This window comes from Brassica napus, chromosome C8 (genome assembly GCF_020379485.1).
Source record: "Brassica napus cultivar Da-Ae chromosome C8, Da-Ae, whole genome shotgun sequence".
NCBI lineage: Eukaryota > Viridiplantae > Streptophyta > Magnoliopsida > Brassicales > Brassicaceae > Brassica > Brassica napus.
This window is the reverse complement of record NC_063451.1, coordinates 8,633,114-8,705,202: the sequence shown is the minus strand read 5'-3', so window position 1 is coordinate 8,705,202 and position 72,089 is coordinate 8,633,114. Positions and strand designations below refer to the sequence as shown.

General features: G+C 38.4%; 3 protein-coding genes, 1 long non-coding RNA gene and 1 other non-coding gene across 11 annotated transcripts in view; 3 read left to right on the top strand and 2 right to left on the bottom strand.

Annotated features, from left to right (window-relative positions):
* Positions 1 to 1,522, top strand: part of LOC125591648 — a 2,232-nt gene extending 710 nt beyond the window's left edge. Inside the window, exons 1-2 of the long non-coding RNA XR_007327753.1 lie at positions 1 to 729; positions 1,158 to 1,522. The exon at positions 1 to 729 is cut by the window's left edge and continues 710 nt beyond it. This is a non-coding gene — a long non-coding RNA (uncharacterized LOC125591648). The remainder of the gene's footprint in view (positions 730 to 1,157) is intronic.
* Positions 1,523 to 13,018: 11,496 nt separating this feature from the next.
* LOC125592258 lies at positions 13,019 to 13,125 on the top strand. Its single transcript, XR_007328096.1, has one exon. It is a non-coding gene; the product is annotated as a small nucleolar RNA R71 (small nucleolar RNA).
* Positions 13,126 to 17,453: 4,328 nt separating this feature from the next.
* LOC106405121 (methionine--tRNA ligase, cytoplasmic-like) lies at positions 17,454 to 24,042 on the bottom strand. Of its 4 annotated transcripts, XR_007327752.1 has the most exons (6): positions 18,912 to 24,033; positions 18,689 to 18,826; positions 18,475 to 18,607; positions 18,148 to 18,377; positions 17,963 to 18,064; positions 17,454 to 17,881 (listed from the first exon to the last, which is right to left on the bottom strand). XR_007327752.1 is itself a non-coding variant. In XM_048766205.1 (4 exons), the coding sequence occupies exons 2-4, from the start codon at positions 18,151 to 18,153 to the stop codon at positions 17,651 to 17,653; spliced, it is 339 nt and encodes a 112-aa protein (XP_048622162.1). In that variant the 5' UTR covers positions 18,154 to 18,826; positions 18,912 to 19,586; the 3' UTR covers positions 17,454 to 17,650. The 4 variants fall into 4 exon arrangements, 1 of the variants encoding a protein (XP_048622162.1); XR_007327751.1 differs by having other exon boundaries at positions 18,475 to 18,826; positions 18,912 to 24,042; XR_007327750.1 differs by having other exon boundaries at positions 18,148 to 18,607; positions 18,912 to 24,037.
* Positions 24,043 to 52,579: 28,537 nt separating this feature from the next.
* Positions 52,580 to 60,814, top strand: LOC106393852. 4 transcript variants are annotated; one of them, XM_048766203.1, is made up of 7 exons: positions 52,580 to 53,097; positions 53,177 to 53,268; positions 53,370 to 53,500; positions 53,582 to 53,818; positions 53,953 to 54,118; positions 54,192 to 54,240; positions 54,640 to 60,814. In XM_048766203.1, exon 7 carries the CDS (start codon positions 58,590 to 58,592, stop codon positions 59,832 to 59,834), a length of 1,245 nt encoding a protein of 414 aa, XP_048622160.1. In that variant the 5' UTR covers positions 52,580 to 53,097; positions 53,177 to 53,268; positions 53,370 to 53,500; positions 53,582 to 53,818; positions 53,953 to 54,118; positions 54,192 to 54,240; positions 54,640 to 58,589; the 3' UTR covers positions 59,835 to 60,814. The 4 variants fall into 4 exon arrangements, with proteins under 4 accessions (XP_048622160.1, XP_048622159.1, XP_048622161.1 ...); XM_048766202.1 differs by having other exon boundaries at positions 54,192 to 54,546; XM_048766204.1 differs by lacking the exon at positions 54,192 to 54,240.
* Positions 60,815 to 61,600: 786 nt separating this feature from the next.
* On the bottom strand, positions 61,601 to 64,797 carry LOC125591837. The gene is made up of 6 exons (XM_048766705.1): positions 64,567 to 64,797; positions 63,956 to 64,449; positions 63,224 to 63,713; positions 62,452 to 62,868; positions 62,105 to 62,363; positions 61,601 to 62,031 (listed from the first exon to the last, which is right to left on the bottom strand). The coding sequence occupies exons 1-6, from the start codon at positions 64,795 to 64,797 to the stop codon at positions 61,601 to 61,603; spliced, it is 2,322 nt and encodes a 773-aa protein (XP_048622662.1).
* Between the last annotated feature and the right edge of the window lie 7,292 nt (positions 64,798 to 72,089).

Here is a 72,089-nt window from a genome sequence, read left to right as displayed (position 1 = left end):
AGTGTCATTTTAACATTTTTTTTTGTACATAAAAAATATCATTTTACAATTCCAATGCAAATTATATTTATTTTCAGCTAAAAATTAATTACAAACTGCATTGATTTTATAAATAATTTTATTTATCTTAAATACTATTGGTCCAAAAAATGTAATTAATAACAATTTACATATATTTCAGCAACTTTTTTAATATATGTGAAAAATGTCAGTGACACTTATTCAAAAACGGACTAAAATCTGAAATGGACAAAATGGTCAAAAACAAGTCTCACACATCCAAAAAAAATCTACATAGACCAAGGAGAGGAAAATTACTATTTTGCTTTTAATGATGGCTCAATATGAACCATTAGATCAGATCATCTCTCTTATAATATGAGCCGTTAGATCTTCAGAAGAAAATGAATGAAATAATTACAACAATGTCATTAATGAAATTCATCTTAGCTGTCAGATCTTTTCTCTGTGTTATAATCTGGACCGTCCGATCTCTCATTAAATCTCTCCTTCTCTCGCCCGGGTTCCACCATAAATTTAATCATTCTTCTTCTTCTTCTTCTTCATTTCACTCTCAACCACCACGAAAATTCATTACATTCACCAACCAAAGCTCTCTTCTTCAACTCTTCATCCACAAACCTTTACGTCTGTTTCTTAAGGTCTTTCTACAGCTTATGACGCTGTGAAACAGCACTTGTGCGTCGTCCTTGGTTCTGAAATCGCTTGGTAAGTGTATACTCTCTCCCTCTCTTTTTCTCTCACTCTTCTATGTCTCTCTTTATTTTTCTATTGTTTTATGTTTTAGTCACATAATATATGTATGTTAACATTATGAGTCAGATTCTAAGGTATAATATATTGTTGCTAAAGTATGAAACATGATATTGTAGAATAAATCGTTTTTGTCTATGGTACAACTGGTACAACTTTTGCCTTTGTATCAAACAACACAGGTGATACTGGTATAATTGGTCCAACTATGTCTTATTTACCAGACTAGTGATACTGATATAACTAGTACAACTATTCAGGTTCTGAAATTGATATATTCCATTGGATATTCTATAAGGAAAAAAATAATTAGCTGGCCAAATTGGTAAGTATTTAGATAGGTTCATTTTTATTTGTGATAATTTTTTTTTATTTTTTTGCAGTTTTTACACCATCTCATAAGTTTGCATGATCTACCTTATACTTTTAAGGTTTGTTAACTTTTTTGTCCACATAATTTTTGGAAAACATACATGAAATGTATTTTAACAAAATTGATAATTTCATTTTATTGGGGCAAATGCATGTACACATAAAGAAGTGGTACAACTAAGGTAAGTTTAAATTTTATGTGGTACAACTAGTTTTTTCGATTTCAATGCCAAAGTACAACTATGTACAAACCGGTACAGCTCAAAAACTAGTACAACTATGTACAAGCCGGTACAACTCAAATACTAGTACAACTATGTTATTTCATCTTGTATTGTGCATCAAGTTTTAAACGTGTATCATATTTTAAACATTATGGTTGAACTACATGTTAGTATGTTGCTTTAGTTGTATCAGTTGTACTAAAAAAATTGGTGATGCAAATAATTTGCATCAATTCATTTAATAATTGATGTAAAAATTTAAATTATTTGCATCAATTCATTTTACACAAAATTAGTATCAATTTTAAGAAGTTATTTCAAAATATGTATCATTTACAACTGCTGATTTATATCATTTACTAATTAAATGTAACTTTAAAAAAATATTTTATTAAAATGATTTATTTTGGCAAATAACTCTTAATTAATATTTTTACTGATTATTTGTATTATTTGTTGTAATTTTTTTTCTTTCTAATATCTATTATTATCTTGATAAACAAACTAAAATTTTACAACTGTTGATAAGAATTGTATTAATACATCACAATTAAAATAATTATTTTTTAAAAAAACACAAAAATCATACATCAAACCCAATCATACATCACAATCTTTTCCTGGCTCCGCATCTAGCTTTTTGGCCTCGAGACCTTATATTAGGAGTTTTCAAAGCTCCTAAGACAAATGTTGTAGTATAAATGATTGTCCATTCTAAGGGATTTCAAGCACTGAGAATGCAAGTACTTACTTAATCTAAGTGCAACCGATGATTTAAAGGATTTTCTAAACGAATGATTAATACTAATGCAGTTTCAGAATAATAAAAACGGTAAATGAGTCGACTTTCTTAACTAAGGAAAATGAGAACTCATGGGCATAGGAATTAGACCTTGGGTGATCAAGTTTCGAACTAAGGATGGCAGACGAACAATCAAACTATCAACCTTAAGCTTAGACACGATCCTAAACAAACTCTATGTCTAGATGAATGTTCATTTACTAACACATTTCAAACAACAAATGTCTTTGGTTGAATAATATGGAAGCAATCATTACTAACAGGTCTAAGGCTATCTTAGCACTTCTAACAACAAATGTCTTTGGCAAAATATGCTAAAAGCTTAGAAGAGTTGTTTTAGACATTTCATCGAACACCTTTTGGGTGAGAAATGTCTAAAGATCAACTTTTGAGAAGCTAACTCAGAAGATGCATTATGATTACTCTACTAGCAAGGTTTTGGAATGATCTACTCTAAAACATCCTAGCTCTAACCTAATCACCCTTAATCTTCGTAACCTATAAATTTAAATGGTGATTACTCACTACTCTTCATGATTCCTCTTAAACCCATTTTGGATTTCAGATTAATCATACAGAGGGATACAACAACGAATTGGAAAACACAGAATTGCAATAACTAGATGAACAAAGATGATTCAAGAGATGAACTTTCCAAAGGTTTTTCTTAGAACAAAAGATAATCTGTCTGGTGGCTGCCAAAAGTACTTAAAACATAGGTTTTCAGAAGTAAAAACGTGCATAATGAAATGACCAAAAGACCCTTGAGTAGAAATAAATTCGAGCAAACAGAAGGCGCGCAGCGACCTCCAGTAGTCGCTCTGGGAGGTCGCTGCGAGACGTCGCTCTGGGTCTCTCTTCGCGAACGACCTCGCTGTGTCGCTCCGCCACGTCGCTCCGGGTCGCTCTTCGCGAGCGACCTCGCTGTATCGCTCCGGTCACGTCGCTCCGGGTGATGGTGACGCGAGCGACATTGGCGTGTCGCTCTGGTCAAGTCGCTCTGAATGGGTGTCACAGCGACTTCACGGTGTCACTCCGGTGAGGTCGCTCCCATGCACTGCTCGTCCAATGATCACCTTTATCACCTCTTTTGAGCTCCAAATGCACCCAAATGTCTCCAAAAACTCCATGTGGTACTCTAATACCTGATAAGGACTCATGTATGCAAAATGCAACCTAAACATGGCTAAATCCTAGTCTATATGATCAAAATGCACATGGTGAATGGATAAGACAATGCAAATATGCAAGATATCAACTCCCCCAAACTTGTTCTTTTACTTGTCCACAAGTGAACTTTCTAGAACTCATAGGGAGAGAGGTTTGAAGGTGGGAGCTCATAGCCAAAAGAAACACAACTAGCACTCGATTCAACATCTAATCTAACATGAGCACACTCTCTTATTACACTCTAGCTTCTTTAGGCCTATCTCAACTCCTTTTGCCCTTATACTCATCATCAAGCATCCACTCATTCCAATCAACCAACTCTCACATTCATTAAGCATAAAACATCAAGTGAATTCTTGCAAATGGTCAATTGGTCCAAATCATTTGGTTGAGTAAGGGAAGGCTTTTATTCAAGTGGGTCAAGAGGTTCAAAATCCATGATCTTTTAAAGTGGTTTACTCTCAAAACGAGTAGCCTTGACATTGCACATAATATATCTAAGAAAGGGACCAACTCATGCATACAATGCTCAATCTCCATTGTTCTACCCTTTTCCCAAACATACAAGTTACACAATCACTTCATAATGTCAAACCCAACTCCCATCTCTCACCAAAAGATCCCAAGAACACTTTGCACATAAAACTCTTTTTCTTTGAAATCTATAAAGGATTTTCTTAACTTCTAAACAAATCTTAGCTCTAAACAACTTTGCTAGCCTTTTTTTTTTTTTTTTTTTTTTTTTTTTTTTTTTTTTTTTTTTTTTTTGTTTGGGGGCCAAGACTTTTCACAAATCGAGCTAGAAGTTTCTCTACTTATCCCATAAAGACTAGTCAATTAAACACAAGAGTTCACTCTTTTCCTTCAACTTTCTCATACTCCCAAATCAAACTTCACAACACTCACCCCCATCCTATGGCTAGACAATAATGTGCCTAATCTAGCAAGAATGAAGATCAAGCATTGTCGTTCCCGATACTCTCAACATTATGTGCATGTAAGACTTTCCGAAAAAGGCCTCACTCATCAATCAATGAAGGCTTAAACGGAGGAAGGGATTTTGGGGAGAGGTCTACCACTAGAGGTTGTCAAAAAGATTGGCATAAAGGATGTGACAACTCAAGTGTGTATATCCATGATTCAGTACACAAGGGACCATGAGCAAGATGCATTAAGTTCGTTCAGTTCAAATAAGGTTGTAGTTGGCTTCAAAGACTGAGTTTCAGCAATCAACAAGTTTCAGGAAGAGTTTTCAAGGCTCGAAGCATACAAGTCCTTTTGAGAGGTGCATAAGCTACTCAGGTGCAAAGTAGTGTTCTTTACAAGGCATTTAAAATCATTGCTCCCAATGCAAGTGAATGCAACCTATATGCTCTAGACTCTCCTAGAAATGCAAATGATGCAAACTAAATGATTTTTTTTATATGCAAATAGATATGCAATGCATGACTCAATGAAACAACATCAAAGCAAACATGATCAAATACTTGGTACCTCCCCCAAACTTAAATGACACAGTCTCTGTGTTATCAAGGAGAGGGAGATACCCAAAAAGAGAAAACTAATATGCAAAAACGAAATGGTATGTACAAGGGAAAGTAGAGAAGTACCTTCAAAGATAGTAAGTGGGGGCAGATGCCCCATCATCATCGTCGTCTGGTGGGAACGTGGTGTAGTAACCTCCATGTCCTGAGCTGTAGTCTCCATACCATTGTTGGCTCTGAACTTCTTCAATCTCAGCTTCACTTTCTGAAGAGGCTAGGGATGGAGACTTGTTTCCAGAGGCGGAAGGCTGAGTGGGTGGGTTCCTCCATTGTCGCTGGAGCTGTCTATCAGTGAGTGGGAAACCAAGATCAGTGGGCTGAGGTGGGGGCTGGGGGACTGATGTGTTCGCGAAGGCGAAGTCCGCTGAGCTACATCCAGCTATTCCTCCTCTGGTCAAGACATCGGCCACCTTCTTCATGAACTTGGCTGAAGTCTTTGCTTGCTTCTTCACCGTCTTGCTCAGCGCCTTGCACTTGTCCTTCAGCTTTTCGATTGTTCTGTCTTGTGCCTTGTTCCATCGCTGAAGTCGGCTAATGTGGTCATGAGCATCACGAAGCGCACCAGGGGGAAGGACTCCATCATGTGGCTTGAAGTAGTAGCGTGGAGGTCCATAGATGGGTACAGATTCTTCCCTAGGAGGTTCTGTGAAGTCGTGTCTCGTCGGAACACTCCTTTTCCTTGGTGCAGCAATGGGACCGAGAGACCCGTGTTCTCCAAGAAAGTCTTCTTGGGATAAGTTGAAGCTGATAGCTCCAGGTCTCTCTAAGCTCGTCAGTCTCTGGTTTGGAAGAACCACTTCGACCGGCTTGCCCTGCAAGTAGTAGTGGTAGACGTAGTCCTTCCCATACATCCCACTGAAATAGGTGGCAATCCTCAAGTACGTGCCATCGATGAACTTAGGCCCTGCTGCATCCTTTCCCAAGGGAACATTCAGAAATTGGAGCAGTGGCGTGATCATCCCGCCTATCCCAACCTTTGGTTGCGAATCAGTTGTGTACCATGCCTAGTCTCTGTAGTGCTCGAGACGATTCACGAAGAAGCTGACCATCCCGAAGGAAGCATAGATGTCGTTGCTTGGAAGGGGCAACGTTCCAGGTGGGGCGTAGGGGCGGATAGGCGGGCAGAGCCGTCACATGTCTTCCTCGGTGACACTACCAGCTTGCTTCCAGACGAGCATCCTATGGAGGTAGCGTACAGACGGGTGCCGGATATGCGAGTTCTTGTCAGCCCTGGTAGAGTGCTTGTTTCCAGTGATTAACTTCCAAAGCTGAGTGGGGAGGTTTTCACACTTGGGAAGGGATTAGTCTGCCAAGTCTTGGAAACCTATGACTCTCCCAATGTCTTTGAAGTTCATGTTGTACTCTCTCCGATTGACCTTGAACTTTATTTTGCCCCATCCTTGCCTCACGTGTGGATCGTCATGGTAAGTGACCTCAAGGGAAGACAAGAACTGACAGGAGACATCCCGGTAGGTGGGGTAGGCCATGGTGAGGAGTTTGGGCATCTTCAGGTGCCCCAGCATTGCCTCAATATCAGAATCGAGACCCACCTCCTTCAGCAAATCAAGGTCAGCGAATCTGGTCGGAGTCCAAGTTACCCCATTCAACAAATGGTGATACAGCTCTTCCTCAGATGGAGTTTTCGCCCTGTCTCTATCCTCAGCAACCTCTTTCCCCTTGGACATCTTGGCCCTCTTTGTAGGAGCCTGCTCATCTGCACTTTCATCGCCACTCTCCTCATCTGTGGCAACTGCTATACTCTTTCCTGCCCTCTTCTCTTGCTCCTTTGCCTTCTTTGCAGCCACGGTTTTCTGTCGAGAAGTCCTTTGTGTCCCAGAACCAGCTCGTTCCGAGGCTAAAGCCTTTCCTCTCAACGAAGACTCTTGACTTTCAGGTTCTTGCCTCTCAGCATCCGACTTTCCCTTAGTTTTCCTAACCATTGTACCTGAGAAATACAAAACTTGGAAAGGGATAAGTCGATTGACTTTGCAAATGTAAACTTCAAGAAGCAACGTAAAGAATCACAATTCTCAATCTTTTCATCATGTGAAAATTACAAGACAAGTAAAATTCAATAATCAAAGTAATTCTAGAATGAGAGGGTTCTCTAATCAAACCTTTCAACACCTTAACATACTAACTCACCCACTAACACACTCAATTAGGATCAATTTCGAAAAGCCCCAAATCCATGAACCCTAATTTTGCCAAAGTTCAAATTAAGCTCAGTTCCACCATCAATTCAACAACCCAACTTGATATATAAGCTTTCCCTAGTCTATTTTACCACAATCAAGCAAGAAAATGACCAAATTTCGATTTTCAAATTCTAGGGTTCATGGACCTACGAATTTGAATTTAAAAACACAATACCTTGCTTTGGATGGAAGGAAATGGGGAATGGGTGGTGAGGAATAGACTGTTGGGGCGAAAGCTTAGATTTAGAAACAAGAACTAGGAGATTTGGGTGAGAATTGAGAAAGTTAGGAGATTTTTGGTGTGGGTTTGTTTGAGAGAGTATGAGTGTTTGTGAGAGGAAGGGAGAGTGAAAGAGATGAAGGTCGTGGGTATGGGTAGGTCTAGGGTCGTCCGGTTAGGTTTAGGGCTGGTTAACTCGAATTAAACCGGTCAAAATCGAAGAGGGACTTACCTGGATCGGCTCGGGAGTGACCTGGAGTGGTCGCTCTGATAGGTCGCTCCGGGTCGCAGAAAACGCGAGCGACCTCACGTGGTCGCTGCGTCACGTCGCTCCTAGAGCGACTCTCGAGCTCTGGACACCGAAAATACGAGCGACTTGGACCAGTCGCTCTGATCACGTTGCTCCCAGCGACAGAAACGCGAGCGACCTCACGTGGTCGCTGCGAGACGTCGCTCCCAGAGTGACTCTCGACCTCCGGACACCGAAAATGCAAGCGACTTGGACCAGTCGCTCTGATCACGTCGCTCCCAGCTGGAGCGACCTTGTGGCGTCGCTGCGGAACCTCACTCCCACGCTCGAGTCTTTGCCTTGACCGGATCGATGAATCACCTGAACACTACTTCAACACTTTCCCCTCTTTTTTTTATGAAATATGATGAAAACGAAAATACCAATGCAATATGTACAAGGATTACGCATGGGACTTACTCCCAAGTGAGCTTGTTTTAAGTCTCTATCTTGACTTTGCCTCCTTTTGGACTAGGCTGGGGTAGGATCAGACAGTGGAGTTGAAACTCCATCTTCCTCAGGTGCATCAGCCATGTAGAGCTTAACCCTTTGCCCATTGACTGTGAAGTCTCTTCCATCAGTACTCCATAAAACTATTGCTCCATATGGCTTAACCTCTTTGACCTTGAAAGGGCCGGACCACCTTGACTTAAGCTTTCCTGGAAACAACTTCAGTCTTGAGTTGTAGAGAAGAACTTGATCTCCTTCTTTAAACTCTCTCTTTAGGATATTCTTGTCATGGAAAGATTTAGTCTTCTCCTTGTAGATCCTTGAGTTTTCGAAGGCATCCATTCTTATCTCATCAAGCTCATGTAGCTGAAAAAGCCTTTTCTCCTTGGCACTCTTGATGTCAAAGTTCAGCAACTTTACTGCCCAAAGTGCCTTGTACTCAAGCTCCACTGGTAGATGGCAAGCTTTCCCGTACAATAGGTTGAAAGGTGTGGTCCCCAGAGGTGTCTTGTAAGCTGTCCTGTAAGCCCAAAGCGCATCATCAAGCTTAACTGACCAATCCTTCCTTGTAATCCCCACAATCTTCTCCAGAATGGACTTGATCTCTCTGTTAGAAATCTCAACTTGACCACTTGTTTGAGGATGGTAAGGAGTTGCAACCTTGTGCTTAACACCGTTCTTCCTGAGAAGTCCCTCAAGCAGTTTGTTGATGAAATGAGACCCTCCATCACTGATTACAACTCTTGGAACTCCGAACCTTGGAAAGATGGTGCTCTTGAACATCTTGATTACCACTCTTGCATCATTGGTGGGACTTGCAATAGCTTCCACCCATTTTGAGACATAATCAACAGCTACCAGGATGTACTTGTTGCCATGTGATGATGGAAATGGCCCCATGAAGTCAATACCCCACACATCAAACACTTCAACTTCAAGGATTGGATTCTGAGGCATCTCATTCCTCTTGGTGATGTTTCCCCTCCTTTGGCATGAATCACACCTTGAAACAAAGTCTTGTGTGTCCTTGAACATGTGTGGCCACCAGAATCCAGCTTGTAACACCTTAGCAACAGTCTTGAAGGTAGCAAAGTGGCCTCCATAAGATGATCCATGACACTGTGTAAGGATCCCATCAATCTCCTCATTAGCAACCACTCTCCTATAAAGTTGATCTTTGCAGAGAATGTAGAGGTAGGGCTCATCCCAGTAGTATCTCTTCACATCCTTGTAGAACTTCTTCTTGGCATAACCCACAAGATTCAAAGGCTCTTTTCCTGTGGCTAGGTAATTCACCAAATCAGCATACCAAGGTTCTTTCTCTTCTGTTGCCTTGACTTCTTCAAGCTTCCTTCCAGTCTCACAAACTGCTATCACTGCTCCAATAGCCATGATCTGTTCCTCAGGGAGTCCTTCATCAATGGGAATGCCACACTCCACTCTCAGCCTGGACAAGTGATCAGCTACACCATTCTCAACTCCTGGCTTGTCCTTGATCTCTAAATCAAACTCTTGCAGCAAAAGAATCCATCTCAAGAGCCTGGGCTTTGCATCCTTCTTCGCCAAAAGGTGTCTCAACGCAGCATGATCTGTGTAGACAATGACTTTAGATCCCACCAAGTAGCTTCTGAACTTCTCAAAGGCAAAGACAATGGCTAGCATCTCCTTCTCTGTTGTGGCATATCTCATCTGAGCATCATTCAGGGTTTGGCTCGCGTAGTAGATCACATGGGTCTTGCCATCTTTCTTCTGCCCCAAAACAGCTCCCACAGCATAATCACTAGCATCACACATGATCTCAAAGGGGAGATCCCAATTAGGTGGCTGGACAATTGGAGCACTGATGAGTTCACCTTTCAGCTTCTTGAAGGCTTCTAGACACTCCACATCAAAGCTGAAGGTGGCTTCTTTGCACAGCAGCCTGGTCAATGGTCTAGTGATCATGGAGAAGTCCTTTATGAATCTCCTGTAAAACCCAGCATGACCAAGAAAACTTCGGATGTCTTTCACTGTCTTTGGTGGGGGCAAACCAACCATAACATCGATTTTGGCCTTATCCACCTCAATCCCCTTCTCTGAAATCTTGTGCCCCAGCACAATCCCTTCTTTGACCATGAAGTGACACTTCTCCCAGTTCAGCACAAGGTTGGTGTCTTCACATCTCTGTAGGACCCTGCACAAATTTGACAAACAAGCAGAAAACGAAGATCCATAGACAGAGAAATCATCCATGAACACCTCCACAACATCCTCAATCAGATCAGAAAAGATCGACATCATGCACCTTTGAAAGGTGGCTGGAGCATTACATAGACCAAATGGCATTCTTCGATATGCGAAGGTACCATAAGGACATGTGAATGTTGTTTTCTCCTGATCATTGGGATGTATGGGGATCTGGAAGAATCCTGAATATCCATCAAGAAAACAATAGAATGGATGATTTGCAAGTCTCTCAAGCATCTGATCAATAAATGGAAGTGGAAAATGATCTTTTCTAGATGCAGAGTTCAGTTTGCGGTAATCAATACACATCCTATGCCCAGTGACTGTTCTTGTTGGTATCAATTCATCCTTGTCATTTTTAATCACAGTTATACCACCCTTTTTTGGCACAACATGCACAGGAGATACCCATTTAGAATCTGAGATAGGGTAGATAACACCAGCATCTAAGAGTTTAAGAATCTCTTTCTTTACAACATCCTTCAGGTTAGGATTTAACCTTCTTTGATGCTCGATAGAAGTCATTGATTCATCCTCAAGATGTATCCTATGCATACACAAAGAGGGTGATATTCCCTTGATGTCATCAAGTGAGTAACCTATTGCTTTTCTAAATCTTTTAAGTGTTTTCAAAAGTTCAGATAGCTCAGTTTCAGTAAGTTCACTACTCACAATGACTGGATAAGTTCCATTAGGACCAAGAAATGCATACCTTACACCATTGGGGAGAGGTTTAAGCTCCACCTTAGGCGCCTTAAGCTCGCTCCAGTCGTTTTGCTGGGTGTCCCCTTGTTGAATGACCGAGGCTTCCTGATGGACAATTTGAGGCAGCTCCTCATACTGATCCTTACTACCAAATCCTCTGTGTGAATCCAACATCATCCCATAGGCAGCACTCTCCAGGTTCTGAATCACTTCAGCTGGCCTCTCTATCGTCAAAGCATGCTGTAGAGGGTCTTCTATTGACAATTCTTCAAGGAGCTCATCAGCAAGGGCATCCATCTCTTCAATGTAGAAAACTTGCCCTTGAACTGTTGGTTTCTTCATTACCTCCTTGATGTCAAAGTGAAGAACATGCCCTTTACCCAAGTGGAGATCAATCTTGCCCTCTTTCACATTAACAATTGCTCCTGCTGTAGCTAAGAAAGGCCTTCCAAGGATTAAAGGATCTGCAGCTTCCTCACCCATCTCAAGCACCACAAAGTCTGTAGGGATCTCATATTTTCCAACCATAACGGGGAGGTCCTCCAAGATACCCACCGGGTACTTCACTGAACGATCAGCCAATACCAGAGACAGTCTACACTTCTTGTACTGAGTGAAACCAAGCTTCTTAGCAACAGATAAAGGCATCAAGCTGACACTAGCTCCCAAATCGCAGAGACATCTATCAAATACCATAGGTCCAAGAGCACAAGGTAATGTGAAGCATCCTGGATCTTCTAGCTTCTTTGGAACAACAAGCCTCTGGATGATGGCACTGCACTCATGAGTGAGAATCATCATGCCCTCCATCTCCTTCTTCTTTGCAGCTACAACATCTTTCAGGAACTTGCTATATTGAGGAATTAGCATGAAAGCATCAATGATGGGCATTGTGACTTGAACTTCACTCATTTGCTTCTCAAATAGAGCTTTGTACTTCTCTAGCAGCTGCCTCTTGAATCTACCAGGGAATGGTAGTTTGGGTTCATAGGGAGGAGGAACAAAAGAATTCTCACTTGCTGGAGCAACAACTTCACCATCTTTCACTGTTTTCTTCTCTTCCCCAACCTTTCCTTTACCTTTCGCTTCCACAATCTTCTCCAAGATTTCATCATTGATTTTCTCATCAACAATCACCACTTCATCATCTATGTTGATGGCAACCCCCTCACCTTGTTTCTCAGCATCCTTGGTGAGAGCTTTCTGAGGTAACTCCTTACCACTCCTGAGGGTGATAGCTTTCATGGTCTCCTTGGGGTTTTGCTCAGATTTTCCAGGTAAAGAACCTTGTTGGCGATTTTGTTGAGTGTTCATGGCAGCAAACTGGTTCTCCAAGGTTCTGAACTTGTTGTTGAGCTCATTGTAGCTTCCATCAATCTTTGCGTGAAGGTTTTTCAACTCATAGCCAACATGCTTCTCACTTCTTGTCTGAGACTCCAAGATTTGTTTTAGTAGGGCATCAGTGCTGCTGACTGGAGGAGTAGAGGTAGAAGTAGTAGGTTGTTGTTGGGCAGGTTGTTGTCCTTTGTTGTTGAAACCGGGAGGAGGGTTTTGTTGAGGCTGATAGCTGCCTTGCTGGTTGTTCCGAGGCTGATAACCACTCTGTTGGTTGTTGGGGTAAGATCTCTGTTGGTAGTTGTTGTACTGAAAGTTTGGCTCTTTCTTGTACCAGCTACCATTGTTGTTGATGAAGCACAGCTCTTCTTGCCCTTCCAAACCATCAACTTCCTGGACAACAGGTGTGGCTTCTTTGTTTGGGTTACCAACAAAGTGCAGCTGCTCCTGGGTGGCCTTATCAGCAATGAGAATGTCAATCTTATCCTGGAGAGCCTTTAACTCCCTCCTCGTCTGCTTGTCATCTGTTCGACTGCCTCTGTCGTGGTCTCCACTGTAGACTGCATCACTCTTTACCATGTTGTCAACCAGCTCTTCTGCATCTTCCTCAGTTCTCCCCAAGAAGAACCCATTGCTAGCTGTATCCAGTCTGGCCCTGTACTTAGGAAGAGCACCACGGTAGAATGTGCTCAGCAAGCTCTCCTTAGAGAAACCATGGTGTGGGCATTGAGCTTGGTAGCCCTTGAATCTCTCCCAGGCTTCACTGAAGCCTTCCAAGCCTTTCTGTTGAAAACTGGAGATCTCATTTCTCAGCTTAGCAGTTCTTGAAGTAGAGAAGAACTTCTCCAAGAAAGCTTTCTTGCAGTCATCCCAAGTGGTGATTGAGTCACTTGGTAGAGACTTCTCCCACTGTCGTGCCTTATCCCCCAGAGAGAAAGGGAATAACTTCAGCTTTAAGGCATCCTCAGACACACCATTGGTTTTTGACAACCCACAGTAGCTGTCGAACCTGTCCAAGTGATCAAATGGGTCCTCTAGAGCCAAGCCATGATACTTGTTGTTCTCGATCACGTTGAGGAGTCCTGATTTGATCTCAAAGTTGTTGGCTGCTACAGCTGGTGCTCGGATTCCCAATCTATGACCATGAATGTTGGGGCGGTCATAAGTGCCAATGGGTCGAGCTGCTCGCTGTTGGTTTTGTGGAACGTTGTTGGCATCATTTTGAGGTATGTCTCCCATATCAGTATCCAATCTCTGCAAGTGAGACTGTTGCTCTTCTTCTCTTCTCTTTCTAGCACACTCTCTCTCTAAAGCTCTGATGTCTGCGGCTCTTGGAACTAGGTTTGATGGACCCCTGCTCCTCAAGTTCATACACCTGTAAATTAAAGGGAGGTGAAGAAGGAGAATCAGTAACTAAAGAAAATAAAAATGACTTAGTCTCAAGCAAATGACTAAATCTCAATGTTCAAATCTACTTAGAATTTGGCAACGGCGCCAGTTTGATATTAGGAGTTTTCAAGGCTCCTAAGACAAATGTTGTAGTATAAATGATTGTCGAACCAATTCTAAGGGATTTCAAGCACTGAGAATGCAAGTACTTATTTAATCTAAGTGCAACCGATGATTTAAAGGGTTTTCTAAACTAATGATTAATACTAATGCAGTTTCAGAATAATAAAAACGGTAAATGAGTCGACTTTCTTAACTAAGGAAAATGAGAACTCATGGCAATAGGAATTAGACCTTGGGTGATCAAGTTTCAAACTAAGGATGGCAGACGAAATATCAAACTATCAACCTTAAGCTTAGACACGATCCTAAACAAACTCTATGTCTAGATGAATGTTCATTTACTAACACATTTCAAACAACAAATGTCTTTGGTTGAATAATATGGAAGCAATCATTACTAACAGGTCTAAGGCTATCTTAGCACTTCTAACAACAAATGTCTTTGGCAAAATATGCTAAAAGCTTAGAAGAGTTGTTTCAGGCATTTCTTCGAACACCTTTTGGGTGGGAAATGCCTAAAGATCAACTTTTGAGAAGCTAACTCAGAAGATGCATTATGATTACTCTACTAGCAAGGTTTTGGAATGATCTACTCTAAAACATCCTAGCTCTAACCTAATCACTCTTAATCTTCCTAACCCATGAATTCAAATGGTGATTACTCACTAATCTTCATGATTCCTCTTAAATCCATTTTGGATTTCAGATTAATCATACAGAGGGATACAACAACGAATTGGAAAACACAGAATTGCAATAACTAGATGAACAAAGATGATTCAAGAGATGAACTTTCCAAAAGTTTTTCTTAGAACAAAAGATAATCTGTCTGGTGGCTGCCAAAAGTACTTAAAACATAGGTTTTCAGAAGTAAAAACGTGCATAATGAAATGACCAAAAGGCCCTTGAGTAGAAATGAATTCGAGCAAACAGAAGGCGCGCAGCGACCTCCAATAGTCGCTCCGGGAGGTCGCTTCAGGCTTCGGGAGCGACCTGGAGGGCTCGCTGCGAGACGTCGCTCTGGGTCGCTCTTCGCGAGCGACCTCGCTGTGTCGCTCTTCGCGAGCGACCTCGCTGTGTCGCTCCGGTCACGTCGCTCCGGGTGATGGTGACGCGAGCAACATCGGGGTGTCGCTCTGGTCAAGTCGCTCTGAAAGGGTGTCACAGCGACTTCACGGTGTCGCTCCGGTGAGGTCGCTTCCATGCACTGCTCGTCCATTGATCACCTTTATCACCTTTTTTGAGCTCCAAATGCACCCAAATGTCTCCAAGAACTCCATGTGGTACTCCAATACCTGATAAGGACTCATGTATGCAAAATGCAACCTAAACTTGGCTAAATCCTAGTCTATATGATCAAAATGCACATGGGTGAATGGATAAGACAATGGATATCTAGTACAACTTATAAACGTATCAATTCCAAATCAAATATTATTAGAAATATACTATTCATATATTTGACACATGCAGGCAGGGGAGATTAGACCAATATTCCAAATGCAAGTTGAATCACGTTATTTTTATATATGTATTTAAAATTAGTCTAACTCTTATATTATTTTTATGTCCATGTTAAGAAAAAAAAGCTAAGACAACATAACTCACCGAGCAAGCAATATGCTGATATGCTTGATGTACCAGTCAAGCCAGCTCGACGTGTTGCTACAATTAAATTGTTACTATTACTACTACTATAGTTAAACCAATTGGACTATTATTATCGTAGTTCAAACACTAAACATGAATGATTATGTATCTTTTGAATTCATGATGGATTTTGTATCATTGTTTTGAATATACTCTTTCAATCCTCTTTTACTGCAACCTTTTTCCGGTTCAGCAGTTGTCTTCTTTGGCTTCAAAAAAAATGAAGATAATTTTTTTCCGTAAATAGTATAACTAGTACAACTGGTACAATTGGTAAACAAATAACTATCCAAATAAATATTATAAAATAACTTTTAACATATTTCGACAAATCCATATAGTGGAAGATTATACCAACTTTTTCATTGGTTCTACATCATCCTCTTCTATAACATCATTCACATGCTGAAAACAAAAAGCTAATATACCATATTAATTGTAAAGTTATACTAATTATACACGTTATAATTATATTTATTGTAGTTGTATTAGTTATTCACGTTCTAGTTGTACCAGTTATACTAGTTTCAGTTCTAGCTGCCCAAAATGTGGCTATGCTGAAGAAACTATTAACCATACGATTTTTACATGCCCTCCCGCTATGCAATGCTGGGCCCTCTCAACGATTCCTTCGGCTCCGGGAGTCTTTCCATCTGAAAATCTCTATACCAATATGGATTACCTCCTCTCAAGATCCAATTCGGGTGGAACTATGGAGGAATTAACCAGGGTCTTCCCTTGGATTATTTGGTATATATGGAAAGGCCGGAACGAAAAGTTTTTTAATGGATGTGACTTCTCACCTATGGACACGATTGATCTGGCGATACTAGAATGTAATGCATGGTTTTTGGCCAATGAAGAGATCGACCCATGTGAAAGCACCATAGAATGCATACCAAGAACCCCAGTGGTATACCCCCACTGGGGTACCTACATTCATATGTAGGGTGGACGGATCGTGGAAAAATGATGAAACCACGAGTGGAGTAGGATGGATCCTACAGCTACAAGACGGCTCAATAGATATCCTCGGGCTCCAAGGCTGCCATAGACAAATCTCACCGCTTCATACTGAACTAAAAAGTTTGATATGGACTCTGAAATGTTTATCTCGCCATCAGCGTTACTGCAATTATTTTGTTACTGACTCTCAAGAGCTAGTCAAAATGATCGGTACACCTGAAGACTGGCTAGTCTTTGCAGCTGAACTTAACGAGTTTAAAACTCTATGGGCGTCCTACCAAGATGGACAAGTGGTCTACAAGAGCAGATCCAGTAACACCAAAGCAGACTTCCTCGCAAGATAAGCTCGAACAAGGAAGCGTGTTTTCTCATATGTTAACACGTGTGTGCCACACTGGATCGACATTCGCAACTCGGCTTTTGCCGATTCGTACTAAGATTTATCTTTGTATCTCATCGTGAAAAAAAAAATACTAGTTTCAGTTGTACTAGTTGTACTAGTAATACTCTGTGTTTTTCATTGTCGGAAATTTTGTACGCTGAGCACGAGATTCAATTTTATATAAGAGAAAATGGATTGAGAAAGATGGAGAATTGATCGATTTGGGATCAGAATGAAATTTCATAAAGTTTGAAGAATTTTTTCGATTTTTATTTGGATTGTGAGATGGAGAAATTTTGATAAAAATAAAAAAAAAAAAATTAAAATCTGGGTTCCTAACATTATGAATCAGGATTGATTATGGAATAGATAAAATTGAGTAACACAAGAGGAATCAAGTGGATGTTACATGATTTTAGTTGATTTTGAAAAAATAGTAATGAAAGATGAATGTGAAAATGGTGAGAAGGGTGATGTTTGAGAAAGAGAGATTTGGGGATTTAGGGATCCGAATTGAGTAGGATAGGTCAGTGGGTTAGGATAGTGAGAGGTTGAATTAGTAAATAAGTAGAGCTTTCTAGGTTTCATGATCTTTTCCTCCTATTTTTGATTTAATTTTAATTCATTTTTAAAATAAAAAGGTAAGAAATCCATATGAGATTATTTTGACCTCTTGTGGTCCTTTACAACATTTGATCCTTAAAAAACAGAGGGAGTATAAAAATTAACACTCTCTCTCAAACCATCAATTAATAACCAAAGGTGAAAACAAGTTATTAGTTCAATAGAAACATGTTTGTTAATAAAAAATCCCAATTTTTCAAATGAGATCTACCGGATCGTGCCATTGCTGATGGAGGAAACCTTGCATACACCTGCATCTGTAGTGAAGGGTAAATCTTTGTAGCAAGCAACTAGATTCTCATCTGTGTGCAGATCCACCACAAGAGTCTCCCATACTTTCTTCGTCGGATTTAAGACAACGTCTGGCTCGCCTTCAAACCCTTGAAATCTAACTCGCTCTCCAATCTCAGCCGATTCAGGGGGCTCGACTAACTCCACCTGAAAATTTCCAGCAAAGGAAAACAAAATTTGTCTATAACCGAAATGAAATGGCAATAAGTCTCTTCTTGTGCACTATACCTTGCTGCCGTCACTACTGGAAGCGGCAAGAACCATTCCTTGTGACATAACATCCCTCATTTTCGCCGGTTTCAAGTTGCAAAGAACACAAACCATACGGTTCTGTCCAGAAACAACAGTCAGATTGAAAGATAACTGGGGAGATTGGACAAATGGAAAAAGTTAAGTGGGGAGATTGAACAAACCTGCATCTCCTCAAGAGGTATGTACTTGACCAATCCACTAACAATAGTCCGAGTTTCAGCTCCTCCAACATCAATTTCTTCCACATACAGCGAATCTGCGTTAGGATGTTTCTCAGCCTTGAGAATTTTACCGACTCGAATATCAAGTCTTGCCAGTGTAAGTTCACGATCAGCAGCCGGTTGAGTTTTGGATGTTGCTGCACCTTTTCATGCTTTTTGCTTTTTAGCATCTAAAAGAACAAGAAAAAAAGAGCAGCAGAATATATAATCAAGTTACCGTAGCCACAAATGACTATGATTTAGAAAGTCTAGTAGAGGATGCCAAACAGCGTATAGAACTTGAAAGTTTTGTTTTCTTAAGTTGATCCGCCGCCATATTTGCGGCTTCTGCATCCCTAGCACGTCTATCAGCCTGATTTCCAGCAAACTTGTCTTTGTACTGTTGCACTTCTTCATCTGTCTGTGCTCATAACATTTCACAAGATATAGTTTCAAATGCTACATGGCAATCCCGCCTTTCTATGGAGAGAGAGGTATGTACCAATTCCTTGAACAATGGTTGAGGGGTGCCTATCTTGTGATTGCGAGGCAGAATCTCCCACGGTCTACTTGCTAATAAAACCTCTCCTCCCTCGTCAGAGAGTGAAAATTGTAGTGGCAAATTTAGCTGTTTAAATACCTACAAATTGCGAGATACGCCACTGATCAAGCTTTTGCATTCTTTCTACTAAATCTAAACAGAATCTGTGTGTTTTCAAACCAACCTCACGAGAAAATGATGGCATGAAAGGTTCTAACAATTGTGCAAGAAGATGAACTAAACCAGCAGCAGTTCTTATAACAATTGCACAAGAAGGTTTATCTTCCTTGTAAAGTTTCCAAAATTTGGCTTCCTTCACCAGAATAAATCAGAGCATAGTTGGTTAGCCTGAACAGCCGATAAAATTTAATATATAGATTGATAAAAGAATCGAATTACCTGCGGCGGACTACGACGGCGGACGGCGGCGGAGCTACGGCGGACTACGACGGAGCTGCGGCGGACTACGACGGCGGACGGCGGCGGAGGCGATTTCCGGCGGCGGCGCATGGACGACACGCGTGCAGTCGGCGAAACTTGCGGGGGCGTGTGCGGGCTCATCCGGGCTCCGATTGCGGCTTGGTCGGCGGCTACGGCTTCATCTCGTCGAGAGGAACACGATGATGGCCTTGGATGCACGAGATTCGCAACGGTTAGAAAGATATGGCCGATTTACTGAACGAACGAAAACAAAGCTTATGAGGCGGCGGTTTCCGGCGATTCTCGGCTGTGGCGAACGGTGGTGACAAGCTTGGCGAAGTCTCGGCGTGCGGTGGCTCCTACTCTCTCTGGTGGCTCCACTTCAAAGGTTTCTCATTTTCTTCTTCTTCTTAGCTCTCTCTCTCTCTCTCTCTCTCTCTCTCTCTCTCTCTCTCATTCTCTTTCTTTTTCTAACTTCTCATTTTTTTGTTGATGCCGGTGGAGAAAACAGTGTGAAGGGTGGGTATTTATAGGCAAATAATTGTCCTTCAGATAAATGCATATGACTTAGCCGGGTAACAAACTCCGAGACCGGAATCGGGTCGTTACAATTCTCCCCCACTAATAAAGAATTCGTCCCCGAATTCGAGTCATCCCATGACTGCCAATCAACATTGCAACAAAACTATGAATAATCCATCTGCTTGGTCTCCGAAGCCTCTTCATGAATTTCATCTCTCTCCGTATGAACTTTGACCCACATGGTCATCATACCCTGCTTTGCTTCCACTTGGCGATCCAATATCTTTACTGGCAGACACGATGCACACAAATCCTTGCCAAGGTCGATTGGCAGCTGCTGCAAAATGAGCTCTAGCTCTCTCACGAGCTTTCCAAAACTGACACGGTGGAAGTCTGACAGCTCTGCTGATAAATCCAAACGATAAGCAACTGGTTCAATCCGCTCCAAAATAGAATATAGTCCCATATATCTCTGAGTAAGCGTCTTTAGCTTCTGAGTCTTAGATCCTCCCTGAAACGTCTTTATTTTCAGGTACACTAGATCGCCCATCTGTAACTCCAAATCCTTGCGGCACTTAGCTGCATAACTCCTCTGGCGGTTATGGACTTCCTAACCCAAGCTTTGAGCATTTCCATTTGCTCTACCGTCCCTTGAACCATTGCTGGTTCTAACTCATGTCGTTCCCTCACTTTGGTCCAACAAAGTGGTATACGATAAGGTCTACCATAAACAACCCTCATATAGTGATATCTCAAATCTCAAAAGATAGTTGTCTATGTAGGCAAACTCTGGTAGAGGTAGATGCTTTCCGAACTTTCATCCCACTGGTAGGCGCAATCCCTGAACATATCCTTTAAGTTCTGAGTAGTCGTCACTGACCGACCATCTGTATGCGGGTGATAAGCTGTACTTATATGGACCTTTGTCCTAAGCGCCCTCCGAAAGACTCTGAAATACTGATGTGAACTCACATTCCGATCCGATACAATGCTGATAAGAACTCCATGCAACCTCACAATCACGCTGATGTAAGTCTACGCCAACTGCTTAACTATGTCCAACTTCTTAATTACTAAAAATGGCGGCTGACTTGGTATGTCTACCCATGACTACCTATGTGGCATCCATTGCACATGTGGTGATTGGCAATCCAGTAACAACATCCATAATCACCAAGCCTCATTTCCACTCTAGCAAAAGCAAGCTCAAAATAACATGATAGATAACTGATCCTCTGACATAACCATCTGAAATGTCTGACACCTCGACGCAATATAGGTGCAACTGTTTTCATACTAGGCCAATGATAATAACATGACATATCTTTGTACTCCCTTGGTGTTTCCAATGGGTAGAGAAACACGAGTGATGTGTTTACTGTAAGATCCCTTTTCTTAACAGCTTATCGTCCAACACACAAACTCGGTTTCGGTACAGGTACATCCCGCTCAAAACTGATGATATCCAATATTCCCAATCTTGATCTGCTCAACCAAAACCATAACGCTAACCTGCGCTTGGCGTATCCTGCATAGCAAAACTGCTTTCTCTAAAGCTCAAGGCCATATGTCTCTCCATCGACAGTAGTGGCACACAAAATGAGACTAGCAACTGTCCCAGTAAACTCCTGAACCACCTTGGTTCCCGATACGTTGCTCATATGCCTACCCAAGGCATTTGTCACATGGTTGTCCTTACCAGATGGTATGCGATATCCAAACTGTAGCCTGCTACAAACTCAATCCAACTGCACTGTCCAAGTACAAGTTTTAATGAATGAAAATAAATTTCAGATTCTAGCGGTCCCAGAGAATCTGAACTTCTTTCCCATACAATTACGATTTCCAAACAATAACGCAAATAGCACTGCAGCCACTCTGAATCATGAATAGGGTAGTCGGTCTCGTGAGGTCTCAACTGACGTGATGCATATGCAATGACCTGATCCTCATGCATCAATATCCAATCCGCAAATGCTCATCATGCTCCTCTACTCCAAAAATAAATCAAAGGGGTCGTCGATAAGTACAATCGCGCACTTGTCCAAGTGTTCACGAAAGGCATCATTCACAACCTTCATGAATGTTATCGGTGCATTTGTCGATCCAAATAGTATCACCAAAACTCATAATATCCATAACGGAAATCCGCATTCCGTACATACTCCTCAGGTATATCAATCTGATGGTATCCTAATGCCAAGACAACCTTCGAGAACCATGAATCTCCCTCCATCTAATCCAGCCACGCATCAATACGATGGTTACCACGTTCAAGTCTATGTAGTCGATACAAAGCCTGAAACTCCCATCTTTATTCTTTACAAACAATGATGATGTTCCCCACGGTGAAGTACTCGGTTTGATAAATCTTCCATATGCTCTTTCAGCTCGGCCATCTCGGCTGGCGCTAAACGGTATGAAGCCCGTTAAACCGGTGTTGTCCATGGTTCCAACTCAATCGAAAGAGCGTCTCATGTGACTGGTGGTGGCCATTCCAAAGGCCACAAATACATCTCCATACTCTGAGATAACTATAAGATCCCGCAACTCATCTTGATCAACGAAATGATCACCAAAAATCCATTTACTCCCCATATCCAATAACTCCTCTGCATGCAGTAAAACTATGCTCCACTCCAGGAATCTGAACTCTTGCCCTTATGCACTCCAACACTACTCGATGTCGTAACAGCCAATCCATCCAAGGGATAACATCGTAAAAACGAAGCTCCATCTCTCTGACGAGTCTCCGAATAAATCGGCACTCCAAGTATAACTGGTACGTGGCGATGAATATAAATAGCTCACAACATTTCTATGTCAGCTGTTCGAACTTACACATCTCTGAAACGATCAACAATGCCAAAAACTGGCAAACATACAAAGCATAACTCCTATATCAACACAACGCAAGCTGCCGCACCCCAAATCCAAAAGCGATCCCCACGAGTTTACAAAATAGCCATGCCTCCAAGGCAGTAAGTATACTCATACACACGAATAACACATGCCGACTCATGGCTCACATCTCATACCACATAATCTCCAGTACAAAAACTCGTGGAGCGATGGCTTGAAGTTTGGGTGGTGGCAACAACGTCACACATCCACATGCGGACAATCTCCGAACACGGCTGACGAAACTGATACACACATGAGCAATCTGCCAAACTGTGACATCATCCATCTCTCGAACATCTGGTTGAAACCCTGTTAGCTAGAGAACGGATGACGATTTTACTCATCGTCAATAAAAACACAATTGGATTAGAAGTCACTGAACGGAAAGGTGTTGTAATTTTTTTTCTTTAAAACTCCCAAATCCCCAGAAATAAAATTGAAACCCTTTAAAAACGATTAAACCGAGTCAAATCCAAATCAAAACCACGTCCCCACAAATCGCCATCCCGGGTCGGAACCGGGACAGAACCCGGTCTGATACCAAAATTGTGACACCCCAATTTACATAATAAAATATTACGATTAATAAATAGCTCTGATACCAAAATTGTGACACCCCGATTTACATAATAAAATATTACGATTAATAAATAGCTCTGATACCAAAATGTGACATCCGTTACTTTCGAAATAATAAAAATAATTCGATAAATAATAATTTCTGAAACCTCCATTTATAAATACTTACAAGTCAACATCCATGCGGGAAATCCACAATATAAAATAACATCAGAAATATAGATAACGGCATAAGTCTAAAATATAAAGACAACATAAATCCGAAAGTCTGAAATAGGAAATAACATAGCGATAAAAGTCCAAATGCCTAAAAGTCCAACAACGATAAAAACGATAGAAGCCCAAAAGCCCAATAGCACCAGTCCGATAATCACTCCTGCTCGTCGGTCTCACGTGAAAGGGGGAAAGAAGGAGGGGTGACCGACATGGGAATCGTCCAGTGAGGTATGGGATGCTAAACCGCAAACCACTGACTCAGTTCATAGCATTACAACTATGTAGGCCTAGCTCTAGCATGAGACAATCACGGTGCCTATTACACCACACATAACAATCATATGTCTATTGCACCATACAACGACAAACAATGCGATGATAGTACATAGCTAATCCCTGCACCCCGCATTCTTCTTATAAGGATATATGTGTATAACTCTATAGGCATCGTAATACAGAAGTCCACTCTGTACCCCGCAAATCAGGCGTCGTAAGTACAACCTCGTTGTACCCCCGCCATCTCTAGCGTCGTAAGTACAAACGTCTTTGTACCCCCGCCATTTTCGCAATCATATGCGTCGTAAGCACATACGTCATGTGCCCCCGCAATCCACAAACATAGGCGGCCTAGTACAAACGTCTCTGTTCCCCGCAAATCTCCTCAAACATGGGCTCGTATATATACATATATATAATAGTTCTTAACATCAAACATTTCAATCAACTGTTGAATCCTCTATTATTCTATTTCCGGTTTAACAATCAATAATAATAATAAACAAGAAAGACTTTCAAACAGACTCGATTCACAGAGATGTATCATGTTTCGAAACTAAACTTTCCATAACGGTAGTACTAAACTAGTTCGGGATTTAAACGGAGAAGACCTCACCTTAGCAATGAAGAGGAGTGGTATATATGAACTCCATCTGCTCAAATGATCTCCAAATCTGAAATGAGATCGAAATTTTGAGTCAGAACGCCTTTCGAACGGTTTAAAACGGGTCCGGTCGAAATATGCGGAAAAGTCAACTCGCTGGTCAAAGGTCAACCCGGTCAACCCTTGACCATAAATCAATTTGACTTAGCCGACCGGTTTACCCTAACCGAACCGAAATCAATTTAAACCGGTCAAACCAGTCAACCAACCAGTTTACCGAGTTGACTCGCTGAGTTGACTCGACCGAGCTGACCGAGTCACCGGTGTCGGTCACTGGCGTCGTCTTACCGGAAATTTGGCCGGCGGCGACGGCGGAGCTGCGGCAGACGACGACGTCGGAGGTGCGGCGGACGACGGCGGAGGCGATTTCCGGCGGCGGCGCATGGACGACACGAGCGAGTCGGCGAAACTTGTGGGGGCGCGTGCGGGCTCATCCGGGCTCCGATTGCAGCGCGGTCGGCGGCTACGGCTTCGTCTCGTCGAGAGGAACACGATGATGTCCTTAGATGCTCGAAATTCGCAATGGTTAGAAAGGTATGACCGATTTACTGAACGGACGAAAACAAAGTTTATGAGGCGGCGGTTTCCGACGATTCTCGGCTGTGGCGAACGGTGGTTACAAGCTTGGCGAAGTCTCGGCGTGCGGTGCCTGCGACTATCTCTGGTGGCTCCACTTCAAAGGTTTTTCATTTTCTTCTTCTTCTTAGCTCCCTCTCTCTCTCCTATTCTCTTTCTTTTTCTAACTTCTCATTTTTTTGTTGATGCAGGTGGAGAAAACAGTGTGAAGGGTGGGTATTTATAGGCAAATAATTGTCCTTCAGATAAATGCATATGACTTAGCCGGGTAACAAAGTCCGAGACCGAAATCGGGTCATTATAGCCATGTCCCCACAAATCGAGTCAAAGCCGAATCAAAACCACGTCCCCACAAATCGCCATCCCGGGTCGGAACCGGGACGGAACCCACTCTGATACCAAAATTGTGACACCCCAATTTACATAATAAAATATTACGATTAATAAATAGCTCTGATACCAAAATTGTGACACCCCGATTTACATAATAAAATATTACGATTAATAAATAGCTCTGATACCAAAATGTGACATCCGTCACTTTCGAAATAATAAAAATAATTCGATAAATAATAATTTCTGAAACCTCCATTTATAAATACTTAAAAGTCAACATCCATGCGGGAAATCTACAATATAAAATAACATCTGAAATATAGATAACGACATAAGTCTGAAATATAAATACAACATAAATCCAAAAGTCTGAAATAAGAAATAACATAGCGATAAAAGTCCAAATGCCTAAAAGCCCAATAACGATAAAAACGATAGAAGCCCAAAAGCCCAATAGCACCAGTCCGATAATCACTCATGCTCGTCGGTCTCACCTGAAAGGGGGAAAGAAGGAGGGGTGAGCGATAGGGGAATAGTCTAGTGAGGTATGGGATGCTAAACCGCAAACAACCGACTCAGCTCATAGCACTACAACTATGTAGGCCTAACTCTAGCATGAGACAATCACGGTGCCTATTACACCACACAGAACAATCATATGCCTATTGCACCATACAACGACAAACAATGCGATGATAGTACATAGCTAATCTCTGCACCCCGCATTCTCCTTATAAGGATATATTTGTATAACTCTACAGGCGTCGTAATATAGAAGCCCACTTTGTACCCCGCAAATCAGGCGTCGTAAGTACAACCTCGTTGTACCCCCGCCATCTCTAGCGTCGTAAGTACAAACGTCTTTGTACCCCCGTCATCTCCACAATCATACGCGTCGTAAGCACATACGTCATGTGCCCCCGCAATCCACAAACATAGGCGGCCTAGTACAAACTTCTATGTACCCCGCAAATCTCCTCAAACATGGGCTCGTATATATACATATATATAATAGTTCTTAACATCAATCATTTCAATCAACTGTTGAATCCTCTATTATCCTATTTCCGGTTTAACAATCAATAATAATAATAAACAAGAAAGACTCTCAAACAGACTCGATTCACAGAGACGGATCATGTTTCGAAACTAAACTTTCCATAACGGTAGTACTAAACTAGTTCGGGATTTAAAAGGAGAAGCCCTCACCTTAGCAATGAAGAGAAGTGGTATATATGAACACCAGCTGCTCAAATAGACTCCAAATTTGAAATCAGATCGAAATTTTGAGTCAGAACGCCCTTCGAACGGTTTAAAACGGGTCCGGTCGAAATCTGCAGAAAAGTCAACTCGCTGGTCAAAGGTCAACCCGGTCAACCATTGACCAGAAATCAATTTGACTTAACCGATCGGTTTACCCTAACCGAACCAAAATCAATTTAAACCGGTCAAACCAGTCAACCAACCGGTTTACCGAGTTGACTCGGCCTAGTTGACCAAGTCACGTTGACCGAGTCACCGGTGTCGGTCACCAGTGGCGACGGCGGAGGGCGGCGGCGTCTTACCGGAAAGTTGGCCGGCGACGATGGCGGAGCTGCGGCGGACTACGACGGCGGAGGCGATTTCCGGCTGCGGCGCATGGACGACACGCGCGCAGTCGGCGAAACTTGCGTGGGCGGGTGCGGGCTCATCCAGGCTCCGATTGCGGCGCGGTTGGCAGCTACGGCTTCGTCTCGTCGAGAGGAACACGATGTTGGCCTTGGATGCACGAGATTCGCAATGGTTAGAAATATATAGCCGATTTACTGAACGGACGAAAACAAAGCTTATGAGGCGGCGGTTTCCGGCGATTCTCGGCTGTGGCGAACGGTGTTGACAAGCTTGGCGAAGTCTCGGCGTGCGTTGGTTCCGACTATCTCTGGTGGCTCCACTTCAAAGGTTTCTCATTTTCTTCTTCTTCTTAGCTCCCTCTCTCTCTCATTCTCTTTCTTTTTTTAACTTATCATTTTTTTGTTGATGCAGGTGGAGAAAACAGTGTGAAGGGTGGGTATTTATAGGCAAATAATTGTCCTTTAGATAAATGCATATGACTTAGTCGGGTAACAAACTCCAAGACCGGAATCGTTACAAAAATATTACAAAGCATATTATTTGGCATTTTGCATTTTAACTTGACGAAAATTAAACAAACTGGCAATGAGTATTCACGAATTAGCTGCCACCTTGGATCATCTTATGTTTTTGCTCTTATGCTCTGCTTTTGAAAGACTCTTATGAAATAATATATTAATTTGGCTGTCCACTGAAAGGAAATTATTTGTATTTTGAGGGTTTACTGATTCTTAGCTTTAAGCTGGTATGTAACAGTGACATGAAGGTTTTCAGTTGCATCTGTCTGATATCTAAATAAATAAAATGATTGTCCGTTTGTTTATATAGAAACATGTGTACGTTCCAAGATAGTACCCATGGAATAAGGTCTACATGCTAAATTTTTAGCTGCAACAGTTTCTTTAGGTCCTTACAAGATTGTTTTTTTCATGTGTTAGGTGTCCGAAATAAGAATCTACACATAGTTTTTTCAGTTGGTTATAGCAGATTTGCTAATTAATCCATACTCTTATTTGCTTATATATGGCTAACATATGGTGGATACGATGCACAATCTGAACAGACTTCAGGAAAGTCGTCTTTAAAAAAAATTGACGCTCAAATACAAAGAGGATAAACTAACTGTGGTCGAAACCATCATTGACTAAGTTTTATAACACGAAACTCCTAGGATTGGATTGTAATAAAGTTGTATTTATTTTGTAAATATGAAATCACTCAGTTGTTGTATGTGGTTTATTGTTGAAAAAGCTGAAAGAAATAAACGTAACCGCAAAATACATCTCGCGGATCTTTTTGGAGTGGTCAAAAGTAGTAAGTAGTGGGAAACATGATTTGTTTTAAACGAGATTTATTAAGTGGTCATATAATCTTTGACCATTACCGCTATGCAAACATTAATAGCTTAGTACTACTTTTAACATTATATATAAGTAATAGTTTTAAGTACAATCAGAGTATTAATAAACAACAATCAATTAGACGGTTGTAAATGAAGTGTTGGGGAAATACTTTTTGTTATCATTACTGTCGACCAGAAGGTCCATATATATACAAGGTATTAAACCGTCATAAGGTCATGTTTATACTAACAAGATAAGGATAAGGATAAACACTATGTTACAGATATACTTGGAATATATACTAGATAAACACATAGTCTCTGGTTGTCTTTATCATGTCCCGGATTGGGCCTGCAGTACGGGCTGGTCCATGGTCGAACATCATTTGGTTTATAACACTCCCCCTTGATCGACACATCCGGTACAGGTTCGTTGCATGCTTAATGTTGCCTCATTAAAACCTCTCCTGAAAAACCCCAAAACCAATGTGGCAAAATGGGAAACCAAGGACAGGAAAAAGAGTACAACACATGAACTCCCCCAGATGAATGCATCACTGTAGTAGACGCATTCCCATCTGGTATCCGAGTCTTCTTGAACGTTGAAGTTGCCTATGACTTGGTGAAGATGATCAGCTGGATTCTCCTTGAATGAACTTGTAAGTCTTGGACGTTGGTATGTCTTTTGGAACTCCATTAAGATGTGGTCAGGATGTACATCTTTGCTGCTGATCACTCCATGTCTTGGTTGAACTGATGGTGCTTCAAACGGTGCTCGGATGGACTTTATAATCTGCAATAAAACTTTACTTGCAGGTCCTTTTTCATGTCCCACGGATTCTCTTTGGTTATATGGCTTTCCCAAAACGTGGACATTCAATATATATTGAGTCATAGACCCAGAACACATACGAACAACTTTACTTCATATCTTTCGTTCATTCGGACTTATATCTCTTCGTATGTGCCAATGGCTTTATCTATTGTAACCAATCATTCTCTATTTTCTTTTGTCGATCCATGTGGAGCTATAGACCTTGTCTTTATTCGTTCATAATCATGAGTGTCTAAGGTCATACCATCAATAATTATTTGCTGCAATGAAACTCATCACACAATGAATTCGCAGTCATACACTCATGTCCTTTGTACATGGTTATCGATCTTTTCTTGCTTTAGCAATGCTTATAATCATTAAGCCACGACCAGACATCCTTCTGGTCACTATCCTGGTTTATGGTTCTCACTTAGACGTGCTGACTTAATCATACACACACACACACACGGCTATGATTTTTCTACAGACTTTCCATATGTAAAACACAGCCTGTTTAATCAATCAATAACTTGTATTAGAACCTTTGAACCATTAAACCTTTTTTTCTCAGTTGGTCTTTATTATGATCACAAGGAATTATAATATTTTTTGTATGGACTGACTGCACTAAGTAAATACTTAGTCTTTCATATTACTTACAGCTGCTGTATATTACAATCCATAAACAACTTAGGAACAAAGCTTGTTCTATGAGAATTTCTTTCTCATATTTCTATGGTACGTTGATACCTTTATCCAGTGATCCATTTGCTGCTTACTACACCATTATTTCTTTAGTAAATATCCAGACAAAATCAAACTTGATTTTCTGTAGTAGCATCCACCATATAGGAGCATATCTCTTTATAAATTGTTCCTTGGTCCTTGTGAGTATCCTTGTGTAATCAAGCTATACTTGAACGTTATTTAGAAGGAACATGGACACACTATACCATGTGGTCATGTCCTTTAATCTCACGGAATTTCTTATCTCACAAGATCCATTCACTGGTTTCTTTCTTAGATGGCTTTTCTGTATGTACATGGTTACTACGCCCATCTGTCTTATAATTACTTTGAATTCTTTGAACACCCCACGTCCCTATATAGGTTTTATGAGTACTCTACGTGGGTTCATGATCCTCAGGTTATATCCTTCAAATCCCAAGTACTACAATCTTTTATGAGCTCTTATGTATGTAAATACATCTTTGGTGTTAACACTCTTTATCTTTAGTTTCATACTGTTCCAGACATGATCTAATTAGATTTTGAGATCTTATTATCCAAGACCTTTATACCTTGCAGTTTGGCGTCCCAAACTACATGGTCTGGTACCTTAGATGTGTGGTTGCGCAACCTTATTTCTCTGTCTGAACTGGTTTCTCTTATGAACTCGGATTTGTACGATTCTGAGCACCTTTCATTACTTTCCGAGGTTCCTTATTATTTGGAACTTATTTGTCTATCTCTAATAGACATTGTAGCAACTTGATTGTGTCTCTTAGACATCTAATTCGTGGTGCTTAAGCTGGTATGACATAGTCATTTTTTCTTTTCGGGTCAGTGTGTCTGGCATATATTTCTGCTAGCTTTTATATCTTTTGATCATATTCTTTTAGAACGTCTAGATCATAATCTTTGGTCTGAGGATCTTGCCAAGACAACTATGGTTGATACCATTATATTTCTCTTTTACTCTTTACTCTTTATCAGCCTGATAACTTTCTCCTTTCAAAGTTGGATAATCAGATTACTATCTTTTGTAATCTGTGTTCTTGGCCACTTGATTAAATCATCCATGTTTGGCACAAGATACATTATAGTTTCGTGGAGGAAGTCTTATTTATCTAATATATATTCCCAATCCTCATCTGAGGTTCCATCTTAAATGGCACACATATATGTGGTGGAATATTCGTATTTTCTTAAGATGGTTTGTGTATATGTCTGGTTTATGACCCTTAATCATTCAGAGGTGGGAATGTCTATGCTTACATGTATGGCCTGATGTAAATCAATATTTATATACATAATGTCCTTAAGCTTTAGGCTGGACGTGGGTGATGTACCATTAGTGAGGGCTTTAAAGCTTTCCAGCCGTGTATATTATGGTTGTAAACCATGGAATCCGAATTTATGATATGATCATGGACTGTGGGTTTTAGTCCTCTCTCCCCCTCATGAACATACTCATAATTTCGTAGTGCTTAGGACAGTGGAGCCTTAATTATTTTAGTGATTTTCCCTTTTGTGTACTTATAACACATTGTGAGATTTTATGGGATCACTTTTGTGCCTTAATTAATTTTTCATCATGTTTTGGATCAAGATGGCTAATCTGGTCATGCCATAAGTGTTTATTTCGTGGTGAACCATACTGGTTACCATGGCTTTATGCCTCTTTCATACTGATCCTTAGCATAGAATAAATCAGTAGAAAATATGGGTATAGGCATTCATAATGCTTTTAGGCGATTTTTCAAAAATCTGAAAGGAATCGTATTTTCTTTGCTCACTGGTTCAATGTAGAATGTTATAAATCTTTATAACTCAATGGGTCTGAATAATGTCGTGTCTTTTGCCATTGTCAGTACCAATTAATTGATTTCAAGTGATTGTAGGAAGGTAAAGTTGAACCTATACAATCAAGATGAAGTTAAATCTATGCGAGAAATCAATCTATCAGTGAACTGACTCATTAGTCTACACCCAACAATTGATTTTATGTGATTGCAGGAAGGTAAAGTTAAACCTATACAATCAAGGTAAAGTTAAACCATGCATGAAATCAACTATCAGTGGACTGATTATCCTTTTATTAAGGTTTTATTTGTTATTTAATCAAGAATCATCAAGCAAGACCAAGCAAGATAATATATAAAAACAAAATCGTTTTTATTTTTCAATAACATAAATGAATAACAAATAAATCAAATCAGATATGAAAACATAAAATCAGAATGTCGGAAAATTATTCAATGTATAATCCGACCTCATGGTCCATGAGTGTCCACTCGGAATCCTCCTCAGATCTCTTCTTATCAAATGTGGCTTTATTAGCTTCAGGGATTTTCATCTCACTGTCTAGTACTTCATAATATATCTCCATGATGTCATTAAACCGTCTGATGTTATCCATCCTTTTCTGCTTCTTTTGCTCAATGTCTAATAAATATGAGAACAGGTCATAATAGGTGGTGAAACCTTTGGCCTGATGTGATAACAACACTTCCTCTGAATGGAATGTGTCACGAGTTTTGTTTAACAAATCCTCGTTTGTTACCAATTCACCACATAGTCTAAGACTATAGGTGATTCTCATAAGATCAGAGTGATAATTGTCCACGGATTCATAATCCTGGAACCTTAGAGCTTCCCATTTTTTCTTGGATTCGTGCAACAATGGCTCACAGAATCTAGAATTCAAAAATGACCAGAGATTATGAGGATCATTAACATATCCAAACTCGTCTCTTAGGTCCTCACAGAGATGGTGTCGCATAATCATTATGGCTCTGTGTCTTTCACACGCAAGGGTGTCATTGCCATACTTGATGCACTTCCCAAGTCCTCTAGACTTCAAGACGGCTGAAGTGTTTATAGCCCAATCAAGATAATTATCTCCAGAGAGATCAAGGGCTTTGTAATCTGAGGGTATGAAACTCGACATCTGAAATCATTATTCAAAACAGGTCTTAATCAAGTAATCTTTTTGAAATTTTTCATGCTTCATATCAATGCCACACACGGACCAAAAGAAAAAAAATTTCTAAATGATGCATTTTCTTAAAACCATACGGTTTAAGGTGTGGATCAATGTATTTTTCAGATTTAAGGTCCTCTTATTTCAAACACAAGGTTTCAAGGCCTTTAGGGATTCTATCTTAGATGATCAGGAAAATGTTCCATATTTTCTTCATCCCATTGGATCGGATCATTTAGTATAATGATTTTTTTTTTTTAGTTCAGATCAGATTGCTTGAAAACTATGAATGATCTATATCCTTAACAGTCGAGATTTCATGTTCAGTATGCAATATTAGTATGCAAACAATATGCAATCAAGCAAACCAATTCAATCATGAAATCAGGTTAGGGTTTTCGAAAAATATACCATATATTTATTATTATTTTTTTCGAAAAATAATCAAATCAGAAATTATTGTGACTTAAAAATAAATCATGAAGATTTGATTTATTCAAGCAATTTATTATATATTTTCGATTTAAAAATAAATATATTTTCTCAGATATATCTCTGATATTTCGATTTTAAATATTAAAAAAAAATATTTTTTTCAATCCTAATCAAGTTCTAGGCGTTATCAATCATCAGGAAAACAAATTTCTCAGACAAAAATAGGAGGTAAAACCTCGGATTAATTTATGAAACCATGATCAGATTTTCAAAAAAAATTATGTAACATGCAGTCCTTAACAGTTCTAGTTGATTCAGATCAGATAAGAACATTAAACAGGACAATAATGATAAGTTTAAGCAAATAACAGTCGGTTTCTTTCAACATATAGCAGTCAGATTTTTTTAAAAAATTGTTTAACTTTCAATCCTAAACAGTTCTAATGTGAAACTATCATCAGGAAAAGTTTTAAACAATTTTAAAATCAGTTTCAGATTAAGAACAGGTTCAAAACAAGTTCAGGTTCGAGATTTTAAAGAGTTTATGGTTTCTGGTTTTATTTTATTTGCAGAGACATGTTGCTAAATATAGCTACATGGCTGCGGATGGGGGTATTTAATACTTTATGGGTTTTAGATGAGTTTTCGATGATACCTGAAAACTTTTGATGGGTTGATCGGTCTATCAGTTAGAGATCTTCCTGGTTAGCTGATGGATTGCTCGGAATTATTGTTTTTGTTGCTGCTTGTTGGAATAGGAGACTGGTATATGGTTGAGAGAGATTTTGGTTTCTGGAACAAATTTTCCGCCTGTATTGTAGCTGAGCGCGGGGGCGCGTCCGAACTCCGATTGATGCGGAGTTAGCGGCGTTGGCTTCGTCTCGTCAAGAGCTTTAATTTGGTATCTGGCTCGTCGTCTGGATCAACCGGAGTTGAGGGCTAGAGCTGTTTGAAGTTTGTCGGGAATTAGAGTTTTTACTGCTCGGATTTATTTCTGGTTTTTAGGGTTAGGGTTTATGAGAGCAACGTCGTGCTGATAACGTGTTGTAAATGAAGTGTTGGAGAAATACTTCTGTTATCATTACTGTCGACCAGAAGGTCCATATATATACAAGGTATTAGACCGTCATAAGGTCATGTTTATCCTAACAAGATAAGGATAAGGATAAACACTATGTTACAGATATACATGGAATATATACTAGATAAACACATAGTCTTTGGTTGTCTTTATCATGTCCCGGATTGGGCTTGCAGTACGGGCTGGTCCATGGTCGATCATCATTTGGTTTATAACATAGATGCAATTATAGTATATTGTTAATATCTAATAAATCAATTACATTTAAAGAGATTGTTATTAAAATTACATTTAATGAGGTTGTATTAGAAAATTTATATTCAATAGTCACCTAACTTCAAGTCTTTTACAACAAACAAGTTCAACGGAAAAGATGATATTTGTAAAAATGAAATATGTTAAGAAATAATGATTCACATAAGTACAAAAAATCATTTAAAAACAATTTTTAAAAGAAAATATAGAGGAACAAAATCCCGCGCGAGGCGCGGGATTCCCCTAGTATCTATCTATTAATATAAAGTAGAGATTTATTCTCTTCTCCTCCCACCTAAGAAAACAGGTGAAGGACAAGTTGACACGCGTCCTTTCACATAATTAAGACTCGATCTTTTCGTTTTTGTTTTGGGCTTGAACGAAGCTTTCGTAATTGTAAGAATTTTAACTGATTTTGGGCTTAGCTAAACAACAGACAGGCCCGTTACTCCTCCCTTTTCTTCGTATTTCACATATTTAGGGTTCATCATCTCTAGGAAGATCTAATCCCGTCAAGCAGCAATGGCGGTTCTAAAATCGAGTGTGACTCGACGCTTTGCCAGTAATCTTCGCGTCAGAGTCTGTTCATGTTGTTTCAGTTTCGATTCTTCCCATCCAAAACGTTATAAATCGCATTGATTCAACGTCGAGTCACACTCGATTTTTTATAACTCAGTTGTCATTTGCTAAATTTATGGTTTTTATTTATATTTTTTATTATTTAATTATAATATTTTCATTTTATATTTGAAAGAGAAATGAATTTTCTTTCAAACAATATTTTTGTAAATGTATTTTTTTAAAAAATAATCAATTTTTAAAAGGTTATTATCATTGAATATAATTATTTTTGACATAATTTGAGTTTTCGTTTACATGAAAACTTATCATATTTTAGGATAATTTTAATTTAAAATGTAATTTTCATATTTTTCAAGCAAATTCTAAAAATATTTTTTAAATATTTTGTTATAATTTTTTTAAAAAAATATTGAGTTGCATTTCAAATAAAAAGGTAAAGATATTAAAAATATTCTAATTAAAATATGTAAATTTTAATATAGTTTTAAGGAAATTGTCAAAAAAAAAATTACACATAAAAAAAATCATGATTTTTGTTAACTGGACGGATCATTATTTATACGATATCGCAAACGAAAGAAAAATTTATGTTTTTACAATTATCTAATTAACTAAGTACACTCATTTTTTTATATTTTTTTATATGATATCACACATTCATAAAAAAAAGTATATAGTTTAAGATGCAAAAAAAAAAAATATTTACTTAATGAATATAAAATGAACGAGTTTTATAAATACATCATTTAATAAAATAAATAATTAAAAACTGAAAATTTATATCCGCGCTGGCGCGCGGATCAGGATCTAGTCTATATTATTAAAAGAGAAGTACCCATTTGAAAATGTTCTTAATTAATTAATTAAACTTATTTTTTTTCTTGTATTTTTCAGTTGCATTTATGAAATATCCTAAAACGAATAAAACTGCCTAATTTATTAATTATCTTTTCAATTACATTAATGAAATATGCTTAAATGAATTTAAACTTCCTATTTTATTGTTTGTCTTTTTCAGTTACCTTAATGAAATATATCCTTAAAAAAATTTGGACATAATGTTATTTAATCAACCAAAAAAACTCATGAGTTATCCTTACGTGCATAATTTTAATAATGGAGATTTTTAAAAACGTGTATCATTAAAATGTTACCTAAAACATGCAGCATTAATATATAACACGCATCAATAAAACTAGAATTTGACTCACACAATTGTACGGATATTATTTTCAGTTGATTAAATTTAAAAATAATTATTTATTCAAAAAATATTTAAGAATGGCTATGTTTTTAAAAATTATATGGTATTATATGCTCATAACTCATTTGTCATTTGATAAATTGTTAGAAAGAAAATTTTAGCATAATATAACTCATTTGTCATTTGCTAAATTTATGGTTTTTATTTATATTTTTATTATTTAATTATAATATTTTCATTTTATATTTAAAAAATAAATGAATTTTCTTTCAAACAATATTTTTGTAAATGTATTTTTTTAAAAATAGTCAATTAAAATTGTTATTATCCTTGAATATCATTATTTTTGACATAATTTGAGTTTTCGTTTACATCAAAACTTATCATATTTTAGGATAATTTTAATTTAAAATATAATTTTCATATTTTTCAAAAAAATTCTAAAAATATTTTTTAAATATTTTGTTATAATTTTTATGAAAATATTGAGTTGCATTTCAAATAAAAAGGTAAAGATATTAAAAATATTCTAATTAAAATACGTAAAATTTAATATAGTTTTAAGGAAATGGTCAAAATAAAAACAATTACACATAAAATAATCATGATTTTTGTTAACTGGGCGGATCATTATTTATATGATATCGCACACGAATGAAAAATTTCTGTTTTTAAAATTATCTAATTAACTCTATATTCATTTTTTTTTTTATATTTTTTATATGATATCACACATTCGTAAAAAAAATAGATAGTTTAAGATGCAAAAAAAAAATATTTACTTAATGAATATAATATGAACGAATATTACAAATACATCATTTAATAAAATAAATAATTAAAAACTGAAAATTTATATCGTCAGGGTCTAGTGGTCCTTGAACCGCAAGGCAACCAAGGTTGTCTCATACTTCAAACTATTGTATCTTCCTTCATTTTATTATTGAACACACCACAAAAAACGTTCCAACTAAATATCTAACAATGTGAATTTCACAATTTATTTGCATTATCCCATAAAATAAAACTATAAGATCAATAGGAAACTAAACATTATCCTAACAAACAATGATTTTACAATTTTGACCAAACAGAGTACAAATTGTGAGGAATGATTTTGCGGATTACGCAGAGTTTTGTTTCAATCTATTTGGAGATAGAGTGAAAAACTGGATGACGTTTAACAAACAATGCAGTTTCTCAAACGATGGTTACAGATACTAATTCCCTTTCTTCTCTTTTTGTTGATTTATTAGAGACCTTAGTCCATGTATTTAAACCTATGTCAAGGGATGGCAGTGTTAGGAAATGCCCGGTAAAATTTTGCAGAAAACCGAATTTATGGGAGCGGGAAAACACACACAAAATTGTTAACGGAGTTCGGCCAATGTTGCCTATGTCTCCGGACCTGCTACAGATCTTTTATTATCAACCCGAAATTTTTTTACAAGCTCTCAACTCACACCCTACCCCAAACACACTCAAAAAGTTACACTTAATTTCTTATAGAGAAAAATTTTCTCACAAGAAAGATTTTTTTTTTTTCTCTCTTGCACTCTCTCTTCTTCTCTTCTCTTGTTCTCTCTCACTTTTGTTTTTTGTGATGAAGAGCAACAACAAGATACATCATGTATTTATAGGAATGACTTGAGAGGTTGGTGAGAAGTAGTTGTTGACAAAATTGCCAAGCCATTCTTTTTAACTTTGTTTTCACCATGTCCACATTTCACCAACCATCATTTTCCACATGTTCTTTGACTAACAATTTCCCACTTGAAGACTGATTTCAATCTGTCTTCACACCTTGATCAATGTAGCAGGTCTTCCCAGCTTGTTACTCTAACAAACCAACTGAGGTTGCACACAACCTCAGCTTATCATACGGCCCGACTTTCGTCGTCTGCCGGATTCTTGTTTCCTGGGATCTTCTCAAGCACTAACATTTCATCTTCCAACGCCGATCTGATGAAATGATACCGACGATGTATGTGCTTCGTCCGAGCATGGTAAACCGGATTCTTTGCCAAATCGATGGCACTTTTACTATCACAGTATAACACACTTTTCCCTTGGTCATGGCCTAGCTCTTCTAGAAAAGACTGTAGCCATATCATCTCTTTTGTTGCCTCCGCTACCGCAACATACTCAGCTTCACAGCTTGATAGAGATACAATTTTCTGCAACTTTGACACCCAACAAATTGCAGTACCGCCAAAGGTGTAGACATACCCGGTTGTGCTCTTCGTGCTGTCAACGTCACTTCCATTGTCAGCATCGACATATCCCTGCAATCCCATCTCAGACTTCGTGAAACATAGCGATAAATTTGGATTTCCTTTCAGGTATCTGAAAATTCACTTAACGGCTTCCCAATGTTCCTTTCCTGGATTGCTCATAAATCTGCTGACGACTCCCACTGCATGTTCAATGTCTGGCCTTGTACATATCATCGCGTACCTTAGGCTGCCTATAGCAGAAGCATATGGAATTTTATTCATATATTCCATCTCGTCTTCCGTCTTTGGAGACTGTTCTCTTGATAACCGAAAGTGACTTGCCAGGGGAGTACTAACTGGCTTCGCGTCATCCATGCTAAACCTCTTGAGGACTTTCTTCACATACTCCTCTTGTGATAGCTTAAGACCTTCCTTGCTTCTACTGATTCTCATCCCTAGAATCTGTCTTGCTTCTCCAAGGTCTTTCATCGAAAACTCTTCTGAGAGTTTCGTCTTCAAGCTATTGATCTCGTGCAAGTCTGCTCCTACTATCAGCATGTCCTCGACATATAGGAGCAATATCAAGTAGGACTCTTCAAGCCTCTTGAAGTAACAACAGTGGTCAGCTTCACACCTCAAGAAACCAACGCCTTTAATAAAGCTGTCGAACCGTTTATACCACTGTCATGGAGCTTGTTTTAAGCCGTACAAACTCCTTTTCAGCTTGCAAACAAGGCTTTCCTTCCCTTTGATCTCAAAGCCTTCGGGTTGCTTCATATAAATTTCCTCATCCAAATCACCGTGAAGAAATGCCGTCTTCACATCCATTTGTTGAAGATGCAGATCTTCTTGTGCTACAAGCCCAAGAACCGTTCTGATGGTCACCATCTTGACTACAGTAGAGAAGATTTCAGTGTAGTCAACGCCTTCTTTTTGTTGGAATCCCTTCACAACAAGCCTCGCTTTATAGCGCTTACTCCCATCAGGTTCTTCTTTTATTCGGTAGACCCACTTGTTATGCAATGCATTTTTCTCCTTAGGAAAATCTGCTAACTCCCACGTGTGATTGGATAACAACGAGTCCATCTCGTCATTCATTGCAAGCTCCCACTTGATCGACTCATCAACTTGCATAGCTTCCTCATAACATTCAGGCTCGCCTCTGTATGTGAGCAGAATGTAGTTGAGCGATGGAGAAAATCTTACAGGCTTTCTGATGATTCTGCTTGACCCTCGTAACTTCGTGACTGGTGTATATGGGACCACTTCAGAATCATCACTCTCTTCAGCCTCACCACTCTCGTCTTGAGAGATTTCTTCTTCTGCTATTGCGGTATCCTGTGGCAACTCCGGTGTCAGGATATCTTCTAAGTCAACAGCTCCAGGCTCTTTCCTCTCTGAGCCTTCTCTTAGCTTATCCTTGTACAGCACTTATTCGTTGAACACAACATTCTTGATGTGGATGATCTTTCGATTTTCATCATCCCAAAACCGGTAACCAAACTCTGCGTTACCATAGCCGATGAAGTAACACTTCTTAGACTTCGAGTCAAGTTTACTTCTTGCAGCATCATCATTATGAACATAAGCTAAGCATCCGAACACCTTTAGATAAGAAAGATTTACTTTCTTTCCGCTCCAAATTTCTTCAGGGATCTTAGATCCCAACGGTACAGACGGTCCTCTGTTTATTAAGAAGGCTGCGTATTTTATTGCATCTGCCCAAAACGTCTTTGGCAATCCACAGTGAAATCTCATGCTCCTTGCACGCTCATTCAAGGTTCGGTTCATCCTTTCTGCTATTCCATTATGTTGAGGCGTTCCAGGAATAGTCTTCTCCATCTTGATCCCATTATCAGCGCAATATCTCTTGAACTCGTCGCTGATGTACTCTCCACCATTATCAGACCTTAAACACTTCAACTTGAGATTCGTCTCAATCTCAACCATGGCTTTCCATATTTTGAAAACCGAAAACACTTCATGCTTGTTCTTCATGAAGTAAACCCTTACTTTTCTTGTGGAGTCGTCGATAAAGGTCACATAGTAGTATGAACCTCCCAGCAATGCAACAGGAGCGGGTCCCCACACGTCAGTGTGCACCAGCTCTAACTTCTCAGATTTTGGCTCTCTTCCTCCTTTAGAGAAACTAACCCGTTTCTGTTTCCCAAGGATGCAGCTTTCACACATCTGATGATCCACCGTCTTCAAATCCAGAAGCGCCATTTTCCACCATGAGTTTCATCCCTTTCTCACTCATGTGCCCCAACCTACAATGCCACAACTTGGTCTGTTTGGCATTCTCGACAACAGCAACAGTGTCTTGATAACTCGTCGTCATATAAAGAGTGCCTCTTTTATGACCTCTAGCCACCACCATGGAACCTTTCTTGACTCTCCAGGCTCCACCACCAAAATTAACATCGTGCCCCGTATCATCAAGTTGACCTACTGAGATCAGATTTCGCATTAACTTTGGCACATGTCTGACCTTCGTAATCTTCCACACACGTCCGTCTGACATCTTCAGGTTGATATCTCCAATATCAACTATGTCCAAGGTAATCCATTAGCAAGATATACATTTCCGTAATTTCCCGCAACATAATTTTCCATGATATTATGGTGCGGTGTGGTGTGGAATGATGCTCCTGAGTCAAGCACCCATGAATCGACTGGGTTATCGACATAGGAGATTGACGCTTTGGTGGTATTTGCAGTTGCATCACGAGCTTCAATTTTCCTCGGGGAATCAATAGACACTACCAATGAATCAGCGACTTCACGTGTCACTGCATTGGCTCCGCCTCTTGTGTTGTCTTCCTTCTTCGGTGGACCTCGGCAATTCTTCTTAATGTGACCTGTCTTTCCATAATTCCAGCACTCTGCAGGCTGTCTGAATTTGGATTGACCTCGTCCATTCCTTGACTTCGATCTGCCATTACTCCGGTTATTTCTATATGGGTTTCTCCCTCTGTTTTCCACGTTGAAAGCAGAGCTCGTTGATGCTTCCTAGAGTCTATCCTTCGAACTTCCTCAGAAAGGATACGATCTCTAACATCATTGAACTTAAGCTTCTGAGTACCCACATAATTACTAACCGCTGCCCTCATCGGCTCCCAACTATTTGGCAGAGATGCCAACTGTCATCAGTGCTCGCACTTCATCGTCAAACTCGATTTCAACTGATGACAGTTGGTTGACAATCGTGTTGAACTCGTTCACATGTGCGGCAACCAAGCCACCTTCTTCCATCTTCAAATGAAAGAGTTTCTTCATGAGAAACACCTTATTGTTTGCCGAAATTTTCTCATACATATCCGAGAGAACTTTCATGAGTCCTTCTGTAGTCTTCTCCTTCGCAACGTTGTGAGCAACGTTTTTCGACAGTGTTAACCTTATAACACCCAGAACTTGTCTGTTAAGGAGCTCCCACTCATCCTGATCCATCTTCTCAGGCTTCTTGCTCAGCGGTTGATGAAGCTTCTTTCCGTACAGATAATCTTCCATTTGCATTCTCCAAAATGCAAAATCTGTACCGTCAAATTTCCCGATATTGTGCACTGAACCGTCTTCGCCTCCCATCGGTTTTGGAACCACCGTGTATTAGGACACCTTTGTCGACAAACCAATGTTATTGACAAAATTTACTATTCACGAATTACTGTTCACGTGAATAGTAACCCCGCAAAAATTTGACCGATCACCGTAACTCAAGCTCTGATACCAGTTGTTAGGAAATGCGCGGGCAAATTTTGCGGAAAACCAAATTTATGGGAGCGGGAAAACACACACAAAATTGTTAACGGAGTTCGGCCAATGTTGCCTACGTCTCCGGACCTGCTACAGATCTTTTATTATCAACCCGGGAAATTTTTACAAGCTCTCAACTCACACCCGACCCCAAACATACTCAAGAAATTACACTTAATTTCTTATAGAGAAATATTTTCTCACAAGAAAGATATATATTGTTTTTCTCTCTTGCACTCTCTCTTCTTCTCTTCTCTTGTTCTCTCTGATTTTTGTTTTTTGGGATGAAGAGCAACAACAAGATACATCATGTATTTATAGGAATGGCTTGAGAGGTTGGTGAGAAGTAGTTGTTGACAATATTGCCATGCCATTCTTTTTGACTTTGTTGTCACCATTTCCGCATTTCACCAACCATCATTTTTCACATGTTCTTTGACTAACAGGCAGAACCACATAACTTTAACCTTCCAAGTCAAGCTCTCTAAGTTCAAACTTTTCATCCACCTTAGCCATGATATTAGATCAGAACCAACGCCAATTCCTACTTTTGATTCAGGTAAGTGTACGTACTCACTTACAACTTACGTGCTCTTCCTCTTAACATGTCAAACTGATCTTCACACAAACTCATTCGCACATAAGTAATGACAATACGGGCAATGATATGCCAGGTTCTGGAGCTGTTAAAAAAACTTACACCACTGATGGTGTAAAGTGTAAACAGTTGTGTCGCTCTGACCATCGTTGGCATCGGTACTAGATTGCTTCTTGAAGGGGCCACCCATGAGAGGGTACTGAACCACATGAACTCCCTGGTATACTTGAGATGCCCTCGGAAGAAGCGTCAGAGGTGGAATTAGAACGCCCTTCTAAAAATCATGTAATGGTTAATCTTCAAGAGTATAGGAGTTTTAAACACTGTGCACAAAAAAAAGGAGTTTTAAACACTGTTGTAGACTTTAGCTGCTGCTTTACTACCATTTTTAAAAAAAATCCTCTAGACAAATAAATAGTATTCTACCTCTTTCGGTCGTGCTAATTATTGCGTCTAATTCTTCTTCCTTCTCGATTTTTTGTACACAGCAAGGCAACTACGTTTGCTCTTCTTAAAAATGTCAATGGCATCTCTTATTTTCTACACATAAATATCGGATCCTTCAATGCTTATGAGTGCTTTAAAAAAAAAATAGTACACAACGAGGCAATGGCGGACCTAGGACCTAATTTTAAGTGGGTCAAACCATGAAAAAAAAATATAAAAGTGTCAATAGTAAGGTTTAAACCTGGGTTTAGGGGTGTCACTAAAAGTATTTTACCAGCAGAACTAGATGAATTCCATTGTTCATTAATACAAAACACGTATTTATTCAGCTTTAAGGGGTGTCATGTGACACCCCATCTCTTAACGTGGGTCCGCCACTGCAGCGAGGCAACTACGTTTGCCCTTTTTTAAAATGTCCATGGGATCTCTGATTTTCTACACATATATATCGGATCCTTTAATGCTTATAAGTGCTTTTATTAAAAAAAAAAAAACTTTTGTACACTGCTGCCAGTCTTCTTAAAAGTGTCAATTTGATTTCAGATTTTCTACTTTCATATAGATATCAGATCCTATAAGTGCTACTGGATATTTTAATAATTTTCGTACATTGCAAGGCAACTGCATTTGCTTATAAAAATTTCCAATGGAATCTCTGACTTCGACTCATAAAAGTCGGATCCTTCTAATCCTATTTACTACATTCTTTACACCTCATAGTAAGATTTAACTATTTACTCAAACAACCACTTCACATCAGTTAAACCATCCAAACAATTATCGTATAAATCTAGCCCTTAAACATAGACTCATCCTTATGCTCCAATGCATTAACAGTAACACACCAAGCCACCGTATCTCTAATTTTTAAAACTCTGTTGGATAGCAACTTCTTAAACACAAGTATTATTTTAACCAAGTGGATGTTTATTCAGACAACCTGGATGGTAAGCGGGAGTTCAAAAGATACCCAACAGACAGTAGTGCTTAATGTTGCAAATTAAACTTAAATACCATTAGTCATTGAGTGGTTACGTAAGAATAGACTCAAGCTTCATAACCCTATCATAACTTCCATAACAACTAAATTAAGAACATTTTCCTGGATCAAGATCCATCTCTTTCTCTAGCTATGGTGAAAAAAACACTTGCTGAAATAGGTGAACATGTAAGTGATCAATCAAAAACGATTTACTGTTGGCTAAGGAAGATTTTTTGACTAACAACAATTGTTTTGACACAAAACATAGAAAAAACACATCAAAATAGAAACAACTGTTTTGTGGACAAGCTATAGAAATAGAAGCAATTGTTAAACATTAAATTTAACCAAGATAAAACTTTTTGGACAAAGCGCGGACCAACCCCTAGAATAAACAAAAAAATTATAAAATATGACAACGACAATAATATTAGACTAAATGATCAAAACAAAACACACAAAATATTTACACCGACAAGATAAAAACAGCGCATTAAATTTTAACATTATATTATGAAATTTAATTAACCGTAACGAAATATCAACATCAAACAATTTAAACCATAACAGTTGACAAATATAACAAGAAAAATCAAAGAAACAATGATTTAAAAATAATATATACTAAAAATTTAATAATAAACATAAATTCAAAAAATATTTAATCTTTCATAGCGTTTTGTAATTTAAAAATCTATGTGTCTTATGGGTATCGCTAAACTAAAATAAATATTGAGAGAATTTAAATAATTTTATTTTTAATAAATATTATAATTAGACAAGTTTATAATTTCTAAAATGGATTTTAGAAAATATATATAAAAATATTATGAATCCTAATCGTATTTTTAGTTAAAAGTAAATTTTAAATAAATTTATATCATTATTTTATTTATTCGGGTTTACTCTAGTATCCCCTATATATTAATTGAGAAGCATTTGAAAAATTTGAATCTTAATTTTGTATTAATTAAAAAAAACTTCAAATCCTAGGTGGCACTCTAAATGCCTTCTAAATTCAATTTCAAAGAATTCTAGAGCATCTAATATAAAGTATAGTTTAATCTAATGGTGTCACATTATTCCATAATTATATAACACTAGAGAACATTATATTAACCTAAAATATATGAAGTGTGTATTCTTTCCTTAAATAAAAGCTACGGAATTACCTTATATGATTTACATATATACGAGAATTAATGATTATGAATAATAAAGATTTGATAACAATTTTTGCATCCTTCTTCATTTTTGTTTAAATTTATATTATTAAAAAAACTTAAACAATCACATTAACCATATAATAAAAAATAAATTTTTTCTTATATGTTATATTTTGAATTTTTTAAAATGACTTTAAATTACAAAAATGAGGAAACCTTTATATGTTATATATTTTTTTTAAACGACTTTAAAATACAAAAATGAGGACACCTTATATGTTTTATTTTTCTTATATGTTAGAATTTTCTTATATGTTATCTTTTGAATTTTCTTAAAACGACTTTAAATTACAAAAATGTAAGTTTTCCTTAAGTATACGACTAAAAACATTAAAATGACATGTATCAATTCGATGGTTGATTTGAAAGCTTTCAAAACCATATGGAAAATAAAAGTCAAAATAATTTAACTGTGAAAATAATACTGTTCACTTTTTTCAAGAATGTGGTCGTTGGAAAAAATAAGGTTTTTATGTCATATTTTGTTTAATGTCCACTAGAGAACATTATATTAACCTAAAATATAAGAAGTGTGTATTCTTTTCTTAAATAAAAGCTACAGAATTACCTAATATGATTTACATATATATGACAATTAATGATTATGAATAATAAAGATTTGATAACGATTTTTGCATCCTTCTTCATTTTTGTTTAATTTTATATTATTAAAAAAATAAACAATCACATTAACCATATAATACAAAATTAGATTTTTTCTTATATGTTATATTTTGAATTTTTTAAAATGACTTTAAATTACAAAAATGAGGAAACCTTATATGTTATTTTTTTTAAAAACGACTTTAAAATACAAAAATGAGGACATCTTATATGTTAGATTTTTTTTATATGTTATATTTTGAATTTTTTAAAACAACTTTAAATCACAAAATTGTAAGTTTTCCTTAAGTATACGACTAAAAACATTAAAACGACATGTATCACTTCGATGGTTGATTTGAAAGCTTTCAGAACCATATGTAAGTTAAAAGTCAAAATAATTCAACTATGAAAAAAATACTATTCACTTTTTCAAAATTGTGTTCGAGGAAAAAAATAAGGTTTTTATGTTATAATTTGTTTAATGTTCACTAGAGAACATTATATTAACCTAAAATATAAGAAGTGTGTATTTGTTCCCTAAATAAAAGCTACGAAATTACCTAATATGATTTATATATATATGGCAATTAATGATTATGAATAATATAGATTTGATAACAATTTTTGCATCCTCCTTCATTTTGTTTAATTTTATATTATTAAAAAAAATAAACAATCACATTAACCATATAATAAAAAATTAGATTTTTTCTTATATGTAATATTTTGAATTTTTTTTAAAATGACTTTAAATTAAAAAAATGAGGAAACCTTATATGTTATTTTTTTTTAAAACGACTTTAAAATACAAAAATGAGGACACCTTATATGTTATATTTTTCTTATATGTTAGATTTTTTCTTAGATGTTATATTTTGAATTTTTTAAAACGACTTTAAATTACAAAAATGAAAGTTTTTCTTAAGTATACGACTAAAAACATTAAAATGACATGTATCAATTCGATGGTTGATTTGAAAGCTTTCAAAACTATATGGAAGATAAAAGTTAAAATAATTCAACTGTGAAAACAATACTGTTCACTTTTTTCAAGAATGTGTTCGATGGAAAAAATAAGGTTTTATGTCATAATTTGTTTAATGTCCAATCCGATCAACCCATGATGTATTAATTATAGTTTTGTTCCATTATTTTTAATAAAAATTGATCTGATCCATCGGAAAGAAATTATATAATAACAACAAAAAATATTTTATATATATAAATAAAATGATCACATATATAAAAAAAACTATCGATAATATATACAAATAAACTCACTTTGCGCAAGGCGCAGGTCTTATCCTAGTATTAATATAAAGAAGAGAATTCTCTCACGAGAAGGTGCAACATCACTGATTCGATTCACCACGTCGCGACACCTGTCCTTTTTAATCCAAACTCACAGTTTCGTTCCATTCGTCTTGGGCTTCTTTACCATTGTCGTTGGGCTGCCCCCACACGATAAGGCCCGTCGAACTCTACACTGAAGAACAAGATTTAGACGCAGCGTTTTCGATTAGGGTTGGCGTTTTTGAATGGGCCTAATCGAAAACGCTGCGTCTAAATCTTGTTCTTCAGTGTAGAGTTCGACGGGCCTTATCGTGTGGGGGCAGCCCAACGACAATGGTAAAGAAGCCCAAGACGAATGGAACAAAACTGTGAGTTTGGATTAAAGAGGACAGGTGTCGCGACGTGGTGAATTGAATCAATGATGTTGCACCTTCTCGTGAGAGAATTCTCTTCTTTATATTAATACTAGGATAAGACCTGCGCCTTGCGCAAAGTGAGTTTATTTGTATATATTATCGATAGTTTTTTTTATATATGTGATCATTTTATTTATATATATAAAATATTTTTTGTTGTTATTATATAATTTTTTTCCGATGGATCAGATCAATTTTTATTAAAAATAATGGAACAAAATTATAATTAATACATCATGGGTTGATCGGATTGGACATTAAACAAATTATGACATAAAACCTTATTTTTTCCATCGAACACATTCTTGAAAAAAGTGAACAGTATTGTTTTCACAGTTGAATTATTTTGACTTTTATCTTCCATATAGTTTTGAAAGCTTTCAAATCAACCATCGAATTGATACATGTCATTTTAATGTTTTTAGTCGTATACTTAAGAAAAACTTACATTTTTGTAATTTAAAGTCGTTTTAAAAAATTCAAAATATAACATCTAAGAAAAAATCTAACATATAAGAAAAATATAACATATAAGGTGTCCTCATTTTTTGTATTTTAAAGTCGTTTTAAAAAAAAAAAATATAAGGTTTCCTCATTTTTTTAATTTAAAGTCATTTTATAAAAATTCTAAATATTACATATAAGAAAAAATCTAATTTTTTATTATATGGTTAATGTGATTGTTTATTTTTTTTTAATAATATAAAATTAAAAAAAATGAAGGAGGATGCAAAAATTGTTATCAAATCTATATTATTCATAATCATTAATTGCCATATATATGTAAATCATATTAGGTAATTTCGTAGCTTTTATTTAGTGAACAAATACACACTTCTTATATTTTAGGTTAATATAATGTTCTCTAGTGAACATTAAACAAATTATAACATAAAAACCTTATTTTTTTCCTCGAACACAATTTTGAAAAAGTGAATAGTATTGTTTTCATAGTTGAATTATTTTGACTTTTAACTTACATATGGTTCTGAAAGCTTTCAAATCAACCATCGAAGTGATACATGTCGTTTTAATGTTTTTAGTCGTATACTTAAGGAAAAATTACATTTTTGTAATTTAAAGTTGTTTTAAAAAATTCAAAATATAACATATAAAAAGAATCTAACATATAAGGTGTCCTCATTTTTGTATTTTAAAGTCGTTTAAAAAAAATATATAACATATAAAGGTTTCCTCATTTTTGTAATTTAAAGTCATTTTAAAAAATTGAAAATATAACATATAAGAAAAAATTTATTTTTTATTATATGGTTAATGTGATTGTTTAAGTTTTTTTAATAATATAAATTTAAACAAAAATGAAGAAGGATGCAAAAATTGTTATCAAATCTTTAATATTCATAATCATTAATTCTCGTATATATGTAAATCATATAAGGTAATTCCGTAGCTTTTATTTAAGGAAAGAATACACACTTCATATATTTTAGGTTAATATAATGTTCTCTAGTGTTATATAATTATGGAATAATGTGACACCATTAGATTAAACTATACTTTATATTAGATGCTCTAGAATTCTTTGAAATTGAATTTAGAAGGCATTTAGAGTGCCACCTAGGATTTGAAGTTTTTTTTAATTAATACAAAATTAAGATTCAAATTTTTCAAATGCTTCTCAATTAATATATAGGGGATACTAGAGTAAACCCGAATAAATAAAATAATGATATAAATTTATTTAAAATTTACTTTTAACTAAAAATACGATTAGGATTCATAATATTTTTATATATATTTTCTAAAATCCATTTTAGAAATTATAAACTTGTCTAATTATAATATTTATTAAAAATAAAATTATTTAAATTCTCTCAATATTTATTTTAGTTTAGCGATACCCATAAGACACATAGATTTTTAAATTACAAAACGCTATGAAAGATTAAATATTTTTTGAATTTATGTTTATTATTAAATTTTTAGTATATATTATTTTTAAATCATTGTTTCTTTGATTTTTCTTGTTATATTTGTCAACTGTTATGGTTTAAATTGTTTGATGTTGATATTTCGTTACGGTTAATTAAATTTCATAATATAATGTTAAAATTTAATGCGCTGTTTTTATCTTGTCGGTGTAAATATTTTGTGTGTTTTGTTTTGATCATTTAGTCTAATATTATTGTCGTTGTCATATTTTATAATTTTTTTGTTTATTCTAGGGGTTGGTCAGCGCTTTGTCCAAAAAGTTTTATCTTGGTTAAATTTAATGTTTAACAATTGCTTCTATTTCTATAGCTTGTCCACAAAACAGTTGTTTCTATTTTGATGTGTTTTTTCTATGTTTTGTGTCAAACAATTGTTGTTAGTCAAAAAATCTTCCTTAGCCAACAGTAAATCGTTTTTGATTGATCACTTACATGTTCACCTATTTCAGCAAGTGTTTTTTTCACCATAGCTAGAGAAAGAGATGGATCTTGATCCAGGAAAATGTTCTTAATTTAGTTGTTATGGAAGTTATGATAGGGTTATGAAGCTTGAGTCTATTCTTACGTAACCACTCAATGACTAATGGTATTTAAGTTTAATTTGCAACATTAAGCACTACTGTCTGTTGGGTATCTTTTGAACTCCCGCTTACCATCCAGGTTGTCTGAATAAACATCCACTTGGTTAAAATAATACTTGTGTTTAAGAAGTTGCTATCCAACAGAGTTTTAAAAATTAGAGATACGGTGGCTTGGTGTGTTACTGTTAATGCATTGGAGCATAAGGATGAGTCTATGTTTAAGGGCTAGATTTATACGATAATTGTTTGGATGGTTTAACTGATGTGAAGTGGTTGTTTGAGTAAATAGTTAAATCTTACAATGAGGTGTAAAGAATGTAGTAAATAGGATTAGAAGGATCCGACTTTTATGAGTCGAAGTCAGAGATTCCATTGGAAATTTTTATAAGCAAATGCAGTTGCCTTGCAATGTACGAAAATTATTAAAATATCCAGTAGCACTTATAGGATCTGATATCTATATGAAAGTAGAAAATCTGAAATCAAATTGACACTTTTAAGAAGACTGGCAGCAGTGTACAAAAGTTTTTTTTTTAAAAAATAAAAGCACTTATAAGCATTGAAGGATCCGATCAGAAAGACTTTAGCAATAGAATCTGCTAGCTAGTTAAGGTTCCTTGGAATATTCCAAGATGCAATAATGAAAAAAAAAGATAGAGCTTCGATATCTAGAGTGGTTCCGTAGAGATCGGACTGGTGGATCTTCGAAGAGATTGCTTTAATAAGCTGACAATCAGAGATCCCATGGACATTTTAAAAAAGGGCAAACGTAGTTGCCTCGCTGCAGTGGCGGACCCACGTTAAGAGATGGGGTGTCACATGACACCCATTAAAGCTGAATAAATATGGCCATGTTCGTTTACGTGTCGCGCGACCTGCGACCTGCGACTAAGATTACGTTCGTTTATGTTCGCGCGACTTGCGACTTGCGACCTGCGACTAAACATGCGACCTGCGACTAAATATGCGACCTGCGACTAAAACTATGTTCGTTTACGTGTCGCGCGACCTGCGATCTGCGACCTGCGACCAGTCGCGCGATCAAAATTTTCTTAATTTTTAGTCGCTGTTTTTTCGGGCGACTTAAATGGGAACCCGCGACTGGTCGCGCGATCAGTCGCGCGACATCAAAACGAACAACAACCTGCGACTTGCGACTTGCGACCAATCGCAGGTCGCATGTTACGCGACAGCAAAACGAACAACAACCTGCGGCCTGCGATCAGTCGCAGGTCGCATGTCGCAGGTCGCAGGTCGCGCGACATGTAAACGAACACGGCCTATGTGTTTTGTATTAATGAACAATGGAATTCATCTAGTTCTGCTGGTAAAATATCTTTAGTGACACCCCTAAACCCAGGTTCAAACCTTACTATTGACACTTTTATATTTTTTTTTCATGGTTTGACCCACCTAAAATTAGGGTCTGTTCAATATGGTAAAACCGAACCGTACCGAACGGAACCGAACCAAAATTGACAATATGGTTTGGTTTTGGTATATACCATATAAACCGAATGGATATAATTTTATAAAAACCGTAAGATTTGGATATGGTTTGGTATATAACCGATTAAACCGAATAAACCGAACAAAACCGATTAAAAGTAGAAACATGTAAATATGTATCTATTTTATAACAATACATGAAAATCTATTTGTTATATAAGTTAAATTTGTGTTAATAACTATTACCATAATGTTATAGTAATAAAGAACCTTATATAATTTGTAAAACACTTGAACTATAATTAAATAACAATACATCGCAATTCAGACATCTTATTTTCTAAGTTTTTTTTTATCTTTTTGCTTTATTTTAGTATTCACTAAATTAATATGAAGATGAAAAATTTGATGAAAAATAATTAATGGAAAATTTTCACAACTTTTTTCTTATCTATAAACAAACAGAGTTTCGTGTTCAATCGAAAAAACATGACTTTAATGAACACCAAATATGAAAGAGTGAAAAAACTTTTCTTTCATGTTTCTGTTTTGTTTCATACTTTTATTTTCAAAATTTCAGGCTCTGATTTTAATTATAGATTTGATGATTTTATTTGATGGTAGAAGCATTTTTACGTTTTTGTTCATTTATTTGAACATATAATATATTTTTAATAAATGATTGTGTTGACAATATGACTCTAAAATTCATTTTATATGATCTCAAACTAAATAATTATGTTTTTTGGTATAAAACTGAATAAACCGAAAACCGACGGTATATAAACCGAACCGAACCGAAGTAAATATGGATTTAGAATGGTAGTTATATTTTACTAACCGAAATACCGAAAACCGAAAAAAACCGAACCGAAACCGAACCGATATCCGGATTGAACACCCCTAATTTTTACGGAAATTTCAAACCTAATAGTTCTTCATCGGAGATCATTTATTGCGTTTAGTTTATTTTTGATGATTAAGATATATATTTAGTTTGTTGTTTATGTTTTCAATTTGTCATGCATTGCAGGCGACTCTTACCCAAGCCACCGTGAACGTCCACCGGTTGAACACATTCAGGCATCTTTTCAATGTCGGTTCAATGTACTCCGTTAGCGGCTTTGACGTAACACATAGCAATTTGAACTTCAAGCTGTCCGACTCTCCTGTCTCGATCCGGTTCAATGATGAGACCGATTTCAAAGACTTAACCGAGACCAATTTCCTCAAGAACATTTCAGGTTCCACAATCCTCAAGACTTTACTGGTCCGCAGTCACGATCAGTTGCTTGGTCTAGCAAACACCAACACCCATCTTCCAGGTAACTCTCTTATTTGATGTTTTCCGAACTCAACATATCCACCTTTGTTAGATACGTAAAGATTTTCATCTTATCGCAGACATCACTGGTGAGCTTACTGCTATAAAAAATAATGTAAGTGACCCTCCAGAAAGACAAAACCCGTGTCATGGCAACCATCACACTCGATAGGTAGGTATTTCTTCTTTGATTTTCTCATAGCTTTGATAACTGACTCAATAGCCTTTTCTACCAAACACTTTAATTATTCACTCTCACCTTGGACTTGACAGTGGTGTGTCTGTCACTATGAGTGTGTTCGACTCTCAGGCTGTATCGTTTCACATAAAAAAAAAACTCGAAGGCTACAAGGTTGATTCACGTGTGGTTGTGGCAACATGCATCAATCCGAAGCTTATAGGAGGTATCACTTCATATCTGTTTTGTTAGTTACGAGTTTCATCCTAATGCTATTTATGAAAACTAACCGAGCTTCAATTTGTAGGCCGTATGTTCCTCAATACCATTTCTGGACCTCATTTCTATTTAGACAAGGAGACTGAAGCAGTCGAGAGCTACTTTTACAAGTATATACTAATCGCTCATATTTTATTCCATCATTATACGTTCTGTTAAATTATATATGTACCATACTCTCACGGGTTACTCTCATCAATGCAGGTTGGTCACAAATGACACTGGAAATACATCAGCAGCTTCATTGTTGAGAGGCTATGCTAAGGTAGAACGACTAACAATAGCTGAGCTTAACCAATTTATCATCACAGGGGCCTCAGATTTACTTGCAACCCTTCATATGTTTGTCTCCACCATCGTTCTAAGCTCTGTTTATGGTTACAACATTTATAATTGCAGAGAACATAATTTACCTGCACTGAGAAAGTCACCTCTGTCAAGACAGAAAATGGATGGTGCTACATATCTTGCTCCAAGTGTTCAAGGAAATTACAGAGGACTAGAGGAGTGCCTCATCTTTTGTATGCATGTTCTGCAATCGAACTAATGTCGTTGGTGTTCTCAGGTACACAGCCATTTCAGTTTTTATTCGTATAAAGATATATGGATGTAACTAGCACACTGCACCCGTCTATTAGGTATTGTGTCGAGATGACTGTTGCTAATGACACTGACGAAGCAGTTTTTGTAAGTTTCGATGGTGAAATAACAAAGCTCACCAATATCCTGGCTGCTGATGCTCGTCATCTGCTGATATGCCGCTATCTAACCAAACAACATCATTAACCATATTGCGAAAATGTTTATAGTTTCTCATTACAACCATTCGTCAAATAGGCGGGAGAGTGAGAGAACCCAAAAGATATCCAGCTCCCACCTTTTATTGCTAACCTTGCTGGCAATAGTTTCACATTCCAGCTCAAAGTTACCCCTATAATTTCAGTGCAAAGCATCAAACGTTTACCCTTTCACGCATCCTGGATGAGCGTGAACGTGCGCCAGTTCCTGATTTTGTTGTTGATGCAAATTTATTACATTTTATTCTGTCCTTTTATTTTCAAAAGTTAACAGAATTCTTGGTTTTAGGAGGGTGGCAACGATTGACCTGAAGATGACATGCCTGGTGTCAGCTCTCTCCCAACCAAGGTGATCGTTGGTAATAATGAAAACGAGAAATCACCAGGTTCAGAAACGACCTCAAGTTGTGTCGTCAACAAAAAACCTCTGGACCCAGCGTTTACCAAGTTGACCAAGAAGCCACACACAGCTTATGTGCAAAGTTGCTTTTATAATAATGCTTACGCATAATTGTGGTTTTTTTTTAATTTAAACTATCAAACTCTGTTGTTCAAACAGTTTTATGAATTATGTTCAAGTTCAAAGTTATCTTTCTGTTTCTGCCAGATGTTTTTAGTTATCATTGCACTGTTTCTGACAAATGCCTCTCAAATTACAAAGACATTTTAACATATTAGCATGGAAGAATATAATGTCAAGATTTTAGATAAACATTTTGCTTTGGTTTGAACCAATAAGACTGAGTTGTTCAAACAGAGCATTTCTCGCCCTCTGTACACAAATGAAAAAAGTGCACAATATACGGTTGAGAATCTAAAGCCATATGAGAAAAAGTTGAGATTTCAGCTGAGACAAGTCTTATTATCTGCAAAAGTTGATTACTCCATCCTCCAAATAAGCTATTTAAACGAACGACCATTGCAAGATCTTAGCAAAGGTCTGGTAGACATAATAGACCCAAAAAGACTAAACTGAAGACCAAACAAATAACACTATTCCCTAAGTTTGTATTAGGCTGAAAAGTTATCCACATATATATTCTTACTACATTATGGAATAATCTACTATTTCCTTTCCCACACGTTATATATAATCAAACTAGGTAGTAATCCGCGCTTTGTGCGTGATAAGATTTCTATATTAATGTTGAAATTATATATTATGACTATGTATAACATAAGATATACTTTAAGCGATAGTTAGGTAGAACTAAAGGTATGACTGTTATCAGGGGCGAAGCCAGAGACTTTTTATAATGAGTGCACTAATATTAAAATTTGATATATGGTGTTTGCAAGTTTGAGAAGAAGCTTTGGAAAATATATTTTTTTTATTTCGCCTATCGCGTTGTAGTAGTTATGGACTTAGGGGTTTAACAAATAAAATCGAAAAAGATGGATCAATAACATATCATAAGCAAAACAATAATTGTGTGATTTCAGACACCTGAGGATCAAACAAAATATCCGAGCAGCCTTCATCTGTTGTTAGATGTCTGAAGCGACCTATAAAACTCAATAATTCAGTTATGATCATAAACAATAACACGTTTATGTGATAAAAAAAAATATTTGAAAAATATTAGGTCCTACTTCTATATAGTGGATACACAAAGACGTCGAACCTAACGTTTACATGATAAATCATTAACTTCGAAAAAGATTAGCTCCTACTCTATAAACTAAACAATGTACCACCAATATTGTGATCATTATGTAGGTGAAATTATGATACACGTATACATTTTGCTACACCAACGATGCAAAACGGTCAGGCTGTTCCGAGCTGCGATCTTTTGCGTAACATCTGTGTCAGTTGTCTCTCGTTTACAAAAAACTGGCTGACCGATGTTAAAGTGTTCTGCTCATATCTCGTTGGTATCACATAGACGTGTTCGTCCTAAATTGTAAAGGTTGTTCCAGATGCGACCAGCACGTGAGACTTGCTGGTGGTTCATTCCTGGAAGTTTCTTCTCATCTTCGAGGTCGTCTAATGTAGATCTCTCAGGGCGGCGAAGGTGGTGACACTCGCATGCTTATATTGCTTGATCGAGAGGACTAATACACTAAGCCGAGACGATTTACAGTGATTCAATCTCCTCAAAACAGAGATCTCCTCATTGAGTAGTAACAAAACCGAGTACAACACATTTATCTAGAAATAGATTTTCAACGTCCTCTTTCAGCAATGAGAGGCGGTTCTCAAGAACGTGAGTGCTCTGCTAAATGCATGAAGGCAGGTATGGAGAAAAGGGTTCTTTCATCAACACTTGGCATCGTACTAAAGTTTCATCACTTTTTCGTCTTTACGGATCTGTCGACTTAATGGTGATAGATCAGATGGATTACCGTTTTTAATAGAAACGTATAGAGGAATAAGGAAGCATTATTGATGCTATGATTATATTGAGAGGATTGATAAATCAACTAATCGAATTTGAAGCTGAAGGTTTATCACGTAAAAGTGTTCGTCGAGAAAAGTGTAGATGGTGTGAAGTTCTTTTAAAGGAATGTTAGTGTAAACGCATTAAATTCACAGTTTTGGTGAAAAACGTTCTATGCGTGTCACCTAAGTGTTTTACTAAATAAAAGCTCCTCATGAAGCCACATCACCATGTCACATTTTTTGCCAATAAACTTTTAAGGTAATTTTTAAAAGTGTTTCTCCTTTAATATATAGGGGATCAGAAACATAATAACCAACAATCGAGGGATATACAAAATAAAATTCTCTTTAATTTTTTGGGAGAATTGGAAAAATGGGACACTTTGAACTTTTGTTTGTCATAATAAGACTTTTCATATTTTTCGCAATTCTGGACATGTTTTACCCTTCTCTAATGGGAAAAATAGTAAATTGAATTTTATAAATGTAAAAAAATATGAAAAGTGTTGGAAACATAAGTATGACAATATATATGTATAAACTTTTTTAAAAAAAAATTAGAATCATATTTTATTTTATCTTCTAGCTACAGTTAGAATACTCATTCTAGTAATCTATCTAGTTTATATGTCTGATTCTAAGTTTTAAACATAGATATATCAAGGGTATATACCGTAAACTACCATTTCTTGTATATTCTAGCAAAGATAGATTTGGTTACGTTATAATCAAGAAAGATGTCTTCGGTATACCTATAGCTTGATAACGATATATAGCCACAACTCGATGATATATGTCGGTTATATTACGTTACATAACTTGTTCTGCCTTTTACCTTGTATGACGCCTACAGGAACAATACATCTCTCACCAACTATACGGTGTTCTGCTTAGGTAGTATACATATTCTAGGAAAATCGTGAAAATATGTAAACTTCCATATTCGGTTAAAGAAGTTTCCTAAATCTAAACTAAATCTACCCTAAATCCCTCAAAATATATTTGAGAATATTTTCTCCACGTTCTTCTCCTCCTCCTCCTCCCACGATCTTTTTTTCTTCTTTGTGTTTCTCTCTTGTTCATCCAGAAAGTCATCTCTTCTCTCTATCAACACAACATGGTTCTAATATATGTTAAATCTAGTGAATGGGTGTCTAGTTGCAGTGAAGAGTGGAGTTTCGTGGTAGACACATCAAGGCGTGGTCGAATGGTAACATTAGAAACTACTACTCCATTGGAGAAGCTCAAGAGGATCGTGTGTGAGGATTATGGGGTGGACCATATTGTTCTTAATACCGAGTTCAGTTATTCGATGGTGAATCAAAGAGGGAATCCTCCAATTATTATCACCAATGATTGGCAAACATCTAATTTTGTGGCGTATGCAAAGAAGGATTCATCTACTATCTTGTGTGTCACGTTCTATGGTTTGGGTGTAAATCAAAAAGAACGAGTCAATATTGATTTGAATAAGGAGCCGTGTGATTCAAGTAATGTTGAGGATGAAGAAGTTCCTGAGATAACTCGAGCAGATTTTGTGAAGCCGTCAAAGGAGTCTTGTGATACAAGGAAAGATGATGTCGCTGCGGATGGTTCCGGTGATGCTGGGTTAAGGATTGAAAACAGTGGAGACAGTGAAAAGGATGGTCGAGCCTGGAGAGGAGATTTCGTGAAGAAGGATCAAATTTTCAGAAGTAAAGAGGTTCTGAAGGCCACAATGGAAATTTTGGCGATGAAGAATAATTTCGATTACACTTTTCAAATCCACGAGAAAATGGAGGTATATTCGATGTAAGGATGCATTGTGCAACTGGACTGTGCGTGCAGAAGGTATAGATGGGTCTACATATTTCATGATCAACCAGTGCGAGGGAAGACATTCATGTGCTCCTTCAAAGAAAAGGAAATTCGGGAAAACAACATCGGCAAGAACAATTGGGACTCTGATACAACATCGATTTGGTGTTGCAAACGATGGGCCAAAAGCAAATGAAATCATTCAATTTATGAGATTGGAGCATAGTTGTGAGATTACTTACTGGCACGCTTGGGAAGCTCGTGAGTTTGCTATTGCAGCTGCTAGAGGTATACCGGATCGCAGTTATGCTAAAATACCAGCATATTTGCATATGATTAAAGAAGCTAATCCTGGTACGCATACTCACTATGAAACAAATGAGAAGGGAAGATTCATGTATCTATTTATGTCATTTGGGCAATCAGTTAGAGGATTCTACAATGCAATGCGAAGGGTGATTGTTGTTGATGGAACTTTTCTGAAAAATAAATACAAAGGAGTTCTACTTGTTGCTACTGCTGTAGATGGTAACTCTAATTTGTATCCGATTGCATTTGGGGTTGTTGATTCGGAGAATGACGATTCATGGGGGTGGTTCTTCAGACAGTTGAAAGTGGTTATTGCTGATTGTCAAGAACTAGCTTTTGTCTCAGACAGAAATGCATCTATTTCCAAAGCGATTGGGACTGTCTACCCTCAATCAGCACATGGAATTTGCATTCATCACTTGTTGACCAATGTGGTTGCATTTTTCAAGACAAAAGGGTTGACTGCCTTGGTGGAAAAAGCTTCACGGGCATATAGGTACATTGAATTTCAGGAACATATCACCGAAATTTTTGAAATGAGTCCTGAGCTTGGAAGATATCTGCGGGAGGCTGATGTGCGCAAATTGGCTCATTCTCTCTTCCCTGGTGAAAAGTATGACATTAGGACCACAAACCCTGCAGAGTCGATAAATTCAATTCTGAGAATACTTAGAGAATATCCTGTTATTCCTTTGCTAGATAGTATAAGAGAACTGTTGACTCGATGGTTCTATGAGCGTCGCTTGGTAAGCTCTAAGCATCTTGATCCTTTAACCACTACTGTGGAGAAAAAGATTGATAGGAGAATTGTGAAGGCAAAAGGGTTTCAAGTCTACAAGGTTGACGACTTCAAATCGCTTGTGAAAGGAGACATATATGATTGTCATGTTGATTTGGAAAGAAGAACATGCACATGTGGGAAGTACAATATAGGAAAAATTCCTTGCCGACACGCCATTCCTGCCATTTATTCACGAGGTATGGAAGTATAAACACATGAACTTGGGACATATTTATTTTTGTTAATTTCAGCATATCAACTCCAATCAATCACGTTTATGTTGGTACAGACATGGAAGTGCACAGATTTACTGACGGCTTATACACCACTGCAGCGTGGAGAACCGCCTATGCGGAATCCATTAATCCAATAGCAGTTCCAGAGTGTGAATGAAATGTCCCTGCTGAGGTTAAACTTGCTAAGGTTTTACCACCAGAGACATGAAAGAGTGCTGGTCGACCAATAAAGAGAAGGTATGAATCAGTAGAAGACAAGATAAAATCTTCTCAAGGATCAAGAAAGAATAAAAAGCACAAGTGCAGTCGTTATGGTACCGAAGGACACAAGAGAGGAACATGTGATTTACCCATCTAGTTTGTTCTGCTGTCTCTGTTTTGTTTCTTATTGATCTTGAAACATAGTGATCTTCTGTTTAAGAACCTATTTGACCATTTGGTATTTGCTAAACTCTTGAGACTAATCGATCTATGTTTGTGACAATTTGGTATTTGCAAAATTATTGGTTCTAGTAGATGATAATCACCAAGAAATAACAAGAAACATAGTCTTAAACTTGTTTGAAAAGAAAAACAACAATTTGAGGCAGCACATAAACATCATGCATATGCAAGGTACATGAAGACCATCGCCAAACAACACACAAACAAAGCTTTTATGATCCTTAATTCCCTAATGCATTCTGTGATCTTCTCTTCACAATGTGCAATTGCATCTTCCATCTCTTCAATTCTACTCTCATGGCCTTTCATCATGGCCTCACCATCTCTCACTGATTTCTGAAACGCGATATTGTCAACAAGCAGCACGTCAAACAGGTCCTGGAAGTTTTCAATCTCCTCAACAACCGACTTATCAGTCCACTTGAACAAGTGGGTTTTGTCCTTCATCATTAACATCGAATAAACGGTTAGATTGAAACAAAGACAAAGTTTCATGATCATAAGACCAACCTTCTCAGATCCCATCGGACAACGATGAAATAATCTTCCTAGATTTTTAACTGTGCTTGAAGTGAAAAGAGACACTGCCTCACCGCAATTGCATCTCGTGGGAATTCCGCGTTGTTTGGCGACTCGATCTGTTGGAGTGGATGAAGAATTGGCCGAAGACTTGATTGGGTCGATCTCCAAATTTTCGCCACTGCTACTCTCTATGTCGAGGAATAATGAGGAAGAAAAGGGAGTAGGTAAAAAATATTAGCTAAACGACGTCGTTTCATACTTCTATAACGTGTATTCTACCAAAGGCAGATCAGGAAAAAATCACAAAAATACGTCTACAACCTATTATCAAGCTTATGTACTTTGTCTTCAAATCCTCTAAATTAGTTTCAAAACAGAGAGCAAAAAAATGGCATGACAATTGATCAATTGATAATTAGTATAAGATTTACATTACAAGTGAATAAATAGATGTAATGTGTGTTTGGGGTTATGGTTTTGACTTTTGTTTGAGTTAAGGGTTTAGGGTATATTTGAGGTTATGGGTTTACGGTTTACGGTTTAGTTAGGGTATAGGGTTTATTTAGGGTTTAGGGTTTGTTTTTGAATTATGGATGTATTCTGAATGTGTTTTTGGTCCTCAGGTTTTATGATCATGTAGTACACTATTCTTTGCAGAAAATCAAATTAGAAGAACTAAAAATCCTACAAAAACAAAAATAGAATTGTCGCATAATTCCTAGAAAATCCAAAGCTAGAGTTGTTACAAATTAAAATTTCCAAATAAGACACATAATCAATCTTCGAGGTCAAAGACCTCTTCTCTCTCCCACGGTGAAAGCACATATCGTGTCATTGCCTCAGCGTAAATGGGATCGTTTGCAGCCTCCCATAAGTCCACACCAATCTTCTGTCTGCAACCCATGATTATTTCATCATCCAATAAACTGAGGTCGATACCAAGCAGATTGCATTCCAAGTGCTTGAGTGCGTATGCACTGCAGTCACAACAAGACTTGTTCAATCTCGTCTTCATAGGTACATCCACGATAGAATATGATGCGAGGAGTAGCTGCTTCTGTCTTTTAGGTGGTGCAACGGCCTTCACTATCCTAGGAATCATAGCAGAAAACTTCTCGATGTACTGTCTATTCTTTCCCCCACCGCAGTCAAAGACTTCCACCTTTTTTTCATTAATGTTGACGCAGACAGCAACCAAGTGATTACCTGCGTTGGACAATACTAAATTTGTAAAAGAAAGCCAGCTGAAAACTAAGACGTCTAGAGGAGTGTTGATTACCATTTACAAACAAAGGAAAGTAGAGACGATCAACATCGACACCCCAAACTTGATCAGTCCGCCCATGAGATGGAATCTCTCCTCTGCCATAGCCAAGAAGAAAATCAGGCAATTCATAGGCTTTTTTGTTAGCAAGGAACTTGTTGTATGCAGCGTGGATTTGGAGGCAGAACATAGCTTTCATGAAAGCAACACGGCTTGGAGCCCAACGCTGGAAAGTTGTGTTGACTCGCCATATAAACATAACTGCATCCATTTCCTGAATATGCACAATGAAAATAAACTAATGTAGCAACGCAGATGTGTAACAAAGATAAATTCAACAAATTAGTAAAAGAAAACATCACCTCGTTGCCAAGCCATTTTCCAGGACTTACTATCCTTGTAGCTATAGACAAATTTAAGATTGACGGACCAAGTGGTAAAGGTGTTGGTTTCTTAACCCATTCTGTGAATCCTAGCCATGATTCTTCGGAGCAATAATACAGTGATGACTGCGGAGAACCATATGTGCGCAATGGTGAATCAGTAAGCTGAAGTCCTTTTCCTTTATTCCATTTTTCCCAATGTGACGGCAGTGGAGCTATTGAATCTCGGACTGAAGTCCTTGGAGTCCACCACTCATCTCCCTTCTTGGTCTGAGATGGATCAAAGTCGGGCACATACGAGGTCTGAGAAAGACCTTCAATGCCTTGCATTCCTATCCCGGGAATGAAATCATCTGCTTGGCTAAAATTCACGTCAAATGAACTCTGTGATGCTTCCTGTTAACAACATAATATTAACAACATCAACATCAACATCTGCTTGGCTAAAATTCACATCAAATCAATTAACAACATAATATTAAGCACAAACAAGGTCATTGCATGAACATTTTATAAAAATCTAATATTTTACACACCAACATTTTACATAAATTTCAAAGTACACGCTTACACACCAAGGAGTCTTAACACACCAAGCACACTTACAAACCAAGGAGTCTAACACACCAAGCACACTTACAAACCGAGACCTTATAAAACACCACAAAATTCAGGCCGATATCATAGATGACATTAAGACAAACAGACACGCAAACATTTAAGAGAGTGGTGAAGACTAGTGTTTCATTACCCCACGTGTGGACCTCCTCAATGGTGGCTGGCTCGTTGAAGGCTTCTTCGGTGACGGCTTCTTCGGTGAAGGCTTCTTCGGTGAAGGCTCTCTAAGCTCAACGTCAACGCTTGCTTCCTTCCGCGAATCTTTAAGCTCTGTCCTCATTTGCTCAAATGTCTCAGCCATCTGTTTTTGTAGCCGCTGTTCCATTCCAGAGAAACTCTGCTCAAACAACTGTGCCACAAAAGCCTTCATGTCTTCATTTAAAGGCGCTTGCTTAGGTCCAGTACAGAGAACCTTATGCTTCCTTTTTTCCATACCACGATCCGGAAGCCTCTTCTTACCCCTTCTTGATGTAGCGCCTAGGTTCTTTGATCCTTTTGGAGTATGGTAGTCTTCACCACTCTCAGCCGCTTCATCATTCACAGCCGATTCATCATTCACAGGTGCTTCGTCATGAAGATCTGAACAAACCTCTGGAGCTTCTTCGATTTCCCAAATATGGTCACTAAAATCATGTCATGTTCTTATCAACTCCATCAGGTTCTTGACTCTATCATCGTTCACATCATCATCTGTGCGAAAAGCATCAGATTGGACTACATCATAATTTCCTCTCCAGTCGATATATGCATAGATCCTACACAAGAAAGGTACATAGAGTTAGATCCTATAAAACTCATAGAAACCAGATGGACTCAACTTACATAAAGATAAGAGATTACCTCAGGTGTCAGTATTTGCTCCAACCGAATGATCTCCTCATATGACACCTTTCCAGCTCCCATCCAGTTTATGCATCTAGGACCGTTCGTGAAACCTTTGTCAAGTTTTTTTCCACAAAGCTTCCCAATCTTTGGTACAGCTTCCATTGCCCCAATCTGGAAGGCGTACGAGAATCCATCCAACACATAACTAGTAGTTATATCCTTCAGGTTGTCACGAGTTTTGGTTATTGAGTTGTAGAGAAGGTCATAAGCAGCAACTCCCCAAGGATACTTTTGAACCTTCTCAAGATCCATGACCACCTTGATGTATTTGAGGGGGATATTAGCCTTCTCATCACTCGCTAAAACCACACAAAGAATGATGGCCAGATAGATCAGTCGTATGCGATCTGCATTCTTCCACTTCTTAACAGCTTCCTTGTCCTTATTCCACAGGTTGAAGAGTGTAACTGTTCCATCTTTTCTCCTCAACACATTGCTCCAGAAACCACCGTCATATTTCCACTCTTCGAACTCCTTAAGAGAGATATGAGTATTGCACTCAAACCCGGTTACTGCGTGGAATTCTTGTAATCAAAATCGGAGTGGTCTCCTCGCAAAGACGAACCCAAACTCATGGAATTTGTAAGTCACCAGCTCCCTACACAAGAAGCTGTGTACCACTCTCGCGGAGAACCTAAGACCATTCTTATGGAGCTTAAAGATCTGAGAGAAAACCGGATCTTTCTTCACAACTGCCAACTCCTTTGGCATCCACTCAGTGAACTTTCGCATAATATATTCAATCTTGCAGTTGTTATTGATCTGAGTCACTTGGGGCTCCTCGCCTTCCTTAAAAATCCTCTTTGGTAACTCTAGAGACATATCTAAAAGCGTAGAAAAAACTTGTTAGTTCAACAGGTTAAAGTATCGATATCATAACACAAATAAGGAGAGCAAGACAAATGCCTTTTATATTTACATTCTCCTTATCCTACCTAGTTCTAATTTCAGAAAGAACAACAATTTGTTCAATTGATTCAATTAGCAACAATCAATCGACCCATGGCCTATATTACAATCGGACAATATCTACTCTACTTGAAAACATACACAATCGGACATCAACTAGTATAAGATTTCAAGAACCAAACTTTCCCCCTTTCCAAAACCTAAATCAATATTTTACAACTACAAATATAAAATATTAACATGCAAACAGTTAATCGTGATGTATAAGATGTTTAATCAACCCGTAAATCGAATTTACCTTAAGAAATATGACAAATCGATTTTAAAAAATCTATGTAAAAGGGAAGAACAACTCGATTTCGTCTTAGATGAGAATCAATAGAACTAATTGAATACCTTGTGTGAAGAACTGAGACGAAAATGGAAGAACACGTCATAATTCGATTTGACCCGTCCGACGAAGAGGAAGAACACTTGGATTTCGTTGTATCGTCAGTGAAATCGAAGAGGAAGATGACAAAAGCAAGATTCGAAACTACCGGTAGATGAAACTCCGACAAAGAGCAAGTATTGAGGATGAAATCCGAGCTTCTGGGTCCGACATTCCAATTCAAAAGGTCAAAGCGAACCCCGGTTTCAACTTTATGACCATGATCTGCGAGAGGCGGCAGTGTCTTATGCACGGTTCGAACAAGAAGGACAGAAGCGGTAGTTTGCTCACACCGCTCTTCAAGTATTTCGGCATTGATCTGAGTAAGTACAGCGTCAACAAAGAGGTTCAGTACCTTGACATCAAGTACCTTATGGCATGCCACATCATGCGTGATGAAGAGACCTACAGCTTCTTTGATAAGGCCGGTACCCAGCTGTTAACCAAACTGCCTCACCCCAAGATCACCAGGTTCAGCGTGTTCGACAACATACGCTTCCTCCCTCCACCTGAGCTCCTTTGACTGATCCACGTGCTGCAGCACCTGACGCGGACATGGAAGATGTTGAGGACATCACCCCAGAAGCTGAACCGTCATACGACCTCGGAGAGCTGGCTGATGTGACCAATGATCAGGCTTACCGACGCTGGATGGTTGACTCGCAGCGGAAGAACAACAGCCTCATGCGGAGGATCCTCCATCTCATCACTGGAGGCTACATTGGCGGAAGTAACCAGCGACAGCCTCCAGCAGAGCAGACTCCACGATCGCACCGACCAGGAAAGGCGCCTATGGGAACAGGCACTTCGACCGAGGAGGTTCATCGCTCGCGCAATAGACGTTCGTTTGATCCAGCTGAGAGCGGCGAGTCCGACTGAGTCCGCAAGGACTATTCTCTATCCATTGTTCTATCCATCTGAACTCTTAATTTTTATGTTTTATTTTTATGCCTTGTGTTGATTTTAGGCTGACCTCAGATTCATTTCACACCAGGGATGGTGTAAATTAAGTCTGGGGGAAGCACTGTGTGCTGAAACTTTATTTCTTTGTTTTTGAGTCAGTCCTTATGTCATTTATATGTTTTATTGAGTCAATTTAGAATCGAGTCAGCTAAAACTCTTGTGGGAATTAGGACCTTGTGATATATTCTCTTAACCACCTCGTGCTTTAACATTCTTATCTAGTGACCTTAGCAGTGATGAAAGACCCACACTTGGACCTGGAACACCCTCTGACTTATCTCATTTGATTCTCCAGAAGCTCTCATCCGATCAGGTTACACTGGGTAGACTCAACTCCACCTAACTTGAACCTAATCCTGACTGAAATTCTTCTTGTTATGGGCACTAGATCAGGGAAACGAGACCCACGCTCAGGGCTTCTTATTCTTTTTACCAATCTTGCTGATCCTGAGTGGCTAGCTCATTTTTTGCTAGTTCCAACCTTGTACGTAAGCCTTTATTTTCACCCTCATGCACTCTGTTTTTCAATGTCATATGTGCAGATATGTGCAAAAAAGTCGGAGATGATAGGATTGACGCAGCCTCTTACTCGTTAATGCATTACATTCAGAGAAGAGAGAGCGAGCATAATGAGAACAATTGACAAGATCAAGCACTGACATAAGAAGAACATTCTAGGGTGCATGATCTGACCAGAGGAACAATGGTGACCCGTGAGAAACAAAATGATAGACCACCAGTGGCTGCAAAACATTCACCCCGATACCTTTCCCTCTAAACCCTATCAATATTATTCAAAAAAAAAAAAAAAAACAAAACAAAGAAGTCAAGAGCTGGAGAACAGTCATATGATTGACCCGAAGTGGAGAACAACCACATCCGTGAAGCAGAAACGAGTATGGGTTGTGGACATCAATAGATCCGTCCTCTCTTGCTATTTTGCGCGATATCCTGCATACACTTAAATACGGTAGCCCCTAAACACTATCAGCTCCACCATAAAACAACATGTTCCTTATCAACCCGTCTACCCTGAATAGTGACTGTAAAGAGAAGCTCACGCTGTTCTTAATTGATGTTTAAGGAGTTTTGTCTGGATAGTGCGACCTTTTCAGGTATGAGATAGGGAGTATGAAGCTGATTCTCGAACAGCGATCGTGGGTGTTCTGGTAAGGGTGTGCGGTCTAAGTCTACAGCTTGTATGGTTCAGAGATATGTGGTAAGAGCATGATTATTCAGGAAAAGCGAGTTCCCACTCTTTCAAACTTTTCTCTCTGTTCTTGAGGCTTGGCCTTGTTCGAGGACAAACAAGGATCTAAGTCTGGGGAAATAGATATATGGTGTTTTTAATACCATTATATGTGTGCTTTGAGCTAATTCTCAGTCCTAATTCGTGTTTAATTGATATCATTCCAGGTTTGGAGCAGGTGAAAGAGAAAAGAAGACAGATTCAGGAAGTCAGATGTCGTTTTGAAGGATTCGATGCGGAACAGCCATTTAGAACAACCCGAAGGTTGTTCCCGAAGAGAACAAGCATCTGACTGTTCCCGATCATTAAGGAAACTTCATATTCCGGAAGTTTGCCCTAGATTCCACTCTCTCTTATCTCTTTACCACCAGCGCCTCCATCTAAAAAGGCCTATGCTATAATTTCTTTTTCTTACGCTAGTTTTGCAAGAGAGCGAGAACTATTTTCTTTGGATTAAGCAACTTGTAAGGGAGAAGGCTTCATCCTCACGAGAAGATCATCCTGAACCCTTGTCTTTCTACTTTATTTTATATGCAGTATTATTCAGAAACCATGTCTGTGTCATCCTGCTTTATGATTGAATAGTAGGCTAAGCTTGCTTAGGGTTGTAGTGTGTTAGCCGCATGAACTGAACACAAATAAGTGATCTTAACTGTTCTTCTTTCATATTGTTCTTACTGCTTACATTGAATTGATCACTTAATGTTCGATTTCTAATTTAATCACCTAGCTAACCGCTTAGGAGATAAATTGACATATATTGAATGAGCTTTGTATCCCTAATCAGCGAGAGTAGATATTAGGGTATTAAGTGAACTAATCAGATCTTGTCTCTAAGGCTTGTTATCGCGTCTTGTTCCAAGTGAGAACTTAGGATTCAAGACCGATCTGCAAAGGGAGCAAGACCACGATAGTGGATTGTTCTAGCCGAGTGATCTGAGTTCTAGACTGCACCTCATTGCACTTGAATAGTTGTTCAGTTTTGCATTAACACCCGATTAATAACCCTAAGCCGGCTTCATTTAAATCGAATTTGAACCATCTAGGTATTCTAGTTACTTGCGTCACAACTAATTCTCAAAACCCCACTTGTTTCTCAGCTTATTATTGAACTCATAAGAGTAAAGAGTAAACTGGTCATCTGGATTGAATCTCAAATATTACAATTACCACTGTTAACTTGACAGTAGCAAGGATTCATTTTTAGTGTATCAACGACCATCCGCGACATAGCCGTGCTCAAACTCAACTTTCAGCAAATAAGTTCGAAGATTCATCAAGCCACTAGCGCAGCTCCCCAAATCGAGAACGTACTGGCTGCAACCTCCTGAATTCCCTTCACCAGTGCACTAACTGACGTACACCTCTGGAAGATAGAGAAGCTGCGTCTTCCGGAATACAAGCCGGGAGGAGGTCTCGTCAAACACATGACAGCCTTCAACATCGCGATGGCCCGGGCTCGTCTCTCCAACGAAGAAAGGGATGCCGGCTACTGTTAACTGTTCGTCGAGACACTCCACGAACAAGTCCTAACCTGATTCTCTCAACTTGAGGAAAACTCGATCAGTAGCTTCTGTGACCTATCAGCGGCTTTCCTCAAGACATACATCATGTTCACGAAGCGCAGCGCAACCGCTTCCAGTCTATGGAACCTATCGCAGACTAAGGATCAGAGTCTCTACGACTACATGGAAAAATTCAAGGCAGTAGTCTCAAGGGTCGCGATTCCGGACGACATCGCCATCGATGCCCTGATGAATACCCTATGGGTCCATTCCTAGTTCCGCGAAGACTTATACCAAAATCCAACCTCTTCGCTCCAAGACGCTATCGCTCACTCTCACAACTTCATCAAGAGTACACCAAAACGATCATCAGTAAGCAGAACGCAGCGAAACCTCCAGTGACCAAAAGCGCCGACTCTTGGGCGGAACCATGTCAGCATGCTCCTAGCGACAAAAACAACCCTAAGAATGGTTTTATGTACATTTTTGACGAGAACAACGTACCAATCTTGACCATGGTGGTGCGAGGAAAAGGATGGAACAAATGGGACAGAGAAGCCGACTCGCCCAACGAACCAACCAGTGTTGTCTACGCAACTCAACCTGCCCCACCAGCCGGTCCGTCTAGAACCGTTGATCTCTCCAAGCACTGCAAATACCATGATGTCAAGGGACACGACACGACAGAGTGCAAGTCACTCTACGCACAGTTCCTTTCGTCCCTCGCAAGCGGCGACTTCAAAGTAGAGCCTCTGAAAGCCAAGCCGAAGAACGACAAAAGCTGGAGCAAGAATAAGGAAAGACGAGCCCAGCAAAAGGCAAATGGCAAAGGCCGCCAAAACGAAAACCAATCAAAGGATGAAGACAAGGCTCCAAAGGATGATGGTGACGACGACTCTTTTGCCGACGAAGAACAGCCGACAAATCGCAGGCGCATAGAGGTGATTCTCTCTCAACAAGCTCTATCGTCCGATGAAGAAGATGACGATTCAACTCCACCCGAAGATTTGAGGAACTTCCTCAAGCGAAAGCTCGAGCATGAAAACAGCAGCAACCCCATTGACACCGATCTTCAGCTGATGCTTAATGCGATGAAATCCAGACGCATCCTGACCAGCGACCATGTCCCCGAACAGCGTTCAAATCATTCTATCACTGATCTCCAAGATAAGCTCAATGCCAATACATGCGATTTACGCGTCCTCCTCAATCGCTCCAAGTCGACCGACCTCCACAGGCAGTTAGAACGACCTAAGATGCACAACAGCTCCGTACCGTTACAGACGACAACAACGCATCTGCCGACCTGTGTACCTTCTTAAGCGCCAAGCGAGTACATTTGAGGTCGCAACTAAATGTCATCATGGCCGGCTCCCGTCATGGCGGTAACTCTGTTCGCTCTTTCAAGGATTATCGCCGATAAGCTACGACCTTGCAGCGATGGCCTTCCAAGCCACCAAGCCATCCCCCAATCACTTTCTCACCTAACGATACCGTCGGGGTTCATATCCCCCATAACGATCCCCTCCTCGTCTTCCTAGGAATTGGGGAGTACGATGTCACGAAAGTGCTCATCGACACGGGCAGCTCCGTCGACCTTATCTTCCGAGGAACACTCGAAAAGATGGGTGTCGACTTCAACGACGTCAAATCATCATCCATGACTTTAACCAGATTCAACGGTTCTTCTGAAACGATACTCGGGACAATCCGTCTCCCAGTACGTGCATGTGGAGATCAAGTTTCCAGGAACTGACGGCACAATCAAAACCTTAAAAGGAGACCATCAAGCCGCACGAGATCTATTGATTGCAACCGTTAAACTACAACGTTCGCCGTCTCTCGTCAACTTTTTCTCTCCTCTGGTCGCCAAGGTTTGTCTTCAGAAGGAAGAGGTTCTCGAGATGCCTATCGACGTCTCCGACCCAAGCAAGACTGCGTGCGTCGGCGCATATCTATCCGACGACATGCAACAGTCGATCCTCGCATTCCTCAAGGAGAATATGTCCACATTTGCATGGTCCATGTCGGGTATGAAGGGTATCAATCCGGCAATAACGACTCACGAGTTTAACGTTGACCTGACCTTCAAGCCCATCCGACAAAAGCGACGTAAGCTAGGCCCCGACAGGTCAAAAGCAGTAAACGAAGAAGTCGAGCGTTTACTCGGCGCCGGCTCGATCACCAAGATACGCTACCCCGAGAGGTTAGCAAACCCAGTGGTGGTCAAGAAGAAGAATGAGAAATGGCGCATCTACGTCGACTTCACTGATCTTAACAGAGCTTGCCCGAAAGATAGCTACCCTTTGCCCAACATCGACCGTCTAGTCAAATCCACGGCTGGGAACGAAATGCTCACATTCATGGACGAGTTCTCCGGATACAACCAGATTATGATGCATCCTGATGATCACGAGAAAACAGCCTTCATCCCAGATAGGGGAACCTATTGTTACAAGGTCATGTCGTTCGGTCTGAAAAACGCGGGAGCGACTTACCAACGGCTCGTGAATCGAATGTTCACCAAAAAACTCAGCGACACCATGGAAGTATACATTGACGATATGCTCGTTAAGTAGCTGCACGCCGCCGACCATCTTGGTCACCTACGTGATTGTTTCGCAACCCTCAACAAGTACGGCATGAAACTGAACCCATCTAAGTGTACCTTCGGAGTTACCTCAGGTGAGCTTCTCGGCTACATCGTCACGCAACGAGGGATCAAAGCCAATCCAATGCAGATCTCGGCGATCCTCGACCTCCCAAGTCCAAAAAACAGCCGAGAATTCCAACGGCTCACTGGCCGAATTTCCGCCCTCAATCGATTCATCTCTCGATCAACCGACAAGTACCTTCTTTTCTATGACCTCTTGCGCGGGAACAAAAAGTTCATATGGGATGAGAAATGCAAAGAAGCATTTACTCAGCTCAAACAGTATCTCACTACGCCACCTGTCCTCGCCAAGCCGGATGTCGGGGACGTCCTACCTCTTTACGTCGCAGTCTCCTCTGCAGCAGTCAGTAGCGTCCTTATAAAGGTAGACCGCGGCGAGCAAAA

Excerpts from the sequence above, each read along its gene's own strand:
- LOC106393852 (XM_048766204.1), top strand. The coding sequence starts at position 58,590 with ATGATCAACCAGTGCGAGGGAAGACATTCATGTGCTCCTTCAAAGAAA.
- LOC125591837 (XM_048766705.1), bottom strand. The coding sequence starts at position 64,797 with ATGTCTCTAGAGTTACCAAAGAGGATTTTTAAGGAAGGCGAGGAGCCC. Across the intron at positions 63,714-63,955 it reads TCATATGAGGAGATCATTCG|TGACCATATTTGGGAAATCG; the intron begins GTTGGAGCAAAT and ends ACATGATTTTAG. Across the intron at positions 62,364-62,451 it reads GAAAATGGCTTGGCAACGAG|GAAATGGATGCAGTTATGTT; the intron begins GTGATGTTTTCT and ends GTGCATATTCAG.
- LOC106405121 (XM_048766205.1), bottom strand. Across the intron at positions 17,882-17,962 it reads CCAGTAGTGACGGCAGCAAG|GTGGAGTTAGTCGAGCCCCC; the intron begins GTATAGTGCACA and ends GGAAATTTTCAG.